The 72,089-nt window shown below is 40.8% G+C and overlaps 3 protein-coding genes across 3 annotated transcripts; all 3 read right to left on the bottom strand.

Moving 5' to 3' along the window:
* Positions 1-6,105: 6,105 nt before the first annotated feature.
* On the bottom strand, positions 6,106-8,700 carry LOC310866429 (SLIT and NTRK-like protein 5; the record flags this gene model as incomplete). The annotated part of the gene is made up of 1 exon (XM_083776042.1): positions 6,106-8,700. The coding sequence occupies one exon, from the start codon at positions 8,698-8,700 to the stop codon at positions 6,106-6,108; it is 2,595 nt and encodes an 864-aa protein (XP_083632168.1).
* Positions 8,701-35,430: 26,730 nt separating this feature from the next.
* LOC310866531 (protocadherin-17-like) lies at positions 35,431-45,485 on the bottom strand (the record flags this gene model as incomplete). The annotated part of the gene is made up of 4 exons (XM_083776172.1): positions 35,431-36,008; positions 41,500-41,669; positions 41,821-41,879; positions 43,008-45,485. 4 exons carry the CDS (start codon positions 45,483-45,485, stop codon positions 35,431-35,433), a joined length of 3,285 nt encoding a protein of 1,094 aa, XP_083632298.1.
* A 707-nt stretch (positions 45,486-46,192) lies between these two features.
* pcdh8 (protocadherin 8) lies at positions 46,193-64,726 on the bottom strand (the record flags this gene model as incomplete). Its single annotated transcript, XM_083776710.1, has 6 exons — positions 46,193-46,278; positions 46,441-46,539; positions 61,051-61,341; positions 61,741-61,874; positions 62,150-62,220; positions 62,351-64,726. 6 exons carry the CDS (start codon positions 64,724-64,726, stop codon positions 46,193-46,195), a joined length of 3,057 nt encoding a protein of 1,018 aa, XP_083632836.1.
* Positions 64,727-72,089: the final 7,363 nt, after the last annotated feature.

Here is a 72,089-nt window from a genome sequence, read left to right as displayed (position 1 = left end):
TATGTTGTGTTTTCTACTCACACATTACCAGGCAGCCAGTATAAGTTATTGATACATTTTCTATTGCTGCTGACTGAAATCAAATCATCTCTAATGGATGTGGCTCAAAATGTTCATATCATTGTCAGAACACAGTGAGAGTTGATTGGTCTTTTACTGGGAATTTATTTCACCTCCCTTTCTGAAAATAGACAACTTCACACAAACAGGGCACTTTCAGTCAGGGAAAAGACTCGGCTAAAGAAGTGCTGAAGCCCATTAGATTTGATTCCACATTACAACAAATACAAGGTTTGAGAATAGAATATAAATATTGTTTATATTGTTTATAACAATATTGTGTTTGACAGCACAGTTAATCTTCCAAAGTCTTCTCATCTTTGTGAAACAGGGTAGCATATGGCAAGCGAGCCATATTACATATCTTCCCAGTCTTAAAATAGACTGTTTATTCAGTCCCCTGGACAAGATGCAAACGACTGTGTTGTGTAAGTGCCAATCTGCTCAACCTTTGTAATGTTCATTCTAAATTATGGACCAACAACCATGCAAGTTAACGATAACAGAGTGTAAAACAATAACAGATGACTGGAAAGAGTGGACAACTTTCTTTCGGGCCAAGATATGGAAAAGGCCATGCCCTAAAAAGAACCATGGGGCAAGAAGGAGCTAATAAACAGGGACTGGATGTAGGGCACAGACAGATGCTAATGTGAGCTGAGCATCTCTAGGGCCACACAAGAGCCACACAGTATGCTCATCACTGTAAGAGCAAATGCATCTCCACTAAACACATAGCCCTGAGAACAGTTTTAATGTAGACGTGAACTTGGGGGACATTTGCAGTTCATGCTCTTCAAGCAGAACTAGACCTCAGCGCATCACATCTCACAGACAGCAGGGAACATCCCAGCCACGAGCCTGACACACTAATGAATACACAGAGTGCTCTGGAGATACAAAAGCTTCTTATGAACATTAAGTATTCACAGCTTTTCTATTTAGACTTTTGCCAAAGCGCATTTCTTTTATTCTTTAACGCAAAATTTGGGTTGTATGTTAAGTGTGAACACTAGAAATGAGAGAGGATAAGGAGGGATTTTGCCACTTCTCTCACATTGGCAGCCACAAGCTTGGATGAGCCCCTATACATATTACCGCATCTCACACCCGCTGCTTCCAGCTGTGGTAGATATGCTGGCGAGGTGCTTTCTGACTCCTTTAATCCCAATCCACCTCACCAATTTAGTCATTACCGTTCCAAACCAGCAGCAAATAATATGACTGTAAGCCAAGCTCATCCAGATGCACGGTATTCCCAGACAAGCATGAACACGTGTGGACAGGACACACCTATAGACTACATGCAGACGTCCGCAGTGGACACAGGTATATATAGTATTGTGTGTTCAATCATTATCTCATTAATTATTATTGAAGTACTTTATCACTGAATAATGTAAAGGGTTTTTCAAAGTTATATATTTATTTTGAACACAAAAAGCACTGTTGCCACATTGGCTGAAGTCCTTGAGGCATGCATGAATAGACGGAGTCAATAATTTATGCATTCAGACACACATACACAGAGAGAGACAGACAGAGAGAGTGAGAGAGAGCGCGGGAGAGAGAGAGAGAGTAAAGGAGAGAAGGGGAGACTTAAAGCATTTCAGTACTGCACAGGAAAACAGAATACAGAAAGGGCTTTAGGGACAGGAACATATTCTTTGAAACAAGCACCTGCAACGATACACGTCACCAGATATGAGATTGCTGTTCAATTTCATTTCCCAAGTTGCCCAATATTGAATGCAACGTGCATGCATCACATGAAGGTGGTTTAATGACCAGAATAAGATCCTCAAGTGTTAATGTATCTATTTATAACTCACTTGTGTACAAATGGAACCAAATGGACCTGTAAGAGTCGATCTAACTCTCTGAATTAGATTAACACAGAGAAAATTACAGTGTATTTCCATTCTGTTTACTTGATCCAAATAAGCAGACATAGAGATTTCTCCTCCAGTGAACACTTGCAGTCATATGCTGTCTTCTCACTGCCCGACAGACCTCCTCAAGCTTACATAATGTAGATCTGCCCTAATTTCTCTCTCAGAGCAAAAACTGGGATCTTCCGGCGACAAATTAAAGCAACAAAACACCAGCAAAGTGCCAAGTGGATCGAGTCAAAAGGATTAGATAATGAGACTGTGCAAAAATGTTCATATACTGTACATCTGACTTGAGACTGATGCATGACAGCAATAAAAAAAAATCTGATCTGCAAGCTCACAAAACAACAATCACATCTTGATGCGTTGTGACCCAGGCTCAGGTCATCAATTTTAGCTATTTTTTGGAGATTTATTTAGAGTCATTACTATTTTCATTTTATTATGCAAAGTTTTGAAAATCTAAGAAAATAAAAATTCCTGCCTATAATGATGACATAGTCAAAATATGAACACCAGCTTTAAAGTGGTTCATTTGAATCAGTAGTAAATGCAAAGAGACTGTTATTCATTAAAGCAATGAATCAATGTCATCTTTGGTATGCAGTGATTAAATAGTGTATTAAAATACAAACGTAGAACAATTCCCATCATCATTTGTCAAAAGACTAATTGCAAATTAGCCCACACAATGCACTAGTACAGTACCTCTTGACAAGATATGTTTTTCCCAGATAATTGGATGTTACCATGGATACTGTGCGAGAAAGCCGTTGTCTGCCAAGAATAGAGAGTTTATTTGTAAGTGTCTGTCGGCATCTACGCATGCAAATTTGTCTGTTGTTCATGTTGTACAGTAACAGTCAGATAATAACCTACTATGCCAGCTGTATGCACATCACCTCTGGGATACAACATAAATATTTTGTTCCCATGAAGAGCGAAATTCAAATTCAAGTGAGCTGAAAACCAAGTTTGGAGTGAACCCATTTCGCAATGCAGTCCTGAGCCTGGGTCATTCACTGTGGTTGGAAAGCTTTAGACAAGTCCCTAATATTCATTTAATCAATTACACTCATTAAGATTCTGTCTATATTTCAAATTATGGACTAGGCTACATTTCTATTCTAACTTCATCTTAAATTAAATCATGCCCATGACTACTAATTAGTAGTCTCTAACCTTAGCGATGGTCTATGAAATGCCACTGTAGCACTCATCCCTGAGAACTATGACTTAATTTGACTTTGACAGTTATTTCATTTAAATGCTCCATGATTTGGAGGGTCAAGGCAAGAGAGATAAAGGATTCTGAATGAATGGTACAGCACATTATTTATTCATCATCTAAGAACTGGAGTAACAACACATTTAGATACACGTGACGTACCTCCCATATCCTTTGCTGCTTTGTGTATTATTCCGTGAATTTGTTTGCAATAAAGACCAGGGGTTTGCACGCTGAGCAGCTGCAGGTGTGCAAGAAAATGCTGATGAAGCGTTCTATTTACAAAGCCGAAGTTAATGTAGCAAAATCACTGGTTTGTACGAAAGCCAAAGAGCAGACTAGAAAAACAAATCATAGTACAAAATAGAATACACAAAGAATATATGCATTGGAAAGTCACATTTTCAAATGTGAATGTAGATAAAAGAATGCACAGTTGGTAAATAATAAATGAAAACCAACACATTTCCAGTTTGTGATATATACACAGTACAATACAGCTTATGTATCCGTAATACATATGTCCATAATTATCTTTACAAGGTAGCTGTATAGCCTGTCAGTTTACAAAACAAACAGTTCATGGAAACAAAACTTTTGAAGGAAGTATACATTATATATACATTACATATATACTGTTATTATCATCAGTGAATTCTCATAAGCACTGTTGGTAAAGTGTGATAAGTACAAGCCTCAGCATTCCTTGGCCTAAATGAGTGTTTCAGACCAAAGCAAGGGAAGAACATCAACACAGTAATATAGTTATGATCCGATCGTGATCCTTTTTAGTTACTATTATTAAACTCTTTGCACTTTTGACCCAAGAATGGGTTAACTTGTTTACTCTTCATTATTTCTGGCTGATCCGCCTGCTTTGCTACCCTGTAACAATTTTATGAAAACTGTAACCAGACAGGATTAAAAAAAGGAAAAAAAAGGGAGAGAAAATAAATCAATTCATTCATGTGATGTATTTTTCTCTCGACATAGAAGCAACATGACAACATTTCTGATTCCAGTCAATTTTGCATTTAAGGGCCATACTACCATCAGTAGGCCTACTTCATTGTCTACTAATTGCATCCGCCATAAATTGTACATAATCTTATAACATTCTTCTATTAATGGCTTTATTTTCGGATTTTGCATATGTTTACATTTGCATTCTCTGTTGTCATTAAAACATTAACGACCTATACCTGAATAATTGAGTTAATGTTGGCTAAACTGATTATTTTCAGCCAAATTGTTCAAATAAATGCAGTGACAAACTGTCGGTTGGGCCCTAAAGTCAACTGCATCAATTAATTAGATGGAATTTTGATGATAAAACATAAATGGACTGAATATATCCTACAGAAACCTATACGTTAAAATATCACACTTAAATAAAAATACCACTCAATATTCCTGTGTCATTTCAGAGTTTTCGGTTGTGATAATATTAAATGTTATATAGTCGGTGGGGGCAGGGAGGGGAAGGATTGGTGAGCAATTGGGGTTTGGTGCTAGCGTTATACAGATTGTCCACATACAGTATGCAACTGAACACATATCTGGCTAGAACTATAGTGCAATGATTATTGTGTGGTACCTCCATGTGTACATAATATGGCTCTATGCACATTTTCAACAAACACATTTTAAAAGGTGACATCATATCTTGACCTATTTTAGTCAATAGTGCAGTTTTGTGCAAAATAAGAATTAATTGAGAACAAGAATTCAAAGAGATAGTTTGCTATCCATATATCAATTATATAAAAATAAGAAACCGTTTAAAATATGTATTACTGTATATCGGCCAGAGGGCCAACAGAGTTTCATGATCTATGATTTATAACACCACCGCCCTTAGCACAAAGAAACAAAAACACTCAGTCATATCCACAGCTGAATTCCTCATTTCAGACAAGTGCAACTATGCGTACATAATCTGCAAGTTGTTAGTTAGGAGAGGAGGAAGCTCAAAGGGAAATACCAGTGAATTTTATACAAGTTATATCCCCATGCCCTGGGACAGCTCAATGCATTTCAGTAAAAATGTAACTCTTCTCTCTGACAGAAACAATACAAAAGAACATTGTGTTTCTGCCTCTATAGTCCTTTGAATAAACTCTTGGTGGTCTTCAGGTCTGGATTAAACACTACCATCCCAAATGTCTGGCCCCATCTGGCATTTATACGATTATAATGACTTTGCTGCCCACCAAATTCATACATGTAAATGTAGGGGCTGAATAAATTCAGTAGATTCTGCTACTGATGTGTGCAGCTCCACTGAGATTGAGAATAAGATGGAAATAATGAAAACAAGGTGACATCCTGGGGGGGTCTTGGAGAACAAGAAAATAAGCTATTATCTGGTTGGTTGGGTTGTTTCTCTCAAATGCTTTATGCTGGCGAGTTGTATCTACTCATTTGAGAGTTCAGGTTTTGTCCCATAGTTGATATAATTGGCCCAGCATCAGGGAGATTATGTTGATAATTGAATGCCACAGACGAAAAACAGTCTAAGTCCACACTATTGATCCATAATGTATAAATGATAGATACGGGTTCAGGACAACGAGGCCTTTTCGTGGAGGGGTCAGAATGAAATTTGGACTTAGACTGTTTTTCGTCTGTGGTACTCAATTATGACTGATTAGTCTTAATTCACTGGTTTCTTGCTTTGGAAGAGCATTGTTCTTATTTATGAGCTGGGATTAAACAGTCAAGAACCACTGAAATAAAAGTGGATTCTTAACTTTTTAAACTGAGCACTATTCCCCTTTATTACACAATCCTTTGAAGCAAAACAGCAGCACTGTAAATTATTATTGACAATAAACAAACTGAGAATGATGGTAAATTGAGACTTTTTCCCCCTCTGTCCTGCCTTTTGAACATGTAATCATTTCATTTTTATAGAATCATTCAAAACTGTGTAAAAGTTGTACGTTTCTCAAGGACCTCAAGGTAGTCTGGATCAATATGGAGCTTGGCTTTCAATTCCCAGTACTCGCTCCTATTGGGCTCAACATAAACAGTACTCGGTGCTGTACAATATAGTATTGTCTGTTGTATTCTGTCTGGATGCATGTATTGATGTCTCACATCAAAGTCTGAGGTGTACTGAGTAGTAGATGAATGGGCTGTATGCCTGCATGGTAAAGTACTGCTGTAGGGTGACTGTTTGTCTGGCTCCAACACATCTCTGTAGTAACACTGATCACCCTGCACAGAGGTGGAAGGCTTGTTGAGCCGCTCTGGAGAAGCGACACTGTATTCAGAGCTTATCGTATTATTGGCTTCCACTTCATCAGAATCTCCCAGGAATGCTCCATTCAGCTCATCAAAATCTCTATACCGATCCATTGTTTTGCCCTGCATTGGGGCATAGGAGGTGGTTCTACATGCAGGCTCCACTGCAGGTGGAATGTACTCGTACACATGGCCAGCGGATGATCTGACTTTGGGAATGGTGCCCTTCTTGTAAAGACCATATTCCATGTTCAGAGAGCTAATGCAAGCGTTCACTGAATTATTCTGCTCATTTTGGGCCTTCTGATGCCTCTTTTTCATGGCCACGATCAACGACGCAGCCACGAACACAGACACAATGAACATTAGAAGAAGGGCGAGAATCATCACAGACAAAGGGACAGCACCGTATCGTGTGTCGGAATCCAAGGATGTCTCTATGGTGATGGTGCTTCCAGGGAATGATTCTTCAGAGGGTGGAATCATGGAGGAGAGTATAACCGAGTTATTAGGGCATAAATTAGCCCTCTTAATGTATCTCATGTCCTCTCCGGCCAGCCTCTTAGGTGAACCACAGATGACATTGTTTACAACTGTCCCTGTGCTGAGCTGTTCCAACCACAGCTTCAGCTCTAGGATGGCACAGGAGCAGTCCCAGGGATTCTCAAACAGATCCACTTGCACTAATGTTGTCAGCTGATCCAGCACACCGTTGACAGGGAGATGGCGTAGGTGGTTATTGCGAATATTTAGTCTGGCCAGTGTTAGACCATTAAATATTCTTACCGGTAAACTTTTTAAAAGGTTATTGTTCAGGAAAAGTAGCTGGAGATTGGGTACATGCTTAAAGGTGTCAATGGTCATTTCTTTAATGACATTGTATTCTAAATACAGAAACTGCAGGCTCTCCAGTCCATAAAATATATCGACTGTGAGGTGGTCTATAAGGTTTCCATTGAGGTATAGCCTTCGTAAATGTGTCAGATCTCCAAAGGCTCTGTCATGTATGTGAGCTATCCTGTTGTTACCGAGGTGCAGCAAATCTAATCCAGTTGCATCAATAAAATCTGATCTACGCACTACAGGGATATAATTCCCAGTGAGATACATCTTTTTGGGATTGTAAGGTTTGGGATTTAAGTCAGAAATCCGCTCAATCTTTCGCTCCTGGCAATTGACATTTAGGCCGAGGTCTGAAATTTGAAGGTTGCAAGTACAGGCAGTAGGGCAATCCAAAGGCACAGGGGATTTGGTCTGATATGAAACAATTTGACCATAATTCTGTGGTTTATTGGATGGGATGCGAGAGGTTGGCTTCGATTTTAATTTGCCTGACTGCCGAGGTCCCTTGGTGGGCCTTGATGAGGACCGCGCAATTCCAGATGAGGTGAATGGAGCTGGTGTGGTCTTATAGTATGCATCAGTGCTCAGATGTGGCTGGGGTGGCATCTCATATTCAGCAATGGCTCTCCTAGGGCACAACTCTTGTTTTGAAACCTCATCAAGATCTCTCCCATGAAGTCGGAATGGAAATTCGCAAACAACATCACCAACTAAAGCCATGTATGATATGCTCTCTAGCCACGTTTTCAGAGCAATCAGCTCACACGAACAGTTCCATGGATTCTCCTCTAATTGTAGCTCTACAACACTTCCCATATGTTCTAGTAGGCCTGAATAAGGTAATACTTTCAGTTGGTTCCCCCTTAAATCCAGATGAGTCAGTGGGACATGCTGGAAAATGTTTGTGGGCAGAGTGGATATCAAGTTGTCATTAAGAATCAGGACTTCCAGATGATGAAGCTTGCCGAAAGCGTTTGGCTCCAAATGAGTGATGTAATTATAATCAATTTGAAGATATTCCAGACTTTCAAAACCAAGGAAAAGCTCTTCCTTCAAGGCATCAATTTTGTTATTGTTAAGATGTAATCGCTTCAATCCCTGAAGTCCGTTAAAAGCTCCCGGTTCAATTTCAGATATATCATTGTTGCCCAGATGTAATATTGTAAGTCCATTGTATTCAACAAAATCATTGGCAGACAGCTTTTTCAAAAGGTTCCCTGTGAGCAGAAGATGGTACATTGGGAAGTGCACAGGGCTTATGTCAGAGAGACTTACAATTCCTCTGTTCTCACAGCCCACTGTGAGTACCCCCTCTTTCTCCTCGCAAGCACACATTGTTTGACAGATTTCTCCATAGCTATCAAGCATCTCAATGGTACAGAAGGCTGTTGCACTTAACCAAAAAAATGAAATCCAAAAATACATCTTCTTGTCTTGATGGGCAAGCTCACTGTCCTGACAAGGTATCCAATGTCATCTAGAAACAAAAGACATGCAGGCAATAAGGGAGACAGGAATAACCATTTAGGTACAGCCTAGTAGCCTATGAATCCTTAAAGAAGCTGCAGCCGGAAACTCAAAGCATCATGTGCGGTTGCCCAGCGCTAACTTTTTGCTACTATAGGCTTTTATAATTACTCAATCAATCGACATTAAAAGTGGAAAATAATTGAATTAAGTAATATAAATAAATAAACATGCGTGCGTGCAAGTAAAACGTGAAAATCGAGACATCAAATTGATCACAAAACAATTATCATTAAATATCCACGGTAAGGCAAGGTTAGGCTTATATTGTCAAATGTCCGGCTAATTTGCATTCTTGTTAGGCTTTTGAATTTAACACGCAAAATGTTATGTCAGCACTCAGCTCATTTTACGAAATTTTGCAGCATGTTACATGACGTGTAATAGCCTGTGCATAGCCTACCTCACGCACAACGATGAAGATGCATGGTCGTCAAGTATCTCACTATGTTCATTTCAATTCAAGTCTAGATGTTTGTTCGATCGCAAGTTTGCCGTCAAATGCACCAAACAGGATAAAATAAATGCTGATCAACCATATCTGCGAAACGTTTCTCTTAACACGCTGTGCTGTGGGAGACACAGCTATTCCTGGTAACAAAGTTGCTTATTCGGTCTCTCTCTCTCTCTCTCTCTCTCTCCCCACCCCCACCCACACAGGCTCTCTTTCTCTCACCCACAGGCTGCACACTCACATCGGCTCAACCACACACACGAACTTGCTCGCACTCGCACATGCTGTTTTTTTGTATGCTACGTATGTGCAATCACTATCACACGTATGCACGCTTTGGCATTGGCAAATCGAAATGGCAATTTATTTAATCCACAAAAAAATAATTGCCTTATTCGCAATAACACTCTAGTCTGATGTTGCCCTAAATAAATAGCTGTCCAAAAGATCAATAATTTACTGCGCCCACCTTGTCCTCCAAAGGATAGTTCAACCGTTTATCATCTTCACCCGACATCACAAGTAGAACAGCGCTTAGTAGCATTGGCTGAATGTGTGTGCGCGCGCGTGCGTGTGTGTTGTGCGTGCGTGCGTCCATACAAATACTTGAAATACAAGCCCTTAACACCACCACATTTACAGTAGGCTACAACATAAATAATACACAACCAACAGACAACAAATTTAACACATATACCTATACAGTATATATATATATATATATATATATATATATATATATATATTATATATATAATTTTTTTTAATAGTAAGTGTTTATAAGATATAGGCCTATAGTGGCTACCCTACCAATTGTGGCTCATATAACTACGGTAGGCCTATACTAACTGAATAGTCTATTTAGTTCCATTTTGGTAGTGGGTAGAATTAATAGGCCTAATATGCTCTCCAATTGCAGGCTCGTTAATAATATCATCCTTGAAGCATACAAGAGATGTAATTCTGGGAATATACAGTTTTCCATGCAAATATAAATAAATAGGTCAGGATATCATTGCCAGCCTCTATACTACCTTTGGCTGTTCGTCCAGCTGTCACCCCGATTACATATTCCAAGCCATTAGCCCCTTAGCAGCAGAAAGCGTACTATTTTTTAAATGATGCACTGACTGTTAAATTATAGGCTAATGGTTAAATATTTGCCTGCTGGTTTGTTCAGATTCATTAAGAGTTGACAGAATATGACTCATCAGCCGTTAATCGTTGCATTTCCACCTGGCCTTAATGAAGACCAAACAGTGGCTTCAGTAAAAGCACAGGCACAAATGTAATTAGTACACCATCTTAAATCCACTCATTTGCACATTATATAATCCACGGTGTTGCACCATGTGTCAGTTTAGTGACTCAGAGCAAAAGGTAAAGAGAGGACCTGCTGCCATTGTCAACCTCAGCCTGATGTAGTGACATTCATGTGGAAACATGTCAAGTATATTGTGTATCATCCTCGCGTGTCCTCATGGAACCGCCTCCATCATACACTCTGCACGGTTGTGCTGCTCACATGCAGACACAGCAGGGACACAGCCTGCGGCATATATTAAAAGAGAATAAAGCCTGTATTCAGCTTGCATGCATATAATTTCTGTTCCCGTTTCTCTCAGCTCCGGAGATAACACACTGCATATTGGGCGAGAACCCCGGCATTACACCACTATTTGTGCGTAAACTAGTATTTCTGTTGTTTTATTATGAGCAAACCATGCAACCACTACCAGCTAGTATATTAACAGCTGTCACCATAATGCATTGAATGATAGCAAATAGCCTTGATATAATATGAATATTCAAAATATTTGCTCATGTTGTGTTAGTGTTGTGCACTTGTGTAAGCATATTATGTGTTTGTGTCCATATTCATTAAAATTACGTCCAATTATGATACATCATGTGCATCCATATAGGCAGAAAAAGCAAGCAACATAAGATGATTTGAACCATATTTTGTATCTTATCAGGTCTTCCATGACACTAAACATAATGTTCACTCCATCACTCATTCACGCACACACACACACACACACACACACACACACACACACACACACACACACACACACACACACACACACACACACACACACACACACACACACACACACACACACACACACACACACACACACACACACACACACACACACACACACACACACACACACACACACACACAATCAGCATAACAAATTATGAAACAAATAGGATGATGACTCACAATTTTGGGTTGCAAGGTCAGAGATGCACAAATGGAGCTGGAGTCTTGCCACAATAGATGATGGTTAGAGCTGTTGATGTATCATACTTACAGATGGTACGTACACAGTAAAATACTCAGTGTTCATTCAGCCAGTACAAATGTAACGAAATGGATCCATGGTTACATACAGTGTATGTACATTTTCAGAGTTAAAATAGCTCAGGATTTTGCAGTGTACAAGTACTCTGTCATCTGGAGCATACAGGAACACTATGCACCCGGTTGAGCTGTTTGCCATAATCTGGACAAGATTCTTTGTAAGATTGTTGCCATGGAAAATATGACATGGTATGACATGCTAGAATATTTGTTTCAAACAGGTGCAGTGGTGGGTTGCGGAAAAGAGGACAGGTTAAGTAGTCTAATCAATTGTCAGGTGTAGGGTTGCCATGGCAATCAAATGGCTGAGGTAGAGGCTGGAAATTGCACGGGTGAGGGGATTTAGGCTGATTAGGCCCACTGGCAGAGCCTGACCAGAGCCTTTTGTTGTGGTTCTGGAGAACCGTGGGTCCGACCGACTCGAGTCTGGGTGCTGCACTCCCTGTGGGGGTGTGGAACACGTGTGTCGAATATGAAGTCGGTGGGGCAAAGGTTCTCGAGTTACGTTAATTACAAGCATACACTCACACACGCATGCACGCAGACACACAGAGATGTGGCACATTTATAGTAGGACTAGACCTGTACTTGCCCGTCGCAGTCGGCCACCAGTGACCAGCCTATTTGAGGTGTCCCACGTGGAGATCTGTGTATGTGCCTGTGTGTGAACTCTGCAAACTGAAAAGTGTACTTGGCCCACTGGCAGAGCCTGATTGGTTGAGCCTCAATTGGCTGAGGCAGAGGCTGGAAATTGCACAGATGAAAGGAGTTGGCCTCATTAGGCCCACTGGCAGATCCTGGGCCAGGTGAAAGGAGTTGGACTCATTAGGCCCACTGGCAGAGCCTGAGCAGAGCCTTTTGTGGTGGTTCTGGAGAACTGTTGGTCCGACCGACTCGATACCTGGCACTGCACTCCCTGTGGGGGTGTGGAACACGTGTGTGAAGTCGGTGGGTCAAACGGTTCTCGAGTTACGTGCATTACAACCGTACACACACGTACGCACGTACGCAGAGACGTGGCGCATAGTAGGATATCAATGGCCGTCTTGATCCAAGGCTATGTCTGTATCAGAAATGACTTTAGAACTTTAGTTAAACTTGCAGGGGCCTATAGAGGCTGTGCTGCTCCTTACACCCAACCAGGTCAAAGTGTTTTTTTCTAGTGGATTCGTATGGAAATCAACCGATAAACACCACTAGGTTACTTATCACTCGAATGCATGGCAATAGGCTGCAATTAGGAAACGCAGGTTTGACCAAACATTTGTGTTTGATTGGGGGGAGGTGGGCAGAACACAAACCATGTGACTCCCATTGGAAAAGGCCTGAGGCCTCATACACTACACACATATCATGCGTTTGATATGCGTGTAGGATTTGTTATAAATTGTTAGGATTCATCCTATGGGGAGCAATTGTCATGGTCACCAAATAGATATGTCTTGTATCTTTTTGTGTAGAAGTGGACTTTTTGTCTGAAGGGTCGACTTCCACTAGAGAGGTTATAAAAACATGTCAAACAAGACAAACATCTTCCTACTGGTTCCTATAGAGCCAGACAATCCTTTCAAACGTTTTACTTATAAGTTATAACTCGCTTGCAACATGTAAACTCGCTTTGCAGAAAGAGCAAGGTCTGTTTGCATTTGTAATAAATGCTGATCACACCATACTACTATGCCCCCAATGCTAACCATTGAGGTTCCTTGTCCTTGATAATAATACTAATAATAAAAATAAATAAATCTCTGCTGTCGGGAATGAAAAATACACATTTTTCAGGAAATTAAGAAAACCTTATATTTTGAAAATAAAGCAATACTGCCTCATCAAAGTTGGTGTTGTGACTTTATATATTGTCAATTACTTGCATGAGAGGTGGTGGAGTTAATTGCTTTAGCTGACAGTTTGAGAGTTTTGTCCAAAGCTTTTTTACTACCTTGGTTGAATATTTTTTAAACAACAGACAGAAGTAAATGATGTTCAATAGCACTGATTTATGCAAAAAGAAAAAAATCTCAAATGTCAAAAATGGAGTTAGGTGGTTTCCTCCCGACGTCAACGAAATACAATAACAACAAGAACAAGAACAAGAACAAGAACAAGAACAATGTTCAAATGTTTAAAGTTTGTGACTCAGCCTACTCCTCACATCCTGTCTGAAATTGAGGAAAACTGATGAAAACAGACTTTACTGTGCAGTGTTCATCCTCCAAAGGCAAAAATGTTATCTTTCACACTATGATGAGTGATGACTCACCTCACTCTTTCAGATAACAAGCTTCTTTTGAAACACATCAGTAGTATTTGCTTTCTGTTAGCCACCTTAGCACCATCTGCTGGTAGTGTTTTATACAACAAATGATCACTTCCAACTCACCCAGGGATGCAGCACATTAACCAGTATATATTTTTTAAGTGTAGGTCTCACTGCCCCTGAATAGACACTGGGTCCATTGGCCCGATCCATAACCTGTCCAGGCAGTATTGGTACTGATGAGAAGGTAGTCAAACATATAACCTTTGATGTAGAAGGTGTATGTTACAAATAGCCAGGCTAACTGTTGTTGAACTATCAATGGTGTAATTATAGTTTTATACTTACTTATGAGGCAATCTGTATATACAGAATAAATCCTGAGGCATGATATCTCAAACAAAATGCATGGGTTCCGTTAAGTGTGGAGTGTGTGTGGAGTATGTAGCTCTAGGATATGTTTGGGCTGCATGGGCATGCAGAGAAAATCTTATGCAAATGAGTTACCATTTGAAATCAAGATTTCAACATTTTAACAAATGGGTACAAACACAATAGGCCTATTCATTTATGTTTTATATTAAAAAACATTATTATTTTGAAATGTATTATTATAATTATAAAATAATAATACAAAATATGGTCTTTGCTGTTTTGGGAAACAAGTTCAGCCCATAAACATCACTGAAAACAAATCACTCTCAAAAATCTAAATCTAAGTTCTAAGAAAATCAAATGTGATCTATTTTGTACACTGCAAGACAGAGCCAGAACAGAACCTGCATCAGCTTTAAGGAGAGAAATTCTGTTGATATATTTGGGTAAAATTAAGTAGTAATACAGAGTAGGCTATGTTGTTTTAGTAGTCCCCCTCCCCTCACCCTTTTCCTCCTTTGTGGTTATTATTTGTAATAGTATGCTTTTAAATGCAGTCTACTTCTGGCCCTGACCACTCCAGCATGAAAATATAGACAGAAAATATTTTTTGCGACATTGAGGGGGCAGAAAACAGCCCGGTCACGTGGTTCATGTACTCGCGCGAGCCCATAGACGTAATGCATTCCGTAAAGTTCCGGTATGAAGTGAACGTCTATGGCTCTGGAAAATACTATAAGTTGCTGTTGGGAGGAAACCTTATAACTCTATTTATGATGTTTTTGATTATTCTTTTTTGCATAAATCAGTGATATTGAACACCCTTTATGTCTGTGTGTTGTTTCAAAAATATTGAACCAATGGAAAGTAGTAAAAAGTGCTTTGGACAAAACCTCTTAACTCCATTGGACCCTCAAAATGTCTGCTAAAGCAACTACTAACTCCACCACCTCTCTCCCTCTCATGGAAGTAATTGACAATATATAAAGTTACAGCACCAACTTTGATGAGGCAGTATTGCTTTGTTTAAAAAAATATAAGGTTTTCTTAATTTTCTGAAAAATGTATATTTTTCATTTCCTGAAAAAAACATTTTGGAGTTATGAGGTTTCCTCCTGACAGCAGAGATATATGAAATAGATTCCTTTTATAACCATCTGAGAGAAATAGCCTATTATTATTATTAAAAACGGTGTGATTACACTTCATACCTCAAGGTGTCACTGCTGGCTTAGAAACAAATCTTGCCGGTGCAACACTGGCAAGTGGCAATGCATTAATGTGTCACTGCTACTGACAGCCACAATGTACAGGTAGTTGCTAGGGAAATTCTGTCCTAATTGTATCACTTGATTGCACTTTATTAGTATGGTGCCACACCTTATTTGAAATTAACAAAACAAATTAGGCTACATGACAATTAGCCCCCCAAAAAATATTAGTGACTATGCCTTTGATGGCCATTACGACTAGCATTGTGAGGGCATACTGACTACTGTCCCATCTGGCATATGCATTTGATGTTTAACTCCTCACATAAAATAAAGCACCACTTACAAATGTTTTAATGTCTTAGGGCAGAGCCAAGCTTATTGTGATGACTTCTGTTTGGTCTCGCACATTATTGATGGGAGCGAGATAAAGTCATGACATGTTCACTGGAGTCAATTGCTGTGTGGTGTCTGTATGTGTCCAGATAGCAGGAGGGCTTGCAGCACTCTTAATTAAATACTACATTCACCTTATCTCCTGTTCTCTAGCTGACATGGCCCTCCTCTCCTCTCCAGACCACAGTAAAGCTGACATGGCCCTCCTCTCCTCTCCAGACCACAGTAAAATCCAGAGTGATAATTTAACTCTGAGTTGTGCACAAGAGCTAAATGAACACTCAGAATGTTGTTGTGTACAGAAAGTTTTGTGTTGTTGTTGTGATGGATCAAATGGCAATAACACAAACAAGCCTGCTCTGTGCTCCAGTATGTGAATTCACTCTCAGAAGAGTACAAAAGCATTTTAATCTGATGCAGGATGATCTTTCCAGCCGTTATCGTTAACTGAAGATGACTCAGGAGCCATGGTAATTACCTTGGTCAGAGAGGGCATTGTGGAGCATAATGGGAAAGTAGCAGTGTGGGGACTTGGACTTAGTTAGACTTAACCAAGCATGAGGAAAGACACTAAATGGAATTTCAAGGGAATGGGGTTTATGTCTGCTTTGTGAGCTTGCTAAATCAGTCAATGCAAGACGGCACACAGATGCAGCAGAATTGTGTTGTGGCATTACAGTGATGTGCACTGCATGCCAATGACCAAAAGTTTGACTAAAGTTGTCTTTTAGTTTCAACACGTCATTATAGGCAAAAAAACCCGAAACGGTTAAAAGGTTTTCCACACCACACCATCATAGGCCTACTAACAAACTATAAAATAGGTGTGAGATGGAGGATGACTGATTTAAGCAGTCACACCTGGCCTGAGTCAAACTAGAACTGGACTCAGAGCTGGGTGTGGCTGTGCACCTGTTGTGCATGGACTTGATGAGGATAAATCACTAAAATCAGTCATCTCCACAAACACTCAGGAGATAGCCTCTGTCCGGACAGTGGAGAGTTATCGCCTCTCCTGTGTAAAATGTCATATGTTGTGTTATTCCTTGCACTGAGAGGAATAAACCAGTCTACTGAGCCGGTGCTCAGATCGGCGGTTCTAGTCTAGACCAGAAAGCACACAGGCTAGCACGATTTTAGGCCGTTTTGGGCAGAGCTACTAACAGTGCAACACATTGAAATTAACTTCCAGCCATAATGCGCATGCGTGCTTTAAAAGTAAATACTGTACCTTACTTACTTCACCAGGTTGTAAAAATTCCCCATGGAGAACAGACACATGGTGGGCTTCTAAAGTGTGGCAGTGGGGTACTCAGAGCTTTCTTTAGCCATATGCCTTTAATTCCTTGGAGGCCTGGGAGCGTCACAGACTGACTGAACACACCAGGTCCCTGATTACAGCAGCATGTGATGTTGCCACGGTAACACACATTGTGTCTTTGATGACAGTCTCTGCTTACCACATCTCCTGGTTGATCTGAGATTGCACCCAAAATGGTACCCAGTTGATCGCACAACGCAGCTTTATTAGAGGTTCGGCCCTCACACCTAGGCCTACGCACCGCCGATCCAACTGATGTCCATGTATGGAGATAAGGATCTGTCAGTGCTTAATGCCCATATGGAGATCCCTGATGTATATATATATATATATACTGATCAGTATATTTCCATATATGGGCATTACCCATTTTGTGCCCATATACAGTATGTAGCTGGCATGCCGACACATTGAGGTTATAACAATCAGAGCCATAACATTGTATGTCTGAGTTATATTAAAGAACTAAAAGAAATAACTAAAAAATAAAGGAAATAAAGGAATTTGCCATTCTGTTGTGCAACGTATTTGTGTATGGTATGTTCACTTGTTTACAGTATATTATTATGAGCTTGTTGTGCTTATTGTGCTTGCGTGTGTGTGTGTGTGTGTGTGTGTGTGTGTGTGTGTGTGTGCGTTTGAGAATGAGAGAGAGAGTGCCTGCATGCATGAACATGTGTTTGGTGTTGCTTGCTTGTGTTATGTTCCTGTTCCGCACCAGTGGTGATCATTCAGTTGACTCTCTCTCTCTCTCTCTCTCTCTCTCTCTCTCTCTCTCTCTCTCTCTCTCTCTCTCTCTCTCTCTCTCTCTCTCTCTCTCTCTCTCTCTCTCTCTCTCTCTCTCTCCCCCTCTCCCTCTCCCCTCCATTTAGTTATAAAGCAAGGAAGAGCACCGGCTGAAATGACATAAACCGAATAGATATTTTTATCACGTTTATCAGACCAGCCAAACTGTTATAGAGTTGCTTTTATTTTTTGGCTCATACATTTATAGCTTTAGGCCATAACCCAGAGTAATACCTGGTGGCAGAATGGACTAAGACAGTTGTACATCACTGACACTTTAACACCTCTACACAGGCAAATCCTGAACCAAATGCGTTTGGTGCAAAGGTATACCTCAATGGGAACGACAATCCTTGATAATCCTTTTCACCAGCTTATTGCATGGAGACGAGATGTCGATGATGTATGATTTGGCAGGGTTCTAAAGATGCTTTAATGATGGTTCTATGTCTTTTGATTTTATAATATTTGACTAGGTATAAACACCTCAACGTCATGACTCTAAGGAAATAAATCTTCTTGATATTCTCATAAAACAAGAAGGCAATAGTTTTGTGACAGATCTATATTCATATAAGAAAAAAGACAACTACGCACTGATTCGGATTCTCCCATATTTGAAAAGAAGCTTGCCCGTTAGTTCATACTGACATACTCGTAGGATCTGCAGCAAAACGGAAGACTTCAAAAAGCAAGCTGATGATTTAGACTTTAGGTTCAGACAGAAAGGGTATCCCTCCTGAACAGGGGGATCAGAGCAGCTAGTCTAGGCATAACAAAGTAGAGTCTAGCATACTGTACAACTCCTGTCTAGCATACTGCAGAACAAAGAACACTTACTGATACATGTTGTTTTCTACAGTTTCTACAGATTCTGAAAACATTATTAGGTAACAGTGGTATGTAAGACACACAAATACCTAATATCTTTAAAGATCCAAAAAGGAGTCTACTTTATGTTGATTATGCGGCTGACACGCACTGACATTTTGCACGTTAATCCCATGTAGGCCTACAACGCATGCATACTTTTGTCTTTTTGTGTTCTTTTTTTTTTCATTTTTACTTTGTTTATTTTTCTTCCTTTCTTCCTTCTTCCTTTTTTTCTATGGGGGGGAAAAAACCATATGAGGGGAACTATGCACAAAAACAATTTTCACCCACTCTTTTACCGTGTAAATCTGTGATGTGACACTAAAGCTTCTGATGGATGTCACATGCACTCAAACATTTATTGAATTGGTACCTCTTGAGACCAGGATAGTGGAACACAAGCAACATACATCAGTACAGTCCACTGAGTCCAGTGGCCTTGCACTTCACAGACACATAGTACAGTGTCTCTCCTTTGAGGTATAGAGAGAATGTCAAATCTATGACCCCAAATATGCAGGCAACAGAGAGTAGAGATATTTCTTATGAATGTTAACCCTAGCTGAAGGTGTAAATACATTTGTGGTGTAATTCATGGTTTGTGTGTGTATACACAGTATATTGAACACACACTCACGCACGCACGCACGCACGCACACACACACACACACACACACACACACACACACACACACACAGACAGACAGACAGACAGTCAGACAGACAGACAGACACACGTTCTGTATATGATTATGTAGGCTACAACTGTTCACCAGAAATCTAGTTAATTATAGCCCATATGCCGAATGCAAAAATGATTGGTGATTCATCATATAAAGTCATTGTTCTGCTGAGCTGCAGACTGTGTACATCTGTCTTCTCCGGGAGTGACATGTGTAACAGGTGACAATAAGCAATGAGCAGGTGTTTTTAATTAACGTGGCTGACGAAGAATGTAATGTCTAAATGTTGTTAGATGAATACAGTATATTTAACAGGATGGGGTCTAATGGCAGCGTGGCCCCATGTGGACCTCAGCCTGTGAGTCAGTCATCTATTACATGTTTCCAAATTTGGGCAAGGTTTCAGCTCGATCTGAGCCCCATTAACTTCCATTATAACATGTAACACACGCACGCGCACGCACGCACACGCACACACACACACGTTGTGTGGGGGAATGATTGGATGTAGGCTTCTTTGGCCTATATTGGTGTGAACAATAAATGTGGTGCTGGTCAGCGGTTTGCAAGATAGCTCTAGAGAAACACAAAGACAGACAGACAGAACCTCTTATAAATGGCCAGCATAGAACAAAATGTTCAGCCCAGTGTGCTGTGCGTGCGGGCTCTATTCTATCTTATAAAATCAAGTTCCACACTCGATAAGAATATAGTTCAACTTTCCATAGGCTAAATAAAATCATTATAGGCCTACTTCAGGCAACCCATCACAGATATGAGCACGGTGGGTGCATTACAAAGGGACGTGGTGGAAAGTTGAAGCCGTTTTAAGGACAAAATGAACTTGCTTGGACGTAGACGGTCATTTCAAACCCCCTGCCTGCAGGCGACCACAAATCATCCAGTTGTCTGGAGATAGAACACGACACGTGCCCCTGTGTGTGCGATGACTTTAAACGTACCGAATGTTGCTCATCGTAACGTTCTTCTGCCGACCTTTCATGGTGTCCTGATTCTGAACAGGCTGGTTGAGCTGCAGACGGTGTACTAAGTGGGAGTTTGACAGCCGGGCCGAACAGAATGCTTCAGCACCATGGACAGCGGCAGCCTGTCTTGCCAGCGGAGCAATGCTGCCCTCCTGAGGTTGTGCATGGAACATGAGGTCGTAAAGGCCCTCCTCCACCTTGCTGTTCTGAGGCGCAAACATGGAAGTTCCAGTCCTGCAGTGATGGGAAAAGGTACTCACATGTTTTGCTTAAGTAAGTATCAATAGCAATCTCAGCAAGGCTGATGGCTTCTTGGTTAGAGTGACAATATTATCACACGTAAAGATGAAATTACCTACATAGGTTCCATCCTGGAGGCAAATCTTTCCAGTGATAAAATGGCCACCAACGTAATCAAAAAAGTCAACCAAAGAACAAGATTCCTATACAGGATCTCCCTCACTGGTCAACAAAAACACATTGAAGACCCCAACAGGAGCCCTAGTACAAGGTTTCTTCGACTATGCATGCACCTCTTGGTACCAAAGCACCCCAAAGGCCCTTAAAACAGCAGTACAGCATCTTGCAATGGGTCTGGTCCACAAGATTCGCTACACCACCAAGATACCCATGTACCTGTCTAAATACTTCCTTAATGTCAACGAAGTCCACACCCACAACACCAGAGGGAGTTCAACAAACCATGTGCAACCCAGATTCGGCACAAACAAGGGACTAAATTAATTTCGCTCCTATGCCACCAAAATGTGGAACGCCCTACCAACAGTCATTAAGACATGTGAATCCCTTGCCTTCAAAACCACTCTCAAAGGGCTTCTACGGACAGCTTCAATTCGAACCTGGCCCCTGGTTAATGTTTGTTTTGTCTGTGCTTGTTTTACATCACCATTACATCACCTAATCATAGCAACATGAGTTAGACTTTATTATATTCGCGCCCCTCACTTCACACAGGTGTGATTCTTTGATTATAAGTGTATATACGTCTCCAAATGTTATGATGAATTGAACATGGTGGACCCTATTGTAAACAAGTGTAATGCTTTATGGTGTCGTCCACAGTTAACAGTCTTTGTATTGAGTTGTGCTTGAAATGTACTGTAATTCTCCAAAATGTTAATAAATTCATCAATCAATCAATCAATCAATCAATCATACTGACATGTAGAAATACTCCATTACAAGTCAAAGTCTGGAATTCAAAATGTACTTAAATTACCAAAAGTAAAAGTAGGCTACTCATTGTGCAGAATATCCCATTTCAGGTAAAAAAAATATTTTGAAATTAATAAATATTTTCAAATGGTCGAAATGTATAGCTGAAGTGGTTAATGTATGTTTTGTAATACTAATCGCAATCTACAAAGTAACTAGTAACTATAAATAAATGTAGTGGAGTAAAAGTACAATATTTGGATCTGAGATGTTGTGGAGTAGTTGTAAAGGTATTGGAAATTGGAAAGTGCAAATACCTCAAAATTGTACTTAGTTAAGTAAACGTACTTAGTTACTTTACACCACCACACTCGTGTGACGGGGGCCGTCACGGGGGGCATGCTTAAAGCACACATAAAGGGCCATAGATTTGGCTGCGTACGTAACTATGTTTTATTTCATGTCACGGGTGACTTGCTGAGTTTTGGAAGCGCTTGAATAAGACAAATGAGTCAGGCTTTGGAGGGGCTATAGCGCCCCTCAAAAACAATAATGGACTGTCTGCTCCTGCTGACTCGGCACTGTTGGAGTTATAATAGGTTACTGATATAGGGTGGGAGTCAGTTCTGATCATTGTGATGTCTGCCTTTAGCATCAGGGCCTACTGCTCCACTACAGTGCATGGCTTCCTCCATCGGCGCTGCACATATAGGGACAGGATGGGTAGCTTTAAGTCCTGTAATAGTGTCCCATGGCTCTGAATCGTAATTCTGGATGATGAAGGGGAGGTTGAAGGGGAGCTAGTCACTGATGGCTACCAGGTCTTGGGCCACACCAGGCATCCAGGGAGTGGCTTAGAATAGACACTGTAGGTCTGAGCTCAGCACAGTCCTTTAGTTTGAGCAGATTAAAGCTTCAATGTATAGTAGAGTATGTTAATACTAGCACATCTACAGTGAATGGTTACTCTTCTATTGAGAAATTGAGAAACTTAACTGTAGCTTGAACATGATCCACCTGCTCTCTCTTTTGTCTCCCTGGCTGGCTGGTCCAGACTCCACAACTGAGTAGGGAATAATACAGTATCAGGGCTGTGCAGGCCAGCTGTATGTGCTCCCTCAGTGCTAGAGTGACACAATCGATCCTGCATCTGCTCCACGTGTTTGATTAGAGAGAGGTGAAGAGATAGTTGTTGCTCCTGGGTGTCTTCTGTGATATGGAATAGTAGACTCTGGGCCTGGGTTATCTACTCTACAGAGGTCTGGGGTATCTCTTGGGGGCAACAAAGGACACACAGGGGAGCATTAAGTCCCACATGTGCTAATCCTCATTGACCAGCCAATGGAGGATGCATATCAAGAGGTGGTTGAAGCATTCAACAAGGCCTTTTATGTGTGAGTGGTACACCGATGAGCACACAGCTTACATACTGTAAGTATAGGCCGTGGCTCAGGTCAGGACACAAAGGGGGTGCTCTGGTCAATGTTATGTCCGTTGGGACACTGGCTAGCGACATGGGCTCTCCAAAGCCGACCTTTGACATGGACATCCGCATGGGATGCTGCCGTGGAATATTGGTATAGTGTAGTGTAACATGACAAAGATGCATCTTTACTAGATTGCACAATATTAATGGGCTAGGGCCATTAAAAAGGAGGATTGTATTATCCCAAGGGGAAAGTTGCTTTTCTGTGTATAAAAGTATATTATATACTGTCATTTGAACCTATGTTCGACCAAGAGTTTCTGTTCTTGCCTAAAGTAAGGTTCTTTTTAGGGTTACTGGACAGGCTATTTTTATGGATAATAACAACCCAAAAACCATGTATTCACATGTTAGGGGGTTGTTTGGGACCTTGGATTCCATACAGACTTCAAAGGATAATGGGATAATTGCTGTAGTTATCACCAGGGGGGAGGAAAGTGTATGTGTGAATGCGTGTGTCCATGCGCGCGTATGTGTGTGTGTGTGTGTGTGTGTGTGCGTGAGAGAGAGAGGGGGGGGGGGGGGGGGGGGGGGGGCTGAAGCTGAGAGCAAAAAGGATGTAAGGGGAGCCCACAAACCTTGGAGGGTAAAAATGAAATGGAAAATGGTTTCACAGGAACACCAAATCTGGGATTTTCATTTTCTTCTCTCATGCTATATGCTCACTTCATGTCTTCCGTTTGGTTTATTTAGTGATGATTAGATAATAATATTGTTTAGAATGTGATGACGCTGAGTAGCTTTTCAGCATGGAGTCCTCCTCCTTACCCCAGGAATGAGAACATGCTGGAGTAAGCATGGCTGATACTAGTGCTGCTTTCTCCCACTGATTAAATTGCAATCGATTTCTGCCAAATGTCAGGAAACACAAGAGTCTAGTGCCATTTAATGCGTGTCAGATGAGAGCTGAAGGTAAGGGTCTGTGTTATCACTCATGTGTCACCCAAGCTAGAGAATGACAGGGTGGTGCCAGGGGTTTAATTGGCGTTAACACTTGTGGTGCAGAGCTGAGGCTGCAAGTCTCCCAGGCAATGTCCAGTCAATCAGTCAGGGGCCGCGTTCGGCTGAGTTTGAAGGGAGGTGGTCTATTTTTATGGGTTGTATACGATTTCATATAAAGGCTGATGGATTTTTTTAAGTAACAACAAAAACGATAATTTGATTGCACAAAATTGACAATCACCACTTGAGTAGAAAGAGTCAAAGTTATTTTTTGAGAGGCGCTAGCCCCTCCTATGTCCAGCTTTTAGTGTGCGTGTAAATACAAACATTAAATGCCATTGATAATGAATGGCCAGTTTTGAGTGTTTGTGTAAACACAAACATTAAAAGCTGGACATAGGATGTGATTGGCCGGAATGAGATGATTTATGATGATGTATGATGATAAGAGCACCCCTCACTTCACACAGGTGTGATTTTTGTAATATATATTTTAATTGGACAGCTCATCATACAACTTGTTGGCTGTTGTCACACTCTGATTCCTCCCAAAGCAAATAAAAAAGTTATGCAAAATGTCATATCTAATGTGTCCCAAATACCAATTAATGTGTAGATCATAATTTGCAGTGCCGTATATTCCATAATACATTTACAGAATTTAACCAATGCATTTTAAATAAAAACAAACACCAACAAAATATAATACAAATTTGATTTAAAATGTCCTTGCTGACTAAAACCACAAACACCAATTGGTCAACGAATTTAAGTGGGCAGCCAATAGACAATGATTTCGATTACCTCAGATGATTATGCCTTTGGATTACCTTAATGGCTTTTCACAGGAAAAAGTCATTAATCAAAAGCACCCTCTGGCCAGTAAATGACTCTATAGTAAATATCCACGACCTTCTCATTTCGGCATAGAGATTTCTGGCAAAGCTATAAAGCTCAGTGTCATGAGTGACTGGCCCCACTCCAAGGACATTAATGATGTGATGATTGAACTCTCATTCACAGAATAATCCCAGACATTTAAAATGTCATATCAGGTTTGTCAGCTAAATTAGCTCAGACAGTCCAAGGGCACATGAAATTGGACTAAATGTCTCTTGTTAACGTTTTTTTTTTTACTCTGTACTGTACTTTTAAAAGCTTAATGAATTTGGTGACCATTAAAACAAAAACAGTAACTGTTACCTGACTACCTGTTGTGTCTGCTTATCTTAAGGTACACTGTCAAAAGAGAATCTTCCCAATGCCCAGGCCAGAGACACTTGCATTGAACACCAAAAATAACTTACTGTACCAGTAAGACGCCCTGAGGGTGAGAAGTGCGTAAAATGTGTGCTAATTACTAAGGCCAGACGGGGCCTCGGGCCAGCCCCGTTAGGGCCCAGTTTGGGCGCAGGTAGGGCCGGGCCTTAATTTTCGGCCCTGTTGAGAACTTGCCGGCTGCGCTAATAACTTTGGGGCGGGCCCATCTAGAGTTTGAATTGACAGGTATCAGTCAAAAGGGAGACATCAAAGAGGATGTACAGGATGTACAGATGTACAACTAGAAATTCAAATTAAAATAAAAGTATCACACCTGTGTGAAGTGAGGGGCGCTCTTATCATCGTACATTATCATGACGTAACATGTCGATTTGCTCGTCCACATATGACGTATATTCTCCATTCATTGTCAATGGGAATTTAATCGTTGTGGAGGACAAAAATACCGATATGCTTGTCCCCCCCATATGACGTAAATTGTCTATTCATTGTCAATGGTTGTGTAAGACGAAAATACACCAGTAAGACGCCTAAAGGCGAGAAGCGACCTAGGTCGCGTGCACGCATCCGCCTGGGTGACGGCAGACTGCTGGGCGAGCGCTGTGGCATGGGGGGTCAGATGATCAACATATGGAATAAATGTTGTACTGGCCACATAATAGCGTGTCTTGAGTGTACAGGGTTTGATGAGGTCAGATCAACATATGGAATGTCAGAACAGGTCATCTCCATATATGGAGATCTAAGGGTGGCAGCGGTGGCAGTGTCTACAGGGTTTGATGAGGGCTCAGGTAGGGCCGGGCCTTAATTTTCGGGCCTGTTGAGAACTCTAGTTTTCGCCAGCTACCGGGCGCAGCTGCACTAATAACTTTGGGGCAGGCCCGTCTAGAGTTTAAATAGACAGGTATCAGTCAAAAGGGAGACATCGATGAGGGAGGATGGATGGGGAAGGATCAACATAATTATGGAATGTCAGAACCGGTCAGCTCCATATATGGAGATTTGAGGTTTGAGGTCAGATGTAGAGTTGCTGGCCAATATTGATGACATCAGGGATCTCCATATATGGTCATTCCGGTATATGGGCTTAATATTGATGAAATTAGGGATCTCCATCCCTGATGATGTCACGTGATGTCATGTGATGTCATGTCACTGAGGCGATGAACCAACTGACGGGAAATGCACGATTTCATAGTAAATGCGATCTGCGGTCGGAATAATAGCTGAATATAGCCCCTCAAAAACAGAACAATAAAACAAAATAAAAGACAAAAAGACAAATTCACATTATAAAATCAAATCTAGCAGTAAACAAATACACAAATCACAGTTATGTAGGCTACCTGACAAATTGGCAAGGCATCTCTTTTTGAAGGTCATTTTGTTATGTATTGTAGGCTAGATAAGATGTTTTTGGGCAGAGCCAGAGCATTCCAGAGAACTATTGACCTATATATACACCAGTATGTTCGAGACAATTTGATTTTGGTGTTCCAGAAGCTGCTCCTCTATAGTGTTGTAACCATGTTCAGAAGTAATTTTTAACTGGTGAGCCAAGCTATACGGCTTAACGGTGGTGATAATGTTACACAGTAGCAACTTATAGAAAAGAACAATTCACTGCATCAGTATTTTAACAGTATCGATATATAATATTCCTTATTGCATTTTTAGGCTTGATGATATGATTTGTGGATGTCACTGAAAATAAAATGAAAGGTCATTCATCCCTCTAATATGAGACTACAGTATGCAGTAAGTCTCCCTGCATGAGCAAATAACACCTACATTCAATTTGACTTTTGCTTGGCCCCTTCCACTCTTCTCCTGCTTTGAGCAAATCCTCCAGTGATTTTCTTTTGGCATACCAACAACTATGTGATTTAAGCTCTTATGTGCAATGCCAATTGATCTGGGACAGAAACAAGGTCAGGTGAAATTAAATGACCATCTCATCTGGAATGGAAAAGCAACTCAGTTTTGAAGACAAAAACAGCACGAAGAACCCAGATGATACAGTTATTTACACTTGAAACCTAGAGTATACTTGATGTTGATCGTATTGCCATGGACACTGTGTCCTATAGTGTCCTATAGCCTACTTGTCCATTACTATTTAGAACCAAAACATTGGCAGTCCAAGTGGTAATGCCAATTGTCAAGAATTAAGGTCTACAGTATATGTCAAACAACACCTCATAAGCATTATTTTAGTGTGTATGAGAGAGAGACAGAGAGGGAGGGTTATGACCACATATATATAACAAATAATCCAGGTCCAGATAGGCTTGAAAAGAATATCTACTCATTTACTGCCAAAAATATTTAACCAACATAGCCCAGACTGCCATTCAGGGGCGCCTTAGGGATCTGGACGCCCGTTTCAAGACCAAATATGAGGCCCCCATAGACCCCCATCCCCCCAATCACTCTTGACAATTACGCCAGCAACAACTCTCCTCATCCTGTTGTCCCTTCACAATAAAGTGTCTCCCCTTTACCTCTCAATGCCGCACATTTTACCCAGGTTATTAACAAGAAATAGGTGTAACTTAATAGCGTGGGAGAGAGCGAGTGAGCGCGAGAGACAGGGTGAGAGAGAGATGGACTGGAGTTTCTTCCAGCTGTGAAATGTCCCTTTAAGTACGGGTATAGTGAGAATATTACCACCGGATGGTTGGTAATGAAAGAGCCGTTCGTTGTGCGTTCATGAAATAAGTCTGTTTGAAAAACCGGCATTTAATGATACTGTACCCCACTGATTAAAAGCATATTTTAGTGTTTCCGACACCTTTAAAATTTGTGAACCATTTACATAAATGATTTTTTGCAAGTGTTGCAGCATATGTTTGTTTTGTTCTGTGGGTTGACTTCTTTCTCTAAATGTGTTTGATTTGGTCATTAGGAGCCACATTAATTTATGTGTGTGACACACTTCATGTCATGTTGGATGGTGACATTTTCTTCCCTTCACTGAAGAGAGGAAAAAACAAGGGATCAAGACAATCTAAATGCTCCCTCACCTCACATTCAACTTTCATACATGCATTGTCGGGATTGCACCTTGACCTTGTATAGAGGGATGGTAGTGCCGAAAAATAAGACATTTATCTTCAGAAATGTATTGAAATCCAGGCTAGGATTCAGTGATAGTAGATCTACATCTGTTATTTAGTGACTACATTTTAGTCAATGGATGCTCGCAAATCGCAATAAACAGCTAAGTTATTGATATTGGAAACATGTTAAACTAAGCTATGGTACAGTAGTTTCCTGTTAAAAGAGAAAGACAATAAGCTGTGGTAGTTTCTGGGTTAGAATGCTTGGGGTTAGGGCCAATATAATAACAATCAAATCACACCTGTGTGAACTGAGTGGTGCAACTATACATACTAGCTCTCCTCCCTGGCCTCTGTGTGTGTGTGTGTGTGTGTGTGTGTGTGTGTGTGTGTGTGTGTGTGTGTGTGTGTGTCAGTTCAGAGGACTAATTATGAGATTTGGAAGTTAGACAAAGAACAGTAGGTGTTAAGTAAGGACATATTTATTATTTTACAGAAAATGAAGGACCTTGGCATTTGACTGTGAGTAACTCTTGAAGTTGAATGTGATAATGTATTCAGAATTTATTCAAGATATGGCCTATTTTTCTAAAAGCTGTTAGCTCCAATTGTTCCTGTTGAATGCTTTCCTATGGGGTAAATGCCTAAAACAACTTTCCTTTTAGTTTTAGCTTCTGATAAGATGCATGTCGATTCATTGGGCTTTTCATTCAGCACAAGTTGCAATAAAGAAGAAACTGATTGGAGGAACAGGTCTGTCTTCCGTTCTCCGTCAACCAGATAAGAGTTCCAAAGCTTCCAGTCCAGCTTCAGCACAAATTTGATGCAGTTGAAGTGTTTCTACACTTGAATGCCTAAAACGTTTGCTAAATATATTGTTAAATTCTCTTTTGATGGGTGGCCTCCACTTGCTGACACACCCGCAAAAAAGCTTAGGACATTACCTGTAAGTGCTAGTTTGTCAGCTTTCAACCTTTTCCATAACAAACCCACTGATGCACCCATTCTATGGGTTTAGGTGTACGCAGTTAGGAAGAACTTCATTGTCCACTTGTTACTTTCATTTTGCTTTGCGTTTAATTCAAATAAAGTGCATAGACAGCATAGTACAAACGTCTTCCATGTTTACTGGTAAAAACCTCCCCCCACACCTGTCCATAATTAAACCCTTGGCCTGGGAGGCGTGCCCGTCTGTGCCCAAAACAATAACTCAATTAGCCAATCATCTACAGAATATTCTAGGCTAATAATAATAATAATAATAATAATAATCAAAAAACACAGTGAAATGGCTTCTACATTACCCTCTGCTTGGTATAAATGTAAGACCATCATAAAATTCTGGTTTACAGACAGGTCACTGGAGCTTTTCAAGTGAACCCTGTCTTCCCCCATTTGACCTGTTATAGTACCGTATTCGCCTTGACTAAATATCCTTTCTGAGCTCACTGCCCATGAATAATATTACAAAGGAACCTCATGAGGCGAATAACCCAGAAGCCAGTGCAGCTTTGCGTTATTCATCTCCCGATACAGTAGTAAGGCAACTCTGTGTGTAAAACAACAGTGTTTATGAACCTAAGATTAAGATAAATACATCTTCTTACTAATAAGATGACTTATCACTGGTATTGGGACATACGTCATACATGGGTAGAGTGGGCCTCATTCATTGTATTCAGTTTGGCTTTCAGAAAAAGGACACGAAGGATGAGCAAGATATGCTACTCCTACTCCTGCATAGCAATATTCAGACCCATTCAGGAACAGTACAAGGCTGATTTCCCAGGAGGTAATGCCAGTCCACTCAACTACCGAGGCATTGTGATGCACCTCTTCAGCCAAATCATATAATTTCTTATCCTACACAGTAGACCCTTATTAACACTCAGGATCTGACTGTGCACTAAGATACAGCACTGTTACAGTACCACTAAAACGCTGGTGTCAGCACATTGTACTGTAACGTGTTGAACGCTGCTCTTGCAAGTGATTTATTGTAACCAGACATATACACTCATTACACCTCTATAAATGCACCATGCTAGTGATATGAGATACTGTAGCACAGCCATGTGTAGTATATATGAATCATGTTCGATGTATAAAACACCTATCGTAAACAGTATATCATTTGAAATCAAACTATAAACAGACCATGAACTTTGATGTAAAGGTAAAGCTGAAGCTGTACAATCTGTAACTATGGATAGCAAGTTCCTAGGTGTGCAGTTTGTGAACTAAGCACCAATAATAATTGGTGTAGCAGGGTGAGCTGAGCTGCGTGGTTCTCTGTGATGAGTCTGCTGCTTTGTACGGACAGAGATAGACACATACAGACAGAGACGAACTCCATAAGATGGCATGGCCCCTTTGGCGGCGCGCTGTTAAAAAGAAGAAGAAAGAAACTGTGCACACGATGCAACATACCAGTGCCATTTTTGCTACAGCCTACAGGTAGGTGCATGTGACTTTTGCCAAACTGGGTAGATAGTTATTCAGAGCACAACATGAACATGAAAATGTTAAAAGATGAATCCTGTTTTTAGTTTTCTTTTTTCCCCCCTTTTTTTTAGAGTGTAGAAATGCACACAAGTACACCTATAAGGGTATCCTGAGACATACTGTATCGGGCCAGTCTATTCTATGGTGTGCAATTCTAGAAAGACAGGCTTTGCACTACACCAAACCGTATTGATTGAATAAACTGTCTATTGATTCCAAGAGGCTGGCCTTGTTTATATACTCTCTCTCTCTCTCTCTCTCTTTTTCTGCCTCACCTTAAATGTTCTGTTTTATCCATGATGGGAGACAAACCTCTAAAAAGCTTGAAAGCCATTTGAGCATATGGCAGAAATCATTAGCCCTTTTTCAATACTGGCCTACTTTATCCACCGAAAAAAGGAAAAATAGAAAGGCTTGTATAAAACTATTTCTTTCCCAATTCAAATCAAGGGAAGTATGTCATGACCCAGTAACACATAATAAATCTGTGTGTTGTCCTGATGAATCTTCTTTAATACTATGTATTTTCTTAAGTTAAATTCTTAGCCATGATTGACAGCTTGGAGTGTATTTGAACACCTCCCAGGGGAGATAAGTAACACATTTCAAACAAGCCTTCGAGATGAAACAGTTTGTGTGCTGCCTGCAATTCTTTCAGAGACATGCAGGGTCAGTAAAAAGGAGTGTTAATTCCCACGGGTCTGAATGAAAACTAAATGCAGTCAACGGTGTCATACTCCATGGATATGAATTATGAACAGAACAGCAATATTTTAAGTAAATAATTTTGCCAAGCCTCCCAGACTACCCTGCCAGTATTTTGCGAAGCCTTCAACACTCTCTTGTCAAGTCTGCCCAGTGCCCACACTTGCTTCATTCAGAATAAATTGTAAATGTGCAATTTATACTCATGTCGAGTATACTACTTTGAATCCAAATTAAGGAAATCATTACTGAATAATGTTAGGCTGTAATTTAAGAAGAAGAGACACTTTAGAGAACTTTGAAATAGTGCCTATGTTAGTATAATTCAACATCAGTAATCAGTCACTTCAACCACTAATTTGCCTACATTTAGCTGAACTGAATTTTTCTGAAAGTTAGCATCAGGTTGCTTTTTAAACACTATGCTGTCAGTGCAGTCTGCCTCTCTTGCAGTCCTACCCCTCCAGATGAGCAAACAAGAAGCAAGCGCCAAGCTAAATTAGACATTACAAATAAATAGAATATGCATTTTATAGTTTTGTTTGTGAGACTAAAGTGTATTCCTGTGCTGAATTTCTATAGGAAACTGTAGTGATGCACTTCTGTGGGCGAAGTCTAACAGGTAGGTATAAATAGGTAGAAATGGTTAAATGTGTGGCTATTTCACTATTGATGTAAGGAGACAATTTAAAAACATTTTAAACAAAAACAATGCAACAAAATCATTACAAATATTATGCATAGGCCTACACAGAAGATTCATTAATCGCAGAACAAATATTTTACCAAATGCATTATATTAAAAAATCCTACCATAAATAACCCTTTGACACCATCTTTTGGACATGCCTGCAAGACCGTGTGAAACATGTTTGTCACGTACGTGGTGTGATGTGGTGCCACACCATTGAAGTGTCACTAGACTACACATGCTATTTCTGACCCATTTGACACCTCGATTCGTTTCTATGGTTTCATCAGTGGAAATACTGCAAATTATTACACTATTTTCTGTGTGGTTGTTCAGTTTATTAGCATGCAACTGTAGAATGTCATTTTATCTTTTTCATGCGCACGTTTTTTTTTACTTATTACTTAGAAATTAAAGAAAAACTCATTTAAAAAAAATGTATTTATATTGCCCTAGAGGCATGGAGGCTATGTTCAATGGTGTCTCTAAATTGAAATTAACACTCACACTCATGTTTGTGTTGTGTTCACAGTTGTTCCCCACCAACAGTTCCCAGCCAAGTGGAACCATCTCCCATAGCATTTGGTGGAGGTGGAAGACAAGCTGTTAATCGCCTGTGTTATTGAATTATTGAATTAAAAGCTTAAGTACTCAGGGTGAGCATGTCAATTTTTCACAACTGAATGGTACACTGCTCATTCCATTTTCATCTGAATGGATCATTTGTGTATGTAAAATGTAGAAGAATAGGGGTATTACACAGATCAGTTTCATTGTCTGTAATTCCCATTCATTGTGACTGTAATCATTCTGAGAGACAAGTCATATTCATTCACCAGTGCATGCTAGTCCCTAATCTGCATTCAGCTCCTCACAACAACATAGTACTTTTTTGTCAAGCAGAAAGTACTGTAGCGCTGTGTTAATTAAGAAAGAGGTGGCTTCAAAGAAAACATTTTGCATAATTAGGACTGAAGTGGGAATTTAACCTGTTTTTCCCCACCCTTAAGAGGTATGTTAATAATCCAAGGGGTAAATGTTACACCAAATGGTTTTCAGCTCCGATTCCACTTGACATTCTGCTCACCTTTCCATTTGCAGCAAACTGAAGCTGTGGGACTGATGTGAAGAAAATAATGTGATGTTACTGTCTGTATTTCAATAGGATGAGTTGCTGTGACCCACGCAAATTCCCTCTCAAAGAGTATTTCAACTTATGCAGATGAGCTCATCAGAGCTGCCTGCTGATATGAGACATCTAGGTCTGGAATTGTGTCAATACCAGCACCAAAACAAATGCAAATCAAATTCCAAATTAATGTTTTTCCCTGAGGAGAAACTGAGCCGTACTTATAGTCAGTTCCCAGAAGATGACAGGATTCTGTTACCCAGAACACACACAAAACAAGGCACTCTCGAGCCACTCACTGTGAGATGGGGTACAAAGAGTCACTGCTTCTTAAGGTGGAGGAATGTTAAGTGAAGTGGAACACCTATTATATTTGTTTGTGTGTGTGCAATGTGCATGTGTGAGATTGATATGCTTAAAAAAAAAATTCAAGCCATTTCTATATTTGCATGTTACTTTTGTCTGGTGATCTATCACACTAAACATGCATGAGATTATACATAAAATTCACTGCACACAGATTATGACAAGAACATGATCTTGGACGTGATCCAGCCGCTCTGAGTCGTGACGTGCTTGTCAGAGGGACAATTAGGTTCCATGCTGCTGGAGTGCATAAGTGACAGTCACAGGCGAATAACAGGTTCTGTTTGGAAAAAGATTAACCAGTGGATGGATTGAAACGGCTGGTGCAGCCTGCTACTCTGTTTATGACCTTTCGTCAATGCGATTTCCTCACAACAAAAAACACTGTGATTGCAACTGCTAGTAGCTGCTCATTGCAAGTGGTTTTTTGTGTGTCGTCGGCAAATGTTGCGTTCATATTGCATCATTGCCTTTAAATTCAGTCAAAATCAGTGCGGATCACTCTTCCTTTAAGTCTGTTTTGATTTGATGTTTAATGAGGTGTGCTGCAGGGCTGAGTTGAACACCTCTTCAGGTACAGTACTATATCATCTACCCACTTTATTTGCACACCATTTATACAATTTGTAGTAAAAGATGCCTTTTGTGTGGTATTAACTTGTCCTGATTAGTTGTTACAGTTCTATATACTTTCCACGAAGGCTATACTGTATGTGCCACGCTTGCTGGGTTTGCGTTGCTGACAGTAAATTAAACAACATGAATCTTGTTGTCATGCTTTAAATGATACCATGGAAACAGAAGTACAATTCCACATAAAAAAAAACATGATACATATGAACATATTTATAGATGCCATTTGTCAAAATAATACCATTCCATGCACGCAAGAAGCCATGTGTATACAAATTTAATAAAACACACAACAACACTTACAGTAGCCCACATTCACTTGTAAGCTCAGCTTATTTGCACAGAAACTGCAGAGGACAACAATAAAATACAAATACATTCTTAAAAAACAGTTTTAAGGAACCTCAAATGGTTTTTATGAAAAGGGACATCCCCTGTTGCACCACCATAAGACAGTTCATAAGACACTTCACTTTTGTATTGGACGTCACTGATATGTATTTCAATTGCCTGCAATATTCAAAGAGATGTTTCTCATACACTACGCGGGGACAAAAAGCATCACTGTACAAAAGCAGACAGGACTCAATAGCTACAGTAGCAATTCTTTCAACAGCCTCACAAAATCGGAGCTTGAAATGTGTAAAATACAGACATCTAATTGACAGGTACAATACACCATGGAACATTTGTCAGGTAAGCAATGATTTTCTCCCCATACCATCATAGCAGTCAAGGACACACTTATTTCACCTTAACACAACAGGTCACAAACAAAAAACAAAACAAAAACATACAAAGCAGGTGGTTTTTGGTTATACAATGCGTGTCTGAACCCTCAGTGGGTCAAAGGAAATCACCTCTTGGCCATTAATCTGTGATATCATTATCACACCCCCTGTCAGGTGTGAGCAAGCAGGATCAGATGACCTGTCAGTTCCCTGTGTCCCGCGGGTCACGCATGCACTCCACCCCCCCACACTCCTGGCTGATGACAGAGCTGTGAATGAGGCTGCTGGACAGGGACTTGGGCCTGAGCTCGGAGGTCATGTAGGTGGGCTCCTCCAGTTCTGTGTGCAGTGGAGAGCACTGGCCATCTGGAGGTCCGTATGCACTGCTGTCTGAGCCCACATCCCTCTCTTCCTTGGAGCCTTGGTCGGGCAAGTCTAGGGGCACGCTCTTCTTGGTGGGACTACTGGACGCAGATGGACTCTCCTGCAGTGGTGGGCTCAGAGCACGCTGGGATTTTAAGTAGGGTTTGACGTTGGCCACTAAGATTGTACTGTCCCGCTGCTCCTTGCCAAACGTGCTGAGGGTTTTTCTGCTGCCGCGGCTGATGGTGCCATAAATCTCTGTCTCTACCATGGCCTCCATTCCCACAGGGATGAAAAGGTTGGTGCGATTATCGCCACTGTCTGCTTGGCTTCCTACCCGTAATTTTGGCATCCAGCATCTGTCAGAATGTCCCAGTGCACGACATTCATCAGTGCAGTGGACTGATTTGTCCTGCCCTACAAAAACAGTTATAAAGTTGTTAGTGTATATAACGGGGGAAAGGGGAAAACAGCTTGACACAAAATACATTTCATATTTAGTCAAGTTGGAGAAAGAAATTAGGCCAAATTTCAAGAACGTTAGTCCCCATAACTTATCTTTCAACATAATAATAACTAATTACTAATTACACTCTGAGCTTGTTGCACCAGCTGTGAGTGAGTTCACAAATAGCCATGTAGCGAAGTCATTCTGATTTACAAGAATATCCCACGCAGCACCCCACGGCCCACACACACACACTATGAAAAAATAAGCAAATATTTTCACAAACCACTTACATCATTTGCATACAATACTAATTACAAGAACTGCATGCGTTTTCCACACATGCAATAACATTATTAAATGAATTTAACATACATACAAATTGAGTAAAAACTACTTTCGAGATCCAGGATATGAAACAAATAAATTATTTTGCTAAGTGGCCGATAATTGCTGGACAGAGAAGCGCGTTCTCTCTTTGACAGTGCTGTTCATCGTACCAAAGATTTGATATCCTGATCAGCAGGGAAATGTCTAGGGCTGTCACGATCATGATACTTGACGATTAATTGTCACGCAAATAATTGCTATTAACGATTGCCAATTGTGTTTTTGGCATTTATCATTGGAATATATAAAATAATACATTTATGTTTGCCTTTTAGAATGAAGATGATGCAAAACTTATTATCCAGAATAATTGCGATTAGGCAATTATGTTATTGAGACAGGCCCAACACACTGTATGATGCAACAAATCTCCCTACAAATGAAACTTAAAAACAACTCTGTAGTTTAGTCAAACAACTCATAGTTCCATCAGATACAATATATACCAAAATGTCTTCCTTAAACTCTTTTGATATGACAGAGAAATTATATTCTAATCCTTAATTTGCTTAGTTATTATTATTTTTTATTACAGAAGTGTATTTAAAAATACACAGTATAGTACAGTATAGCATTGCATTTTTGCACCACCATATAATATGCAAATAGATATTGTTACACAGTGCAAACCACCAGAATTCTATTCTCTGCTGGGATCATAAGATCAAGAGAAAAAATATGCATTTTAGTTCAAAATGCATTTTACATCAAAAAGGGAGAGCAAAACGAAGTATGGAAAAACTGCAACACAGATTCCACACATTGCAACTGGTGATCGGAAGCATCTCCAGCACAGATTACAGTTTTGTGGCCCGTGCATTCGTTTTTTCTGTGTTACTTCTATTTTATCAGAGGTATTTGTATGTATTTATCCCTGAACGTGCACAAGGCCATAGCACTAACAGTACAGAGAAGTATTGAATCTATTCCAGAGCTACAGTACCTATCGCACTATAGAGAACAATCAAGTTGACAGTGACACAAAGAGATGCATGTGCTTAGAAGGTTCCAGATAAACACGCTAGTGTATTTTTGTCACTGCTGTTGCCTGACTATACAACCATAAATAATAGAGGTAATATAATGATACTCCTATATGGGTAGAGTATACATACATATATATTATTCTTAATGCCTAAAAATGACTACATAATTTTATTTTTCCTTTCACTTGAATGGCATCTAATTCTGCATGGTTTAAGTGTGGGATTCACAGTCCACTTTTGTAGACATAATCATATCCACACATAAAGGCTCAAAACATCAGACCTATGTGTTCACACATCTTAACAATATATCAATATTTAGAGAAACCACATTTGCACCTATTGCTGCGTTCACAGTTGTGGCGACGAAAGCTACAAATGACCAAGCGTGGCCATGGCTGACCACACTTGGTCACGCCAGTGGTTCTCAAACATTTTCATGTCAAGGACCCCCTAATTGATAATGATATGTATTTGTCCACAAACCCTCATTTGAAAATATTTGTGCCCGGGAGCCAAAAGAGAAGATTTGTGTATAAAATGTTCAAAGTTATTAAAACATGGTGCATGGTAAAACAGATTTTGATGCTATATTAACTAATTTTGCTGGAGAGCCTGGAACCTCCTCAAGGACCCCTGGGTCCCACTTTGAGTACCACTGGGCTACTCTGTTGCCGATTCATTGTTGAAGTGATGCTCAAGTCACACTGCATAAATCAAAATGGTAGGGTTAAACACTAACTGGTTCAACTGGTTAACAGCGAGAATACATGTTTCTTCCATTCACGGCACGGGCAGGAATTGTGGGGAACGAGATTGACGCTTCACTGCATTATTGGAACGCTGAAAAAAGTTGAAGCCAACTATTTTGTCGCATGTGTCAGGCATCAGTTTGTAGTTTCTTGTCACTAGCTTCCATTGAAAATGACTTGTAGCCTGTTGCTTTGTCACCGCTACTGTGCACGCAGCATAAGATACAGCTGATAAGTGGATGATCATGAAGGCTCGTTAAAATGAGATATACCGCTTTGGGTTTAAAAAAAAAGGCAAAAGTGACAAATGTGACAAGAAAATGGTTAGCAATGTGACATTGCTGGATATTATTATTATTCAGTTTAGGCTATGTTGAGTAGTTTCTATGAAAAAGTTACAATTTGGAGATGGTCTATTAGTGTACATTGTATACTGCCGATTGTATTGTTTCTAGCATATTGTATTAGTTTCCATATTGTATAGTTTCTTTATGCTCATCATTATACCTTTTATATTTTGAGAAAATAGTCGTCCATAGTTTGTAAATGTTTCAGCATGGTTCAATACATCAGTGTAAATGTTTCAGCATGGTTCAATACATCAGTGTAATGCACCAGACTCACCTAGACACATTTCTGTGCAAATATACCTGGCAATAGACTGAATTCTGATTCCGACTGTATCCTGGACCTTGACCAAAGTTAAAAAAGCTTAGCAATCAAAATGTGCTTCCATCTTGTTTAATTTCTTGTTCATCCTTTCAATTTCCGATCCGCTCCGTCCCCCCTACAACACTAAATAATTTCTAATAGGTATAGAATTAGAGGTTATTCAACGCTTTATATTTTTACTGCACACCAGGGCATTCTAAATAGAAATAATGAAAATCTAGCAACATACCAACTGTGTCTATACTTTCTCCCCCACCCCCCCCCCCCCCCCCCCGCCCCTTTTTTTTCTTTTATTTTTTGTTGCAAATACATATTCATAAGCTGGTAGTAATCATTGCAGGTGCTTTAATGACCTGTATCAAAGCAGTAGGGAAACTGAGGAGGTTGATAAAGGTTACAGTACAGTACAGTAGTTAACCTATGGGCCGTTGTATTGAGGTGTTTGGAGCGATGGTGATTTATTAGGCGGTACTTCATTTTAGATAATGGTGCTTTGCTGGCAAAAAAAAGTAATATACTCAATTTAGTTTCAATAACTATTCTTGTTGTTTTCATAGTTTCACTTCACCTGGGGTGAGTTGTGCACATTCCGTACCCACTACATTTCCCACACAGGTGTGTGGGGGCAGCTGCACATGTGTGTGGGTGAGTTCTGTGTATAGGTGATGTCTACAACGACACTGCATAATGCAGATCTTCCTTCCTGCAGTCGACAGCCAGTGATACCATTTGCCAAACCCAAGCGAACAAATTCAGACTGACCATTGGTTTTGCTTTTTAACAGCATTTCCTAATATGGTCGCTGTCTGGAAAAAAAACTACCTGTATTCCAATGGGTTCCAATGTTATGATTTAGTTACAAGCTCTTGTTACTAGTTTTCATTGGATAAATATTTATAAAACCCACAGACCTAAACACTTTCAACCTGGTGTCTCTATTTTGGATATTAAAGTCGAAGATTTTCAAAATGTACAAAAATAGCTATCTACAAGCTCACAATGATGCAACACATTGTGAGCATGTAGATCACCTGCTTTCACTACTTTTGCTCGTCTCTGTCATGGCACAAAGTATAAAGTATGTACATGTATGTATGAAAAAACATTAAAAGATGAAATGAGAGATATATATATATATATATAAATATGGAACGTCCTTGCTGCAATCAACAGGCAGTGATAGCATTTCATCTTTGACTTGCCAAACCCAAGGGAATGAATTCAGACTGACCATTGGTTTTGCTTTTTAACAACATTTCCCACATGCAAAGAGAGAATGTCGGGGGAAAAGCAGTAGCACAAGCCATTAATATTAAATGCAATGCCCCACTTCTTTGCATTTCTCTTATCTTATAAATGCAGGCATATAAATTAACTGACATTCCAGTCATGCAAGCATCGGCACTGTGTGTAAATCCTGCTCTGCACATATGAAACATCTCTTATAATATATCTCCATTTGATTGGCCTTTGAACTTGGGTTAAGAAATCAGATTCAGAAATGTGCAACATTGTGATTGAATTTACACCTCCCACAGAGCAGGTTTGGCTTGCCGTGATTGGCTGGCCGCACACGCACACACACACACGCACACACACACACACACACACACACACAATTTTGGCACTAGAGTGTTCTTAACCTTAGTCTCCTGAGCTTGCCACGAACAAACAGTTCATAGCCATGCAAATGGTGTGGGAAGTACTGCATAGGGACCTGTAGGGACCTACAGTATTCTATACCAAGGGCGTCTGTCTCTCACACAGGGAAATGAGAGACAGAACCAGTTCACACAAGTCCACCATTATCTTTTCCATGGAATACACGCCAACCATAATGCGTAGTGTATTTTTCCCATACACATTTTTAGTACAAAAGGTTATCCACGTGAAATTGCTAAATATATAAATCCCTACTGTCACAGTGTCATGTTTGAAAGGGCCGTGAATGTCTGTAAGAGATTCACAGTCATCAACGATTACCCCACGGGCCGGGTGGATCATTTTAATCATTTTTTCTTTTGTTATTTTTCTGTTATTTTAGTTTTTTGTTTTTTTAAACATTTCTATTTTTGCTTTCCACAGTAATGCTAAATTCCTTTCGGAAGACACAAACAGCAGAAAAGTCTCTGTTAGTTGATCAAATGTATTCAAGTGAAAGGTGGAAACAAGTGTCATGTTTCATGCTTTCTTTTTTGCACTGAAAGTGTCTGTCACATGCACTTTCTTGTCTCCGTTATGTCATTTTCAAGACATGGATACGCAGAGTTCACGTACAAATAATGACGTGATCAAAAGAGACAGCCAACGCACGTACAAAAACTCAGACAGTTGATTGTGTTCTTCTTCAGCCAACTGACTTTTATCCTAACTATTGTCTGCTTTCCACTCCGGTTCCGTCGCAACATCTTGGCAACACACTCATGATTACTGCAATGGTACCTGCTGCAGCTGCCTTGGAGAGCTAAGATTTCATTCCACGAAGAGCATTATTATGTCGATAATAGTGAAACATCTGCCTGGGTATAGCATTACCAAGACGGGGGCAGTAACAAGTACACGTGCACACGGGGCACCAGGCTTAATATGAACAGTATGAATAAGGATCTGATACAAGAATCAGGCATCTTCAAGTTGTCAGACAGAGAGGGTCCACTTACCCTGTTCAAGAGCCTGGCCATTAACCGCTGTTGCTTTCATCTTGAGGGCCTCCCTAGCAGACGTGTCGCAGTGTGAGCCTTTATTAGTATCCTGGTCACTATCAGCCTGGTCACTATCACCATGGCCACTGTCTCGGAGGCTTGCACGTTCTGCATCCTTAAATGTTGAGCTGCAGAAGAGAGAGAGAGAGGGACAGAGTACACATAACCCACCGGAGCATCTCTGTAAGCGCTCCTATTTGACAAGTCATGGTCAGATTGTCTGATATAGAGATTAATGTAAATTCAGTGGCCAGAGAAGCCATTGGTTAGAGCCCTTACCTTTGAACAAATGGCTGCCTGTTTCCAACATAATTGGGCTCCGAAGGAAAATTATCGGTCTGAAAATGAGAGGAGAAATATGTTGCTTGTTTGCCAACTCAGATTGTTCCCCACACAGGGCTGAGAATTTTGTGAGCTTGAAGTATCCTTACGATCTGAATCACGTGGAAATCCTTGAAACGTATTAATACAATGTTTCCGTCACACAACAGCTGCCAACAGCAGCAGCATTGATAAGCACAAATATTCCTCATGACCATATGTGTCTTTGGCAAGGCAAAGCAGTAATGCATTATCCACTGTCATCTGCATGCATTTCCCCCCTCTATCTTGAGAGTAATGTGTTTGTGTTTTCTCACACCCACATGCCCTAGCAACTGGTGACAGTGCCAGGCCTTGTCATCTGTGTTATCATCTCTAAATGAGTCTGTCTCTGAGACTGGCCTAGATATCCACATCATTTATAAAATAAAATAAATAATGCTACAAGACCTCACTTGTATAAATAACCCAGCCATTGCTACAAGGAAGGGCTGGAAAACCTATTATAGGCCTTACCCTGCCAAATTTGGATCCGGATTGGTGGAACTGGCCCATGTTTGCCGGAGGGCAAGAAACACGATTGTAAGGTTATGCTGTGTGCATCTGTCTGGCTCACGCCGGTTAGGTAATGTGATCGGACAAGCTGCTCAAACACCTGTCCAATCCCACGTTTGTGGCAAGGTTTTGGTTTCACTCGATAGTGGTGGACCTGGCAGGGGCACAGCAGTCTTGTCCAAGACTCACACTGTTTGCATGTCTAAATGAAAATACTTTCTGATTATGAAGACCACCTGTACGGTCTTGAGGGAGAACACTCCTAATGGACCATTTTCAAATCCCTCCTACGCCCCCCCACCTCAGTATGACTCAAAGCGCCATGAATGCAGATGAATAGCCTGTGACACTGCCTCTTCAGCAGAATATGTGACACTTCGATGGCATATATGATGCTATATCTCCTAAATGTATTTGATAGTGTGACAGTGTCATAACAGGAAAAAGAGAGCATGTCTGATTGCAGTATTTTCTCTATTTTCCGCCCTTTCTATTCCATTGCCTTTTCTTTTGAGAGATTTGTACAGGAAAGCAGAGCGAGCTGATAAGAGAGAATAAAGGCCAGATAACGCACACAGCGTGCTCCTTACCTGTATCACTGACATCCTATTCACTGGAGTGTCAGTGCTGAGCCCAGCGAAGCTGGTGTGGCTGGTGTGGCAGGCTGCCCGCGGGACCGTAAGGCTGTTTGGCGTGGTTTTAAGGTACATGACCTCTGACCTGGGTAAGGTCAGGGGCAGGGGACTCTGGTAGTCAAAACAGATGGGCGAGGTGATCAGCGAGGGGCTGCTGACCACGTTCATTCGGCTCGCCGAGTCCCGCTCTTCCATCTCACTCTGCACGAGCATGATGTCACTCTTGTTGATCCTCTTCTTTTTGCCTTTCCCCGCTGGAGGATTGGAGTACTCAGCCATGCGGCAGTTATAATTCCCAGTCTCCTTATCTTGATGCTTGGACTTGACAGCGATCGCAGTCATGACTGCTAAGAGCATGACGGAGATGATGCAAAGGGTAACTATGAGCGGCAGGGACACGTCCCAGGACTGCTGCTCCCCACCGGCCCGGGAGCCCCCGCCCGCCACTGCGTCCGAATTCGCCTTGATGATCAGCTTCGCCACGGCAGACAACGGCGGCTTGCCGTGGTCGGTGACCTTCACGACCAGCTCGACCACCGAAGCCACCTCCTCCCAAAGAGCGTGGGCCGTCCTGACCTCCCCCGCCACAGGGTCCATCTCGAACAGGTGATCCTCGTTTCCCTCGGCGATCTCATAGGTCAGGTGGCCACTTTCACCGTGGTCATGGTCCACGGCTTTGACGGTGGCCACGATGTAACCGATGCCCACGTTTCTAGGCACCGGGATTTCCGCAGTGTCATTCTGCAGGAGCGGTAGAATTATAACTGGAAGATTGTCATTGACATCGAGGACACTGACCCTGACTGTGGAGGTGCTTTCCATATGTGGAGACCCTGCATCTTTAGCTTGAACTTTGAACTCAAAGAATTTAGTCTGTTCATAATTGAAAGACCTCGAGGCATATATGGCTCCATTAGTAGGATTAACAGACACATAGGTATACACTGAAACATCTCCGATGTGCGATGGCAGAATATAGTAAGACACAGTTCCATTGCGGCCTATATCTGGATCGTGGGCTAGGACAGAACCTAAATATTCTCCTGGGATGTTGTTCTCAGGCACCTGAAGTACGTATACTGACTTTGTAAATCGTGGTGCATTATCATTCTCATCCAATATCTTAACAGAAAATGACTTGGTGTAGTTCAGTGAGGGGATTCCATTGTCTCTGGCAACGATTGTAACATTGTATTCGTCTTTCAGCTCCCTGTCTAAAGGTCTGTCTGTAAGCAATGTGTAGAAATTATCATTGTTTTCCTGCAGTCTAAATGGCACATTTCCCAATACTCTGCACTGGAGCTGTCCATTTCTCCCGGAGTCTTTATCTGTGACTCGCACCAATGCAATGACAGATTCTGGAGGTGCTGCCTCACTGATGGCACCCTGGCGGACAGACACAAAACTTATTATTGGCCAATTATCATTTTTGTCAAGAACTTTGACGGTTATTTTACAGTGGCCTGGTATTGGGTTGGGCCCAAGGTCCTTCGCCTGCACGTCAAACTCAATGATTGGATTCTCCTCATAGTCAATTTCTCCCTGAATCTTGATGACACCAGTGCTGGCGTCAATGGAAAATAAATCTTGCATTCTCTCTGATGCATATCCAGAAAAAGAATAGACCACCTGTCCATTACTCCCTTCATCTTGATCGGTTGCATTCAAGTCTATGAGTACTTTACCAGGTGGTGAATTTTCAGGAATCTCTATCACATATGAAGATTTTTCAAATACTGGGCTATTATCATTTGAATCAGTCACTCTAACATTGATTTGCATGGAACCTGATCTTGGATATTCACCTCCATCAATTGCTGTTAATAAGAGGGTGTGATGACTCTGGTCCTCCCTGTCCAATGGTCTCTGAACAACCAGCTCTGGATATATAGTTCCGTCACCCCTCACTTTTAGATCCAAAGAAAATGTATTGTAGTCATCTCTGGTGACCTGGTAAGTTTTTATTCCGTTTTCTCCAGAATCCGAGTCGTGCGCAATTGTCAGAGGGAAACGCGTACCTGCAGCTGCATTTTCTGAAATATCAATGTTAATATGATCTGATGGGAAACTGGGCGAGTTGTCATTTATGTCCAGTATATCAATCTTGATCATACATATTTCCTTGTCGTTGGCAAACACTTCCATGGAAAGCTGACACTTTGGGTTGCGCCTGCATAACGTCTCCCTGTCAATCCTTTGTTTGGTGAAGATCAGTCCACTCTCCTGGTCAACATCCACCAGATGTGGAGCAGAATTTTCCAAAACTCGAAAGTTCGATTTTTTCCCTCTCTCGATAGCACCATATCCGGCATCTTTTGCTATATTCCCGATGACAGTGCCTGGCCCCTGCTCCTCCGGAACAGAATAATTAAGATTTTTCAATGTTAGGGCTTTGACCCACAAGAGAAAGAAAAAGGGGGCAGAAAGACGCATCCCGTCAAATATGCGGTAGAAAGAGGAGAGGAAAAATATCCGCGTTGACTTTCAACCTGTTGATTAGCTACTGCAAACCTAAAGGACTCAACCCAAGCCAGGCGTGCGGTTTGAATTGAGACTCATCCAAGGCGAATTGTGTATTCAATCGATGTATCACCCCTTCTCTCCTTTGATCGGTGGTCTTTTATCTTCTTTCACATACCGTTCAGCTAGGATGAACTCTTTCTGTAAACAAAGATGACCGCCCAACGACACTAATGCATGAATGTAAGATCAAATTCAACATGGTGTGCCAGGCATGTTCCGTTTTCCTTAAGGACGGCTAAATAAATCATCGCTGCTGATGAAGTCCCTCTTGCATCAAGGTTAAAAGCATTTGAATCTGAGCTGTGAAGGTTAGACTGTAGCCTACAAAAGCGCATTGCCCTCCTGCGACATCTACACCTAGGCTACAGCGAATACTGACATGCCCGTTCAAAATGCAGCATTGCCCAATATTACGATTCACAATGCATTGACTTTGTTTCTGTGCGGCACACTGTTGCATATAGGTTTGGTTTTTTTACTCATACACGGGCAGCCCTCGACACAAAGTAGGCTAAAGACGAAAATAAAGATGTTCCTCCAATACAACCTTTCGTATTCCCGTCATTCACGAGCATCTGTAGCGCGGCTGCGACTTTTGCCCGATAATTGTCCTATAATTAGTCCAATAATCCCATAATCCAGTCCAGTTGGACCCAGCGGTGTACTCCCATCTCATCCTTCATCCGGACTATACTCATCTGTGCTGCTCGAGTGGACGTTGAAAAATCCAAAAGGGTGCGATGTTGCAAGATTTCAGATAATCAAAATTAATCGCTCAATTTTCCACGTCAACTGTTGAAGCCCGCTCTATATTAGCAGTGACATCTGACTGAAATCCTCACGACGCTTGAACGGACCCCAGTACGTCGCTTGGTGCATTTAACATAGTTTCTGATCGTCTTCCAGCCAATGAGTGAAACAGTGACAGATCTTGCCTTGGGGGGTTTCTGTTTCTCCAATAGGTCTGGGAAGATCGCATGAAGAAGGGCTGTTCTAGTGCTACGTGATTCAGTTACTGATGTGCGCGCCTAGAGCAGAGCTACAGATGAAAACGTGCTTGAGGATGTTCTTATACGTGGATATGGAGCAGTGATTATGAATACATCAATAAAACAGAGAGGGCATAATAATAGTGGGATCAGCAGGTGCTTGGCAAATGGTCATTTTAGTGACAACTTTAGTGGTCATAATTTTGCTGAGCATGACAAAAATACTATCCAGTAGTTTCATTATAACAGGATTTTACCCACAGTGCTTTCTAAAAGTGTGAAACAATGCTCCCTAGTCCCTAGCTCTTTCTTTATTGGCTGTCATAATTACATAATTAAGTGGATTAAATCGCAAAATAATTACAAGCATGGAGTGTTTCAGGATAACTTACTTCACCAAAAGGACAAGATAGCCTAATCGTCTGTCCATCTGAACAGGGTCTGCTTATTGCAGAGCTCAAATATCACTGTTGGTATGGTGTTCCATGCACCTCCACATATACACCTGCCTTCCTCATGAATCTCATACCTTATATTGAAGATGGATTGACATATTAGTCCACTCAGCAGTTCAACAATATATGACATTTGCATTTTTATTCTCACTTGACCAGATCTGAGTGACACTTGTCTCCCTGGTGATATAGGCATGCATGCAAAAGCATAGTGTGTATTCTTTAGAAGGAGCTGTATCAACACAAGGCGAGATCAGTGCAGCTCGGCTCTTCATTTAATATCATGTTGCCCTGGATCTAAATCAACCTTGAGTTGTCCCTGAGTTCATTTCCATTGTCTGAAACATGGCTGCTTTCTTCCTCCAGGGAGCATCAACTTTGCCTGGCCAGGGTTCAGTCTGCATAAATTGGCTATTTCTGCAGGTACCCGATAAGGGCAACAAAGGGAAACTCTAATTATCATTCAAGTCTGTTGAAATCTCAGGAAAGGACTGCTATTGACAATAGTGTTCGCATTTTCACTCGCATTGTCACACTATTTCATATGATCTGGACTCCCTGGATGAGAGAGCAGTTCATAATACGGTATCTAGAATGCATTTGCAGTGTGCAGGACGTGGTTTCATGCATTTTGTGGGCTATAGATTGAACACAGTATCATGGTATTCTTTAATTAGAAAATTATGCCTTGCATTTTAATGAACCACATGGCTAGCACAGGCAGCAAGAAGACACGAATGCACCAGTTGCTTCATGATGAATTGATTTTCGGTCGTGAACACATTATAATGTTGCTGCATAAACTATAATACACGCTTTGTAATTTCACAGAGGTTGAAATGATAAACAGTAGTGTTATGCTTGTTTGAGCATAAGTACAATGGCACTGTACTGTATGTGTCTCTTATATGATTCAGCCACCTATGCACAAGCATGATTGAACTGCTTATCATTCAGCATTTGAGCTCATTCCCGGGTGTAGTATCACCTCAAGCAATTCACTACAATCTTTAGGGTGAAAATCACATGACTAAATTTCATATATATATATATAGAGAAATTCCAATATAGAGAAATAGGTCTGTTTCACAGCAGGACCTGATGCCTTCATGAGACATATCGGCATACGGTATATCCATATCTATATTATATGTATGATATTAGCTTTCCAAAAGTATGTTTAGAGGGCAGTTCAAGATTTGAATAGGTCTACCTTTTTAATCATTTGATAATGTTCAAATTTAAATACGGTAGTTCATTCAAAGGCTTCATATCCCAAGGTAAGCTCCACATCTCCACAATGTTCCAAGCTGTTAAAGCAAACCCACAAAGAACCAAGACTTCATTATATATACATTTCAAAATCATTATTCTAGGTTCATCATTCAACATCTCCAAATCCGGTCTGTAAATGTTAATGTATTGACAACAAAGGTCTAAGGTTACAGTACTATCCTTCAATAACGGCTATGATTTGTTTTAAATTGCCATCAATCATATTAATAAGGCTTTTCTAATTAGCTTCGGCATGATGGCCTATGTTTACATTTTATATTCTCCGTTATCTGTCCAGCAACATGCTTGCATAATCAAAATAAAACTTTCGAGATTTTCATGGCACATTTCTGCTAAAGCCAAGGATACTTATCCTTGACTGGTAACCGGAGGAGTGGGCACCTGAGAAGTCTGGGCAGTGGGCACCTTCATGTTAAATTGTCTACTCTGTATGCTTTCTAAAATTGTTTGAAATAAGGTTAAGTATACATGATTTTATTTTGAATGGTGACATGCTTGAAATTTGACTTGTGTGTGCGTGTGCGTGTGTGCTGTTCCTATACAACGCAACAAAGGTCTCTGCTATGACGGCATGAATCACTTTTATGATATGGCCTATCTGTTCCCAACAAAAAGCAAAGCCAGACAACTTGCCAAATACTGTTCTGTTTCGGCTGTTATAGGCAGTTTGTCTGTGTGGAGGAGGAGGTGCCATGTGTATCCTGAAGTGAACATGAACTGTCAACCCAGTTATATTTGTTTCCTTGTAAATGTAATTGTAATTTGTGGATTCAAATAAAGAAATCGAAATGTGTGTGTGTGTGTGTGTGTGTGTGTGTGTGCGCACGTGCGTGCGTGCATGCATGCGTGCATGTGCGTGTGAGTCCACGTCTATGTCCACACTAGTTCACAATTTCTCTACCAACGGCTTCAACCTTCCCCCACATCCATTGTAATTCACCCACCGTGCTCATCTCTGCATGTATGGGTATATTGGGTTGCCCTAACTGTAATGATTTTGTATAGGCTAAAGTCCAATAGGCTAATAGCCTAGTGATATGAAAGTTTAACTATGCACTTAATTTTAAGATAGAACCCGCAAACCGAGCTACATTTTGTTTGTGCTGAGGCAGGACATCTTACAATATAAGAGGGTCTGTGTGTCTGTGTGATTTTCTGGAGTTAATCTTGCAAACCGCTGATCAGCATACAGCATCACATTTCTTGTGCACACCAATAGTGTGTGTGTGTGTGTGTGTGTGTGTGTGTGTGTGTGTGTGTGTGTGTGCGCGCGCGCGCGCACGTACGTGTGTGGGTGTGTGCGTGCGTGCAATGTACAAGGTATAAAGTGCATCTATATGGTTTAGCTGTGTTTTTATAGGGCAATACAGATTTGTAACTAAAGTAACTTGTGCATAAAGTACTTTGCTAAAATTATTTCAAATAACCCAGGATATGCTGTCAAAGTGCAATAGACTATTAGACTATACATGGTCACAGGTTTAGTTGTCGAGTAACCATTTTTCTATATTGAACTTATTGCATAACCAGAGGGATATACGTTAGCACCGGGAATCGGCATAGTCTATCTATAGTCAACTGCTTCTTCAACTACTTCCTTCAAGGGCGTTTTCCAATAACCATCATTTGAAACTGATCGGACATTGGTGCAGACGAAACAGACGGTTATAACATTTGTTATTACTTGGACTTACTTGAAACTCAGTGAGGCAATGGGAGCTGCCGAGAACAGAGAGGGATGAAGAGAGCTGGTCAATAGATGTCTGCTTATGGAATAGGACAGGACAGGACAGGACAGGACAGGACAGGACAGGACAGGACAGGACAGGACAGGACAGGACAGGACAGGACAGGACAGGACAGAAGTGTTACCATTATGGTTATTTTTGCTAGATCAGCCATTGATTTGCATTTAAATGTAAAATGTCTGGGGTCATTCACAAAAAATGCATAGGCTACTCCCACACTCACTTTTCTCTACTTTATTAACCGTTTCCGTCAAATAGGGACCTTCATCAGGATAAAATCAGGGGTAATATGGATCCCTTTTAAACATCGCCAAACAGAAGGGATTGGATAATTGAAACTCATCCAATTTCATCTCTATTGTCTCATAAGTGTTAAAGTGTATGAGTCAAACAGAAAAAAAATATGTCATTGGATTTTCAAATATATTCTTTAGGACTATTGACTTGCTCTGCCATATGTTGAAGACAGACAACCCTGTCCCTGATGCTGCCATATGTTGAAGACAGACAACCCTGTCCCTGATGCTGCCATATGTTGAAGACAGACAACCCTGTCCCTGATGCTGCCATATGTTGAAGACAGACAACCCTGTCCCTGATGCTGCCATATGTTGAAGACAGACAACCCTGTCCCTGATGCTGCCATTGTATTCTCAACCCTGTCCCTGATGCTGACATTGTATTCTCAACCCTGTCCCTGATGCTGACATTGTATTCTCAAAAACTCAAACTCAAACTCAAAAATATCTTAGCTACCCTAAAGTTGTAAGTTTCTGACATCAGCCTGACAAATCCATGGGAGACATCTCTCTGACAAGTTGCCTTTAAAGCCACCATGGCAATTATGAACCCTTTGCATTACCATCGGATCACTTCATAAAACTGTGCTTCAACTGTGCTTCAACTAAAAAAAGATTCAAATAATATTACTATAGTCACTGGTAATTATCTGGTCAGCCCCCTCCCAAAGAGTATAATTGTGTTACGTCAGCAATACAAATTGATGCTACAGTATGGTTAAAATGAACGAGAAGGTGACTGGATACAGTGATGCTGGGCTAAACCTCATTTGGATGTGCCTCTAAACCACAAAGTCAGTGTTAAATCTATTGCCAGTGGTGCAGCGACTTTATCTCTTCATCACACAGCAGATTATAGTCTTGGTTATTAACTATAATAAGTCCTGATTTGTGCTGTAAATAACACAAGCAGCCACACTATGTCATTTACAAAGTAGCACAGACAAATATTTTCAGAAGTACTCATGCAAACTTAAACATTTACACTAATTTAAATGTCATGTCTAATGATGTCAACAATTCTATGTAAGATTTCTATTAAGCGTGTATGTCTTTATTTGCAACTATGAATGTTAATTGTATATTTGTGAAGTAGCTTATTAATTAATGTATATCCAAGGCAGCTAGTTATGCTGTATCATTAATAGCCTACTCAACAATCGAATCAGTCAGTCAGTCAATCAATCAATTAACCAATCAATCAAACTATGGACATTCTTGGGCACAGCTAAGCAACAAAACATGTCTAGATTCTAGTGTACAAAACAAATATTTAGAAGGCTGTTTATTCTGGTGAATAAATAATAATGTACCCATTGTCAATGGCGTCACACAAAAAGTGGAATAAAAGAACACAAAGTCAAAGACCTTTTTAAATGTATTTTTGTTGGAGGTGATATGTGTTTGCATGCCATATTCTTTATTTGCACTGCACTGAAAAGGGGGTTTATTTTTCTCTCAAAAAAGGCCCATGTGTTATAAACATAAATATAACATGTGTGCCACTTTCTTTCTGGGCCTCTGTCTGTACATCACATCACTGATCAGAAACTAGCACACTGATACACAGTCTCAGGAAGGTTGTGCCAGATGCCTTGTCTCACTCTTAGCTCAAGTGTCCCACATACAGAGCATGAGAGAATTGGTGGATACACTCTGGACTGGTGCAGAAGCAGCAGGTTAGAAAAAAAAAACTATCTCCCAGGAGAAATGATTCAAGGTATTGGAGAGCCTGAGAAGAGAATAAAGTGAATGCAATTTCAAAGGGGAAATAATGGAGGTCAGGGTGTTTGATGTTCCAGTGCTGGCCATGAAAATAACTTTGGTGATGATGGGGAATCAATCACAGCTCCAAATGGGATGAATGTGAATTAAGTTATATTTAGCTGCCTGTATGCATTTAATAAGACTGTTAAAAATCTTAGCCAACCCCTCAATGCGTCTCTCTGGAAAAGAATGAATTGCGGTTATCTGCAACTGTGTCTAGAGATATTGGCTGACGGTGGCCAATAACACTTGAGATGTGATGGATGGGTGTGCCACTACTGTCCTGTCCCCATCTTGCGTTTTTGTTGTGATGAGTGAACACAAGGTCAAAGTGGAGTTTATCCTCTGATAGCACCTGCCAGTCCAGTCAAGAGGAATGCTCACTCAAGGTGACATTACTTTGGTGTCTGACTGTCTGTACTCTGCATGTCATTATATCTCAAATTTCCCGGGAGCTGAGATTTACAACTTATCCACTGACAAGTGGAGGAGAAAACATCTCTAATATGACCCAGCCTGTGAACCCCTCCCTGCAAATAAAAAGAAAAACTGAGGATTTGACTGTGCAGTTGACAGTGAGAGGCAAAGCTGCAAACCCATGTTGTATATTTTAAGTACCAGACCCGAATCAGAAAAAAAGGAAACGTTTGAAGTCTTCGCTTCAAATTGAAAGTAATTGTGGAACCAGTGCGGCATACTTTTCTGTAAATTTAATAGAACATTTGTAATTGCTCACTATTTTCGCTGCATCGTATGTAGGATTATTGTAAGGTCACGGCTATTGCACATGCACTGCTTGCGGTAATGAGCTGAAAACAGTGATTATATAGTAACAAGAACACTGATGGTAAAGTGCTGGTGGTGTTTCTTTATTCTGTCTGTACTCACGCTGATCACAAAGTGGACCCTGGGAGTTATTTAGTATGCAATGGATCAATCATCATTCTAAATTAACTTCTTGAGTAGATACCTCTAACCAGCAAACTGTGTGTGGCAAGGGACTACCGTACATTAACAGGGACCTCACATATTCTCTATGCAAAATTGAAATGGAACTAAACTCAAGCAAAGTGAAGGCTATGCAAACATTCCAAGATGTTCATCACCAAATTGCTTTTCACAAATTCAAACATTGAGGCACCTACTTTTCCAACATCATTCCATTCATCCATACATGCCTATCCAGCTTGTCACCATGCATCCTGATGACAACTGGCTCAGCATTCTGACAATAATGTACTTGTAATACAATAATTTGCCTAAAACATGACAGCCAAATTACATTTTCAATAAAACACTGTCCAACTTGTCTATTGTACTTCACAGGCACCCCAAGTAGAACCCTTTATCAAACCGAGTTCCCCACTACTTGTCAAATGCAGGCTGTTATGAGAGCAGGAGGCAAATGTTTTCTTCTCGCTGAAAGTAAGTCAGTGTCGATGCCGTGCATGTCTAATTACAGATGAAGCGTCAAATTAAGATGCCAGGCACTGGTTGAGGAAGGGATGGATGCAAGGGCCTTGCTGTGTGGTTTATACTTCTTAATGAGGTAATGGCATTTTCAAGGATGCACATGTTTTGTAATTTCTGTAACAATATTACTGCAGCAACACCAATTCATTAGTTTCTAACATCTTCAGCGATGTTGTCATATAGTTCTCACTACAAGGAAGACACCCTAGTAGTGGGGTTTGAATAACGCATGCATCTCACCGCCAATTAGTATGAGGCTCTACTGTAAAGTGACAGGAAGCTAATTCACAAAAACTGCAGCAACATGAAAGAGAAGGGAAGTCACCCACAGAGAAAAATAAACTGTCAGTCCCATACAGATAGAGAAACATCAAGTGTTGTCTCCAAGGCACTCCAATTACTTCCAAGGCTAACTGTGAACCCCTAATAACTTCACGGAACCTGAGAAACAAAACATGTTAGCTAATTACAGAAGCAAGTAATTTAGACTGATTGATGGAACATATAGTACTTTTTCTCTCTCTGTCTCTACTCTCTCAGTCTCTCTGTGTCTCTGTCTCTCTCTCTCTTTCTCTCTATTCCTCTTACTCTCTCTAATTTACTCTGCCATGTAGAATAGAATGGCATCTAGACTGTGTTTCCCTTGGCAGCTGTCTCCATGAAGGCCTACACTGACATAATGAGACACTCTCCCTGCTCAGCAGTATGCACAATCAACTGGTGAACAACTGGCATAGATTTATCATCATCACCTGAGGACCAGAGCTCTATCTAAGAGGTGACATAGTGTACGGACGCAGAATCGCAGGCGGTGGCATGTACCGTGGAATGCAGAGAGCAAGGTTACACAAAGAAAGATAAATTATATCCAGAACAAGTGCACGGTTCAGGCTTGCTGCTATAAGGTCGGTCGATCTATTACAGACTAGGTGAGAAAATAGCAATCAGTCGATGTGTTTACATGCTTGCACATTAATATTCTAACACTAGGTTTTAGATTTTTCATTATTTATGTGGTACTACAGGTGTATGCCATATCCTTTACACAATATCCCAGACAAGCTTATATTCTCCCGATTATGAGAAACCCAAAAGAAATATACACCCGGGTGCAGATGTTGCCCCAAATACCAAGGCATGTTTACATGATGTTATCTCTTTCCTGTTGGGTTGCTAGCTTGTTCTATGTGAGTTCCATTTCCACACAACATATTATGTATACATTATGTGCATGTAAGCAAGAGTATCTGTGATGCACATGCACAAAAATGGACAGGATGGGCTTCAATACTGTGTGAACGGAAGACCACCAACCATTCCATGATCGATTGTAATCACCTTTGAAATGGCTGTGAAGTCATTTTATTTTATTTTATTAATTCATCATTGTTTTCTGGATTAAATACTAATCTAATACATTTACAATAATAGACTTTTCGGCAAGGGTCCTGTGGTCTTACTTACATTTTCCTTGTGCTTTTCAGGAGCAGAACCTGACATGCATTAGTGGACTTGTCAATGAGTTTCAATTAAAATACACTACCTTAAATTGTAAGCAAATGTAAAATGCTGTTCAAAGTATATTATTTACTTTTGTTTGCGTACTGCAGATAATACTGACTGCATTGCACCCTTATCGGACAGAGCTCCAGACAGACAAGGCCATCGTGGCCTCAAATACCTCATTCATTGACCACCTTTTGTGAAACTATCTTCTCCCCCAAGAGCAGCATACATGTTGTTTGGTTAACTTGTCAATGCAAGCATCGACTGTACAATGATGACATCAGAAATGGCAGCAGGGATGTGAAAGGTAGTGCCGCAGTTCTGCAACGGCACTTGATATCACTGAATTCTTGCTGCTCACAGCCTCCTAAAATACTGACTCAGCAGTACACCTTAAAAAAGGTGAAATGTGCCATGAGGCTTGGAGGCCTTGTGACAACACTGCACTCTGCGTGCCTTTAGCACACCAACAACAGTAAAAACACAAACAAAACTATTTCAAACTTTTTGGAGGATTATTACATTTGAAATAATATGGCCATTTGTTATTGTCTATGCAATAATTTTATACATGATCGGTTCCTCACCACTCCACTTTAAAGAATGTTTGTTATCCTGATAATTTTGGAGGTTTGATATAGCATAATGTTTCCCCCTAGTGGTATGTGAATTAATTGAGAATCGACAGACATTGTGTGAATAATGCACAGTGCTGGCACACAGACTCCATTTCGATTGATGATTCAGGCAGTAATGTTTTCTCAAGCAGCAAATAAAAATCTATGAGAGCCTATTCTCTTTGTGCAAATCTATGTTTATCTGGCACGGTTACAGCATGTGGGAATTTTCCTTTACATAAATAAAACATAAAAGCAAATGACGACTTTTAGTGAAGAGATAAATGTGGCTGCAATATTAATTTGTCATTTTGTGTAAACCCTTTACACACAAATATTGCATTCCATGCCAGAAATTGCCGAGCTGATGTTTAACCCACTGTCAATACAATACAATGCATTATATCTGTGTGGGCAGGATGCACAGCTGCTTGGTGCACTGGGGAAGTGGGCTAATTGAACACTAACGTATATAGTATTCAAAAATGATCTCAACATGGAAAATAATCCCACAACAAAAACTGTTGGAAGGAAAAACGTCTAACATTTTTCATTTGGCATAATCTATACAAATCACTTATTTTATTTGTATTTTATTTTATTTTTTACTATATGCCACTGAAAGTGTATCTCATTGATGAATCAGACACAACTTGTCAATTGATTGATCAACCCAGTGACAAATTGATTAACATGACAGAGCTAGATGTGAAACTACAGTATCAACAGGACAGGGGATGACCCAGAAAAACTGACCCCTGCCCCGTCCAAATGTATAACAATAGCTTTCTCCTCGGTCAGATGCATCCCCACTGTTCATAAACAATATCATGTCATTCATTCATCATGTATACACAGAGTACCCTGCATAAAAAGCTCAGACTATTGAAATAAGCACGCGCGCGTGTGTGTGTGTGCACGCGTGCGTGTGTATTCAGTCTTATAAATCACTAAGAGTGAAGCTGCAGTGTGATATTTATACTGATTTAAACCACTTGGGGTCGGGTTGCAGGAAGGTGAAGGTTGTATAAAATGCTTCCCTTTACAAATGTACACAGAAACCATTTTCTGTAGCTTTTAAACTACATTGATAAGACACAATATTTGCACTGTAACTGCATTTTCTAATAAATATTGCTATTCAAAGCTACCAACGTATGCTTTAGTTTTAAACATGCTTTATTTCAACTTTCTGAACTGAAATTGCACTATAAATCAAGTGTGGGGTCGCCAAAAAAGTTTCCCCATAAAATGAGGTGCTGGTAAAAAAAAAAAAAAAAGAAGTCTGAGAACCCTTCCATAATCATACACTGGAACGTTTACTGGGCCAGTGACCACTGCAGTGGATAGCTTTGCAGCAGTGGTCAGCGCCAGACTCCAGGTTTATTCGACAACTTTGGGGCATTATGGCTTCTTTTGACACACCGACAACCCTAAGCTATTGATTTATTTATAATTAAAACTATTTAAGGCATGGAGAGTGAAGGCCAGAATATCGATGCTGCTTCAAACGTTGGTGGAATAACACATTTGTGTGACAAAAATGTTAACTTTGATTGCGACCATAGGTCGCAGATTACTATGAAAACCTGCAAAACCTGTCCGTCCATCGTTCTGTCCGTCGGTTCTATCCATCACGCAACCACATATGGCCGTCAGTCCCTCACGCCTTGTGACACACTCCAAATATGAAGATCACGACACTGAACTCATCAAACCCTAGAAAGCCATACATGGAGAAGACTGGATCATCATCTAGATCTACATATATGGAGCCGGCCAGCAACTCTACATCTGACCTCAAACCCTTAGATCTCCATATATGGAGGCGACCTGTTCTGACATTCCATATGTTGATCTGACCTCATCAAACCCTGTACAATCAAGACACGCTCCATATATGGCCAGACCTCATCAAACCCTGTACACTCAAGACACGCTCCATATATGGCCAGTATCAGAATTCATTCCATATGTTGATCTGACCCCCCATGCCAAAGTGCCAGCACTCGCCCAGGAGTCTGATGTCACCCAGGCGGATAAAGGGCGAGGTCGCTTCTCGCGCTCAGGGCGTCTTACTGGTATGTCAGTCTCTGAAGATCGGGCAGCCACTCTCTCAAAATCCACATTCTCTCCACATTCTTAAACAATCCCCACTGGCATTCAGAGAGTGCACTGAAATATAGAGCAGCCTGTCATCTTATCAGTAATTGAATGCACCCCAACAGCTTCAGAATATAGAAATATTATATGATGAGGAGGTGATCATCAAATACGAAGTACACACAGGTTTGGGACAGTGGTGTAGCACCTGGTCTGAATATTAATTACTTAAGAACGACAACCCGCCACTGATAACATCATAGGCTTATCATCACTAAATTGTGCTGCTTTTGCCTTCATCTGAAGCCTGATTTATACTTTGTCGTACAACGGTGTCACACATCGGAAATAGTGGATCTACAAGCTCACAACACATCACATCTGTGGCACCCTATGAACTTGTAGATCTGATATCTTTGCATACATTATTTAAGTATAAACTGTACATTTGAAATCAAGCATGAGTGTACAAACTGTACAAATATCGTTATGCTACAGATCAACGCATCAGGTGTTGATGTAGGTTAAGAGTTGCAGTCGCACATAAATATTTAGTAGTAAATAAAGGTGTAAGTAGTAAACAATTAAGAGTCATAATAGGGATGGGATGGACAAGTAAACTAGTAGTCATTATCATGCTTCCAGTGAGGGGACGATACCATAACAGTTTATATGTCAGTAAGGAGTACGCCCTAATAAGGTCAGACACTTATGCAGCCTTATATGCCACAGTGGTACACACACAGCAAACTCCTGTTAGTTTACACTCCGTGAGTGTACAAATGAAACCTCCTGGACCTGTAATGGTCTATTTGAATTTGTACACTCTCAGAGTCCATTTAACATTCCAGATTTTACAGTGTAACGATGTTGGCTTCCTGGTGTAATGTCACCCAAGCCTTGCAATACAAAAACATTAAAAAATGCCAACTTTCACACCGGGGAAGAAGACGTATAGTAAAGGTTGCATTACATTGTGGGATGGTGATGAAGGACCACATGACATTAGTGCAGAAAGCCACCATCTTCAGGGGATTTATAATGACAACAAGAGGCGATTATAACACAAACATTACCACAACATTAGCCATCTGTCAAACAAACACATCAGGTGCTGCTGAGGCTTTTAATTACTTTCTCCGATCGTACTTTTGTCAACAGCAGAGAGCACTGAAAGCACTGCCTTTATAACACACCATTTTCCATCCCCTAGGGAGAAAGCATGAGTGAAATCAGCTAAAATGGGAATTCAAATATGATATGGGAGGGAGCTGTTGCTAAGTCATTAAAAGGAAGACCATTTTGACGTTTTGCTCATGAATGAACACATTGACCTACAATGTGGTTTTCATCTCACAAACTCTGCAAATGAATATACCTTGTGGCATAAGTTATCGGGTCAATGAGTAGCTGTTTGACCTACAAGGAAAATATAAAGCTATGATGAAAGTAGCAATATTGTATTGATTGATAAATGCATTTTCCCCACTATGTTCAATTGGATATCTGTCATGGCACATTTCCAGGAGCGAAAGTGTGACCTCCTTCCTTCTTAATGCTTTCCCGTCATTCGGCACACTCTTCAATTTGTACAACATTGGATTTCTGAATATACATTGTCTGCATGTAGTTATGTTGTAAATGACACGGGACAAGATATTCAAAGAGGATAATAAGAGGATATGGGCAGAGTAAATTGTCCTCTATTCAAGATGGTGCTTTGTACTGTAGTAAGTTGCAACAGATGCTTAAGTATTCTTCTCAATAGACAACTAAGCCACTCTTTGCAAGTGCTACTCACTTCAATGAGAGGCCAACATTTACAGTAGGTATTAATGCATGGACCCTTTTCCCTGCAACTAAATAGAACAGAAATCCTTTTGTGGATTTCATTATAAACCTCATACTGTACCAACTAAGCTATCACTGCTGATGTTTCTTGACAGCAGTGGAAACAGTTTTCTCCTTTGGGTATGAACCTTAGCTTGCTACTATAATTTTTTTAGTGCATATATTCTTTCCTCAATTAATATATATTTGAATATATATATATAGTTGTGTGTGTGTGTGTGTGTGTGTGTGTGTGTGTGTGTGTGTGTGTGTGTGTGTTTTACCACATCAATACATCACCCAGGGGCACACACAGCTCCATATATGACAGCAGTGCCATCTATTCATGCTTGAATTGAACTGGAACCATGATGAAATGTGATAACGACAATGCATTCAGGCAAGCATCTTGTTCATGTCAAAGCATATAACTGACTATTTACAGAATAGCACTATTCCAGCCTTTGTACATTTTAGAAACACAGGCTAGCTTGGAGAAGTTTGAACAGGTAAACACAGGTAAGCATTTATCCGCATCTTATAATACTAAAATAGCTGATCTACAAGCTCACAACAGGTGCCAACGCATTGTAAGCTTGTTGATCTGTTCTTTTTCACTATTGAATAGCCCAAAATAGGGATGCCAGTTTGAAAATGTTTTTTTCTCGATATGTAGGGGTCAAAAGTTTGCTCGTTGTAGTATAAGTTATAGTGCAGTACTGCTTTGTAATGTATGTGCAAAACACACATTACTAGTCTTCCTGACTATTTGACATAACTTACTGGGGTCTTGACTTCCCATTTAGAAATATTGTTGATACTAACATGTTTCTGCTTACACTGACTTCTGTATACAGAATATAACATGTATACAATGACGCAATGTGACATAGTTCTGTTTACACTGGTCAACTATATACTGTAATTTCCCCATTTTCAACTGCTAATAAAGCTCCTTTGAATTTAAATGAAATTGACTGGCTGTATAACGTTCCTAAAGTGGAAATGAAATGCACAAGAAACACAAGGAATACATTAGTTTGATTTAATTGGGTACAAAAAATTGGTAAAAAAGAACTTACAGTCCACAAAATTATGTTTTCGCTCCGACAATTTCATTATTTTGTATATATTAACAGTGAAGATATACATGACTGATTCTGGCAGTCAAATAATAATAATAAAAACATTAAATAAGCAATGATATATACAATTCACTTCGAAAGAAATGTACATCTGCTGACCAATTATTTACAACTAATATTTACACAATTGTGTTGACATCTGCATTAGCTTATCAATGGCACGATATTATGAATTAAAACATGGTTGCAATTTCAAATTCAGTTGCCACTGTCACAATATTTGTGTTCTGCTTCATGCTTATTTCACCCGCTCCGATGCCAACCTCTCGCTGATGATGGGAGAAGTAGGAAGGGAGGGTCCCTGTCCGAGAGAAGGTCTGCATTGTGCTCCTAGATTTAGGAAGATGTGTGCCATAGCTGCAGAGTTTCCAAGGATTGGGATATGCATTGGGATTGTTGTAGACTGGCACTGAGGAAAAGCCTATTGTGTATGCATGCGTCTGATGCGTGTCTCCGGGGGCCTTGAAGCTCTGGCTTGGAATCACACAGTAAGTGCTGTGCGAGTCCTCAGAAAGGGTGCTGGCAGTAGTGGATGAATCTGAAACAGAGATAGACACAAGTATAAGTAACAGAAACTACATTTAATAGAAACTGAATCAATGCATAGTTCAATGCAACAGTTTTACAGTATTGTGCAACATGCCATGTACACACAGTGGTGGAAAGTAACGAAGTACTAAGTAGCCGATCTACAAGCTCACAATGCGTCGCGATCTTCTATTTTCAAAAGATTATTATACATTTGAAAACTTTCTGCACAATTCTACTTTAGGTACTTTGGTACATTTCGATACCAATACTTTTGTGCTTTTATACAGCTTGTAACAGAGTACTTCAATATTGCACTATTGATACTTTCACTTAAGTAAAACATTTAAGTACCTTTTCCACCACTGCAGTTACAGTATGCCTAAAATACAACATGTGGTGAACTTACTCTTTGGCCCAGGCTGGAAGGTGCTGAAGTTCTTCTTGCCTCCATCACCACTGATGTCAGAGTCGCTGTCATTGAAGTCACTGTCTCCTTTACCGCTGTCCTTCACGCTCAGCTGGTCAGTGTTCCCAATGCCACTGTGAACACAATCAACACATTATCAACCACTGCACCACTCTAGGTTGATTATTGATGTTTCCTTTTTTCCACTTATGAGGCCTGTCTGACACTACCCCCCCCCCCCCCCCCACACACACACACACACACACACACACACCAGAGGACAACCACAATTATACTGTATGTATGCCTAGTGCATGTCAAGTACCCCCATGCAGAACAGAGGGCAGTGACTGTGAATAAATCGCCTCCCACCAGAGACAAGAAATTATATTCCAGTCAGTGTTCTTACCTCACTTGCAAGCAGTATTTGTCCCCTTGCCACACAGATGTTGGTCGGAATTGCTTGGAGGGCAGGAACATCTGAGGGAACAAACAAAATAGCAACAGGGGGTTATTTTCCATTTTTGTTATAACAGCATAATATAGGCAGCACTTCAAAAACATCACAAGCCTATTTAAATAAATTCTGAATCTACAGCAGTGTACACACCTTTGTCTCGGAGTCTTCACTTTTCTCCTCATACAGGCAGGAGTCGTCAAGAGACGATGAAGTCCTCTCGTGGAAGAAACCTCCACTGTAATGGTTTGGCTCTGTCGAGCCCTGCATTGAAACAGACGTCCTGTCAAAAAGTCCATGTGACACCTCATCCTTAGAGTCCTGGTTTTGCTCTCCTTGGTTGAGTGTGCACGTGACGGCAACGATCACTATTGCAATCAGCAACAATGCACATCCCCCACTGAGCATAATAATGACTATTAGTGAGCCATCCAACTCCAAAATTGAGTTTTCTTCACCACTTGGCCGTAACACAATAACAACTTGGTCTTCGGAGGGCTGCATATCTGAAACTACAAACCTAATGGTGGCACTTGTAGAGAGGGGGGACCTGCCATTGTCACTCACAGCAATTTTCATTTCTAACACGTCTCCAATTTCAGCTGTCAGCCATTGTGATAAAGCAATCTCTCCGGTGTCTTTATTCATTGTAAAAAGCTTCGGGTCACCTTGCACGATTCTGTAAGAGAGCTCTCCATTCATGCCTTCATCCTCATCTTCAGCCTTGACACAAAGCGCCAGATACCCCACCGGTGCATTGTAAAGTAGGGGGACATCAGCAGAGTCATTTTGCAGTATGGGAAAAGTGAAACGTGGATAGTTGTCATTTTGATCAACAACTCTGATTTTGATTGTTGATGTGCTTGATTGCGGAGGGGAACCGTTGTCTTCTGCCTGGATGGTCAATTCAATCTCCTGAAGAGTCTCATAATCAAAAGATCTCAAGGTATACAATGACCCTGAAAGTGGATCTACAGAAACATAAGTTGACATTGAACCCCCTCCGGGCACTTCTGAATCTAAGACTTTGTAGGACACTTTAGCATTCTTTCCCATGTCAGGATCACGTGCAATGACAGTGGTCACATAAGAACCGGGGATGTTATTTTCCATAACCGAAACCTCATAGACGGCCTTACTAAAGAAAGGGGGGTTGTCGTTCTCATCCGTCACGCGGATAGTATACTGTCGGATGGTTTTGTAGGGGGGACTCCCGTGGTCCTCCGCGACCACGGTCAGGTTGTACTCCGGGATCCTCTCTCGGTCCAGCGCGGCGGTCGTGACGATCATAAACGTGCTCTCCCCGTAGGCCTGCTGCAGCTTGAAATGCGCGTGTCCGTGGAGGCTGATGCGCACGTAGCCGTTGGGACCGGAGTCTCTGTCCGAGGTGCTGATCAGGGCCACGAAGCTCTCCGTGGCCGCGGCCTCGGTGATGTAGGCCACCCCGTCGCTGCTGGAAGTCATCGGCTTGATGTTGATCTCGGGGGCGTTGTCGTTGACGTCCACCACGTCCACCAGCACTCTGCACGTCGACAGCAGAGAGCTCGCGCCCCGGTCGGAGGCTTTGATGTTCAGCTCGTAGGATCTCTTCCTCTCGAAGTCGACCAGCGCTTTCAGGGTCACGTCGCCGGTGTAGGGATCTATGTTGAAAGTGCGCGTCGCTTCGTAAGTAGACGACGAGCCGGCGTCGACAAACGCGTACACCACTTCGCCGTTCACGCCGTCGTCCTGGTCAAAGGCGTGCACTTTCAGGACACGGTGGCCCACCGGGGAGTCTTCGTAGAGTTTAACTTTCAGCGAGTTGTGCTCAAACGTCGGGCTGTTGTCGTTGAAGTCCAGCACTTTTATATGCACACTCATTGAGCCAGATTTGGGTGGCACTCCGCCATCACTTGCCGTCACTTCGAATGTGTATGAATCCTCCACTTCTCTGTCCAACTCTTTAATCAGCACGAGTTCAGCAGATTTCATACCATCCTCTCTGTTGCGCACTTCAATCGTGAAATGACTGGTGAGAGACAGCGTGTAGTTTTGAATATAGTTGTCGCCCACGTCCTGGTCAACAGCAATGTCCAACGGGAATCTGGAGCCAAGCGGGACATTCTCCAAAATCTGCAGATGGGTCTCGTTCTGAAGGAACACGGGTGAGTTGTCGTTGATGTCTCTGACCTCAATCTCAACATGAATGAGTTGAAACTTTTCTTTGGAGAAGGCCACAATGTCAAAGGTAATAAAACAGCCCGTTGAACGGGGACAAAGCTGCTCTCGGTCAATAGTTTCCCCGACACTCAAAAGTCCATCGTTCTCCCTCATTACCACCACAGACGAGTTTGTTACTTGCATGAAGCGGAAAGAGGTCGCAGGGTCGTCAGCTGGATCAATCTTTAGGTCTCGGGACAAATTTCCAATCTCTGTCCCAGGTGCATCCTCTTCGTAAGTGAAATACCTTGTGGTTGTACACTGAACTGTGCATAAGAACAGAACAATGACGGCACACTGCCAAACTCCTCTATTCTGACAAAATCCCATTTTGAATGGTATGGTTACGATGCAATGCAAAACAAAATCCTCATTAATGATGCAGCCAAAGTAGGCCTCTGTGGTGTGAGGTCGAATCACAAGTGGTTGGTTCACAAAGCTACTGAGTTTACTGGTGAACTATATAGGCCTGGTCTATGCAAATAAGTTACGCCCTCGACCAATGGCCATCCGTGGTCTACCAAACGGGGCACGTTTGGTTCTGTAGCAAATTGCTATTGCCCGTGACTAGGGAATACAAATGGCTCCTAAAATAAACTTACTGAAGACCATTAATCACATTGTGGTAATACTATTACCCAGTCGGCAGACTGGCAATTCATTGATGAATGGATCTAAAGTTAACATTTACATTTCAATTGTCCCTGTCTCACTTCAGAAGTATGCTTCCTCGGCATTACCCTTTCAAAGGCTGAGGAGCTGATTAGTTTGTCTCTCACAGTCATAACAACAACAACCGAGCAGAGTTAAATTATTTAGGAAGTAATACAGCAATCATTGTAATGCAAAACATATAACTTGCTATAGTTGATCAGAGCAGTAGCCATACTGTACAGCTTTGCTCATGCAGTTAGACTTTCATCATATATAGATTAGAGTAATGCATGATAGAAACCAGACAGTAGACTGGAATCATCCTCAGAAACAAGATCCATGAATGTGATATATGATGATGATGACTTATCATATATTATTTCACATAGCATATCCTAATATGCCTCTCATTTGAACAGATAAGCTCTCCACTGTGTCACAACGAATATACACTCAGTCTGGATCAATTGCTTTTCATCCCGATGTACTGCGAGATATGCTGTTTGATGTTAGGTGTGATGTAAGGATATCATTTGCATACAAATGGAGCAAAAACAAACAAAAACGTCTTTTATAGGGCCATGATCTGAACTGTCATCAACACTGAATAACCTACCACCCTTAAAAAAAAGAAAAACTATTATGAGCCACATAAGTTGAAAGCTAAATTGAATTGTAATTAAAGGTCTGGGAGAGCAAACCATGCTTTTCTTGTAGCTTACACCCAATTACAGGCTGTTCAAAGTGACCCCTGGCCCCACCCCTGCATGCAGAGTAAAGTAAAGTGGTCTTTTAAGTAAATAAAAAGACCACTAACAATATGCTGCATATTGATTGATTGATTGATTGATCGAACATTTTATTCACAGTATGCCGAATGTGTACATTTCAAAAGCACAAGTCAATACAAAAACGGTTACTGTGGACCACACCTGCATGATTAAGCATTACACTTCACTTGTTTACAACAGGCTGCAGGGTCCACCATTTGAATTCATCAGAACGTTTCGAGACGTACAAATATACACTTCTATAAAAAACAGGAAATCATCATTTAAACCAAGTTTAAAAAAAAGGGAAATACAAGTACAGTATGGGGAAAAATGGGGTGTGGGGGGGGGGGGGACTCAGACTTTAATAATGGGGGCCAGTTTCGAATTGCAGCCGTCATAGGTGCTCTTTGAGAGCGGTTTTGAAGGAGTCACAGGATTCACATGTCTTAATGTCTGTTGGTAGGGCATTCCATGTTTTAGTGGCATATGGAGTGGCATAGGAGCTGAACCATGGCGTATAAAGCAAAATGCCACATTTATTATTATCATTTTTAGCTGACCATAGAAGTGCAATGGTTGATTCAAAGCAGTGTCTTTCCCTCAAATAGCTTTTGACACCTAGCACAGGTTTGGGTTAAATGTGTCTGAGACATCCATACAGGAAGGTGTTAAAAACCACACACAATAAAATGGGCCAGTGCGTGCCTGGGGCACTTGGAATGTGTCAGTCTGCTAAGGTGATAAGGTGCGTTGAAATACCAGATTAAAATAGCTATACAAGTCCAAATTGATTATTATTAGTATCATCATCATCCTAATTTAAACGGAAAGTGAAAATGGAGTTTCTCTAGATAGAAAAATGTCTGTGTAGTGTAGTGTATAGTATGGCATCACAAAGCTCTTAACTGAGTACGCCAATGTTTCATATTTCTGCAAAAAAAGAAAAAGAAAGAACATTATCGTTCTTCACACTACAGCCTATAACCTCAGAAGTGTGAAATCTGTTTTTGCACTGACATATACCACTTATTAAACCAACAAGTGGGCGTTTATTGATTCTACAACCAATTATAGTGTCAGTTTGCCACGAAACAGACCTTAATAATGCTCTTAACTGGGCAGTAAGTCTAACTTATTTGAATAGCTCAAAGGACCTGACATGCACATAGAACATACCAGTACTGTATGCCATTATTATGTTCTTACCATAAAACACATGCACATGCAAAGCCTCCCACACAGCAACCCCCATGTTGACAGAGTGCATTTTATAGGCATGAGGAGTCAGTATAGGTAAGGACAAATTAAGTTGTTTGCTACCAAGATGCTTAAGGTTTAATTTTTATCAAATGTCTTGCGCATTTGACACTTCATTTTCGAGATTGTATTGAACACTTACATTTTCAAATATTCTATTTTGATAAATATAATTATGATGCACACTATGAGGCAATTCAAACACATTTATAGTTTATCACAATGGTTTATTTTATTATTTCCTTCATGAAGTAGAGCTGCAACTATTATCTTCTCAAAGATTATCGACAAGTGAGATTTTTACTTGCATATCAATGAAGAAACTGGGGTAAAAAGACATAGTTTTTAGTAATCAACTAAATCGATTAGTCTGATTAACCACTTATACTTTGCCGTACAACCGTGTCACGTAAAACTAGAAAAAATAGCCATAAGCTTACAATGTGTCACGGCACAGTGAGCTGGTAAATCAGCAATTTGTGGTATTTTTTATTTTTTAAACATTTAATATTTGATTAAAATGATTATTTTGAGAATCAATTAAATTGATTAGAAGAGTTATACTGCACCCTAATTCAAAGTAACTGCCATAACAGAAGAGAAGGTATACTTGTCATAAGCAAATTACTATATTTTCACTGATAAAGTTTTCACCACAAAACCAAGCCTGGCTAACGCTGGAGTGATACTTGTTTGTCACTTAAGTTAGGTGATTAATGCAGATCACAGCTTGATTAAGACGTGTGTGGTGACAGCGGGAGCATTACAGAAGATTAATGGCTTTGGCCATCTGTTCCCATACTGAGATGATTTTAATTAACTGTTAGAATAATGTTAATCTTGGCCAGGCAGACCGCACCATGTTAAATCACAATAGATGGTCAGAAATCAGACTCATGTCATGCCTTTTACATGTGGCTATAATAAAAGGCTATTTGTGGAAGATTTGAGCACAGGCAGCAAAAGCATGTGACCCCCACCTTCCAAACAGCAAGGTGACAGCCAGTGAAAGCTTTTGGTGGCCTTGGGAGCAGTAATCCTAGCATATGCCACTGGGAGCAAATGTCTCAGAAGCACCTTTTGGACAACAGCTATGATGGCCCCTGTCAGATAACCAAAAGCCAGTTCTTATTTTCCCCTCAGTAAAAAGCTTCTCATAAGAAATAATTGTCGTTTTGTCTTCACTCTGTTAGTTAGTTTACCATGTTTGTCTACAAACATGTTGTACAACACGTGAAAATATGAACCTTTTTGAGATTCTTTAGACATGGAAAGAAAGTGTATTAACAACATATAACAGAACATATATGGATATGCATTGACGTTTTATGTATGTGTCACTTTCAAGTAATCTCCCTTATCAATTTCCTCAATTTACTTGAAACTTCAGGTGAACCAATAAGACAGGGGGTATACATGGCACGGATTAGGCTGTGGGGGGTCACGGGATGCGTTTAATCTGGGCCATTTGGGCTGTCTGAGAGGCAGATAAAACAAGATTATCATGCTCTTGGTATTGGCCCATGTTGAGACAAGAGGGAGGAATCGTGTGAGCAGCAGCTGTGAAGGTGCCAGAGACTGGGCTAGTGGTGCTTTTGGCACCTTCCACATGTTACAGCAGTGACCAGATAACCCCACCATCCCAGCTCATTCTCACAGACCTCCAACGGATTACAACTGACCAAATGTTTAGCGTACCCACCAGTAAAATCCTCTGTGTTCATTTATTTTAGAAAGTGTACAAATGAAACCAAAGAAATCAATTGGTTGCATTTTTATACCCTCTGAGTTACAACTGGATAAATTAACACTGATGATTTTACTGCATATGCTCCTAAATGGCTTTAAGAGACATGATATAAAAGTCACAAGAGTGCTTGATGTTATTGGGTCTAATTGTTTTGTCTTTTGGCTCAGCTCTAAATGCATTCAGATCTGGTGGGAGGTCATCTCTCTTGCAAACTCAGAATTTAGGACACGTGAAGGAGAACTTTAACAGATATTTGTAAAGCAAAGATCAGTTACAGTAATGAAATGCATAAGATAAGAAAATCTTTACAAAATCGCATTACTTTTTACAACAAATTAATTGGTCTATTAGGACCACACATGAACGATGAAGGTTTTCTGTGTAATTAGATCTCAGTGGACATAACATGTTTCAAACAAATCCAGAACATTAATATGCATGTAGTGGAATTTAACAAGTTTCTAGGATTTGTTCATGTGGGCCACAAAAGCTATTAAGAAACTGTTTTTGTTGTTTAAATGAAATCTCCTGAAAACTGCAGAAGATCAAAGAGGCATTAGCATTCTGAAACAAATCATGTTTGGCTGAGGTTCCCGTGTGTGCCACTGCCCCCCACTCATCTCCAGTCACTTCCTCTACTGTGGTACTAACACTTACTGCCTCTGAAAGATCACAGTACATAGTCGATACATCCTCTCCGATATATGCATTAAGCAGTTTGATTCAGCTTCAAACCATATGCACAAAATGGTATGCATTGCAAACAAGATGCATACAACCTGCAAATGTTAATCATTCATTAAGGTACGTGCCAAGGGACAACAGCCTTCACCAATATGATCATATCCTATATTGATAGAACCACATGCCCATCCAGAAGCAAGACAAAACAACCTTATATTAAGAGATGATCTCAACAGGCTGAGAGAACCCAAAAGCTAAACAGATTTTGAAACCAGAGATGAGAGTGCCATCTACAGGACAAAGTCACATTATCATCCAATGACACGCTAGCTTAAGAGCTATAACAAATCCTCAGAGCAAGTGCACTATTTAATAGTATGTTCCACACGGGCTCAGATCAATACCCCTCCCCCACCACCACCCACGCTGATGAATGATAAACAAGTGTTTGAAGCACCTGTCTGAGGGAACATCTTGTCCTGGCAGAGGATGGAACGGGCTAATTAGAACCTCAAAATGATGTGATAAACAGTGGGGCTCTTTTTGAAAATCAGCTCCACTCTGCAGAGCACGGGGCCTTGCTTTGTGCTTTTCACCCTCTTTCCATATAACATTCCACTAAGGGTTTCAGTCTAATTATGATGACTACTTTACATTTCATGGTCTATATTGAATTTCAGCACCCCAAGCTACATGGATAAGGACCCTGTAAATCAGCACCATACATATTTGTTTCACTCTACCTCCAGCAATATTCAGAATTATACACACGTGTTGACTGCAGGAGCGTGCAGTGTGCACATGACACGACATCCCCATCCAAATTTCAATTTAATTCAGATTTCCCATGTCTCCAATGAAATCGTCATTATGTATTTTAGAGTATTGCCAACCTCCTTGCTTGTTTTCAATGTGCTTATGTCTACAGCTAAAATGTTCATACTAGCTATTCATATTCCTGTAGCTTGTTGGCAGTTACTATATCAGGCAGGTAAATCAAAATTTGCTGGATAGTCCAGGCTGTGAATAAATTTTATTCTCTGTGGGACGGTTGTATTATTCAAAGCAGGAAAGATAAAGTATAGCTTGTGTGTGTGTGTGTGTGTGTGTGTGTGTGTGTGTGTGTGTGTGTGTGTGTGTGTGTGCGTGCGTGTGCGTGTGTACGAGCGTGCCTGCAAAGTGTGCGTGTGTGCACATGCACGCACATGTGCATGAATACTAATTTGTATCTTTTCAAGGACCCAGGTTCCTCTTCCCCTTGAATATATTTTGTATCTCCATATTCCAATCCTAGAATGTTGCCTCCTTGAAGCAATTTCCTCTCAGCCATTATCTGATGGGTGAGCAGTGCTTCCCATTGGCAGGGGAAGATGACACTTAAGGCTGGGTAGGACTTGGCTGTTAAACCCCGGACTGGCTCCTTACCCAATCCCGGTGTGCCTGGACTTGACAGCTCCCACAGGGCTGGCCACTGGGGGCAGACTGTTGGGCCAACTGGCCTCTGAGGGGTATAATCACTCCCTCTGACATATTTGGCACAAGTGATCCATTTGCTCAACAATAAACAAGGCCTAATATTATGTGATCCACTTGCTTAATCCAGCTAGACCAGGAGATGGCAACATTGAGGTGAGGAGATTCACACAGGGAACAGTCAAACATCGTTATGGATTTCATATGTTGGGAAGTCGGGAGACAATAAGAACAAGCAAGCAAGCAGAAGAAGACTGTGTGTGTGTGTGTGTGTGTGTGTGTGTGTCCTTGTGTTCATTTGAAACCCCAAGGGGTCTAGTTGGTTCATACTTTTTTCCCTCTATGCCAATCACCTCTGCGACAGATTGTGAGCTTCTAGATTGGTTATTTTTTGGCGACTGTTCAGTGTTCACCCACAGAGTAGGGATTAACATTCAGGGTTTGAACGTTCGCTCGTTAGTGTTGGCACTCGAATCGTAATTAATGGGCTTCGTTTTTTTTAGTTTCGTTTTTAATATATATTTTGTATTTTCTTTAACTCGAAAATATATCTCGGTGAGAATGCGATATGCATAATAATAGTACTATATATTCATGTTGTGTTTACATGTTAGGTTTGGTTGAGCTGCTAACAAACGTCCTCCTGCTGCTTAACGACTAGCCTACACAAATACACTGTCTGTGAGCATCTTTATCTTTTGCATCTGCCCATGTGTGTGGGAAGCATAACATTGTGGCAGAGTAGAAACGTCCGTATGCCCCCACCCTCCGCCGAGGTTCGGAGCTCGAAGGTTATTTTTTTAATTAATTAGAGAAGAATGGTTCGGAAGTTCGCTCGAAAATTCCTGCCGAAGTTCGAGTCCTAAAAACAGGACTAGGGTACAGCCTTAGGGATACTACGTTTCATGTGGTTACATGAAAACTGGGAATTTTTACTGTGTGCAAGCATCTGTATGTGTAGGGTGGAGAGATAGATTAATGTTGAGGGACATCAGCTTAGAGAATGTTTTGTCTCCCCACTGTGTGTCTGGTGCAGAGAGGTGCTGAGGGATTCCAATCTGGTCGAGTTGCCGCGGAGCAAGAAATGTTTGGAGTGCGCCTG

Source organism: Protomyctophum parallelum, assembly GCF_964188405.1.
Source record: "Protomyctophum parallelum genome assembly, chromosome: 11".
Lineage (NCBI taxonomy): Eukaryota > Metazoa > Chordata > Actinopteri > Myctophiformes > Myctophidae > Protomyctophum > Protomyctophum parallelum.
Note: the sequence above shows the minus strand (reverse complement) of the source record. Positions and strands in the feature narration are given on the sequence as shown.